Here is a 55,390-nt window from a genome sequence, read left to right on the forward strand (position 1 = left end):
AGTTATATCAGAATATTTACATGGGTGTATTCAGAGTCAAATATTGGTGTACAGTAGTTTGGGACAATGATGTAAACTGCTATGCAAGATTCTTTTTAACCAAGTAAGTTGAGTGGGAGGAAAAAAAAAAAAAAAAAAAAAGCAAGTTCAATTTGGTGCAACACACTCGAGTTGTAAAGCAAGGAAATATTCAAGTGACACTGTAGAGTCTCTGAAGTATAATAATGATATGAAACTTAGTAGTGCTGTGATAACAAGTGGCAGAGGAACTGTACTGCTGGATAATGCAATTTCTGTTAGTTGTGGTGAAATAAATAAGATAAAAAATTAAATTACACTGTATTTACTAGTCTTTCATTTTATATATATTTCATTCGAAGAATTAGTGTCCAATAGCTACATCACACAACACTGCCCCATCATTGTACAGTCTTGTATCTTCTCAAACCCATCCTAAGATTTTATTAACACACTCCCCAACACTGCCAGGCTGTGATTCAATTATCTCCATCACTGGTCCTTTCATTTGGATACAGAACTCAATATAGTACTCAGCACAAACCATAACATATGATGACTCTGTGACAGTCACTCCTTTTCATCATCAAAGTCAAATTTCCAGTTCTTCTCAAAGTCTCCCAAGTCCTTCTCTGACGTGTCCTGAAATGGGAGGAGATACATGCAGTGTGGTATACTGACACTTTACTGGTAACTGGACAAAAGATACAAGCAGTTTAGTACACTGCTACTATTCTGGTACCTTGAGAGGAAATACAAGCAGTGTAGTACAGTAATATGTTACTGGTAATTTGTCTATATTATCTGCTATTCACTAAAAAAAAAAAAAAAAAAAAAAAAAAAAAAAAAATGGAAGCCAATTTTTATCAACAGTATACGTTTTCTTATTGTCTCTTTATCCCTGAAGTTCTAACAGGATCGATCTCATTTGTGTCCTCAAATCTAGAACCCTTCGGTAGCAACTTCAATTTAGAAAATAGCCAAAAGTTGCAGGAAGCCATATCAGGAAAACAGGGAGCCTGCCTGACCTATGTGCTCCTGAGTCTGGCCAAAAAATCCTGTATGAGATGAGATGAGTGGTCGGGAACAATACTGTAGTGGAGTGCCAGTTCTGAGTTTCCCACAACTCTCACCTACGCAATGTACTGCATTATTTATGCGATAAAGTACTTCCACGTAGCAATCTTTACTGATTATTTGGCCTTCTGGAGTGGACTCGTAACGAATAACACCTTGGGGGAGGGGGAGGGGGAGGAGGAGGAGGAGGAGGATTACATAGGATTACAAAGGAAGCAAACAGCAACAGACCTTATGGTCCCCTTGAGGCTGCTTGTTACAGAGAAAACTATGACTACAAGATCTAACTCTACATGCTGAAGGATAAGGATAGTAAAGCAAGAAGAAGAAGAAGAAGACGAAGAAGAAGGGAGGAGGAGGAGGAGGAGGAGGAGGAGGAGGAGGAGGAGGAGGAGGAGGAGGAGGAGGAAGAGGAGGAGGAGGAGGAGGAGGAAGAGGAGGAGGAGGAGGAGGAGGAGGCTAAATTAATGCAATAAATGTAAGGCCAACTGTCCACAAATACACACACATGAACTCACCCGGGCTGCATTCTTGGCCTCCATCTCCTTGCGCTTGAATTCAATCCTGTTCATTACCAGGCTCAGCTCTTCTTTTAGACGCACCTCATGCATCTCAACCTGGAGGGAACAATCAATAATTGGAATAGCATAGCTCTCAACATCTGCGGGAAACAGAGTAAAAAGGATAACCAATTCATTATCTCATGATCATAACCTTATATCAAGAAGCAGGATACTGGAAGCACATACAGAACTTAACCCGCCCCATCCCGATGTTTTTGGATCTTTTTTTTTTTTTTGGCTCAAACATCCGCTTTTGGTAAGAAACATCGAAAATTCATAGAGAAATCGCTCACCTGAGGTTTAAAGTACCGGATTTAGGTACGAGTACTTCCTTACCTGACTGGGTTTTCTAACAGGCTGGCACCAAAGAAAATGAGTTCTATGGGAGGGTAACTATTTTATCCACTCATAAACAGTATTTATTTATTTACTTGGTATGAATTTATATGTAGTACAAGAGTATATTGGTTTTCAAACAGTAATATAGGCATTATAAGCATTGTTTCACTCACTAACTCATCACCATTCATGACCTTTTTTTTCCCACATTACCTGATCATCATTTCTGACTGTTTCTTCCTCTAAACTTTGTCCTCCACATTGTCATCGATTGGGGAATCACTCTGGCCCTGAATGTCTTTATTGGCCAGGTCACTGGTAAATGGTGAATTGCCGAGACAATGGCGTGCGGGGGGGGGGGGGTTATGCGGTGTAAGGCATTGTTCCTGCTTGGCATCTTGTAGAGGAATAGAGGAAGGTGTCCCGTGTATAAGTGCCAAAAATCACACGAAAATTGAAAATTGTGCAAATTAGGGACCTTGCAATGTTGCCGCGTTAATTCACGTCGCCGGGACGGCGCGGGTTAAAGCAGAATATCTAGTGAAATGGGCAATATATTCATTCATTTATCATTCGAGCCTTTGACATTTTGAATTCCAATCCACAGGGATGCATCTTTCACACAAAATGTGCCTCCTATGACTCCACACCACAATGCTCCTTTATATCCTCATTTGTCAGCCTGTCTCTCCATGTGACTCCAAAGGCTCCTCTTAAATAACTCATTTCCACTGCTCTCACTCTTGACTTGTGTCCTTCCAACAACGTCCAAGCTTCACTTCCGTACGTTAGAGTTGGCATCACAATACTGTCATGTAGTAACTTTTTCACTTCCATGCTCACTTCCCTGTTTCTTATCACTGCTTTCAAAGAACCAGCAACCTTTCTTCCCTGCTGTACCCTTTCAAGCACTTCACCCTCCAAACCTCCATCCTTACTCATCACACTACCCAAGTACTTAAACGTACTCACATTTTCCAATTCCTCACCATCCAACCTCGCTGTACATTCACTGACTTCACCTCTCTCAAAGACCATCACTTTACTCTTCCCTACATTCACCTTTAGATTCCATTTCTTACACACTCTTTCAAACTCACCCACCAAGCCTTGCAGCTCCCCTTTGTCTCCACTCAACAACACAGTATCATCTGCAAACAACAGTACAGGGAGTTTCCAAACACTATCCTCTCTCACCAGGGCCACTCCAACATCCACTACCCTACCTTGTACCTCTTTTATTACCCCATCCATGAACAGATTAAACAACCATGGAGACATGACACATCCCTGTTTCAAACCAACTATGTATATATATATATATATATATATATACATACACACACACACAGTACATCCTTGAAATGCGCATTTGAATTGTGCGATTCGCCAATTATGCAGGCGCCGTCCCAAAAAATATGATTAATAATTTTTGTACTGTGTGCATATTTGTAAATTGTGTGGAGATGTCTGGGAAGACTGAGCCATTCCAACTACATTCCGTACTACTTTACAAGGCGGATGGAATGCATAAGGTGACCAGGCAGTTCAGTATTTCATTTTGTTTGGATTATTCATAATTTTACTAATTTATCATAATTTCATAAAAGAAAGTCATGTTATAACTAATGTAACAGTAATTTTCTAAAAGTGGGAAGTTTAAGATAATATGTATAAAAAGCGGGACATTTTAGTCACAATTAAAAAAGCGGGACTGTTCCGCCTGAAAGCGGGACTCAGGTCACCTTGTTCTAGCCAACCCGACTCCCGCTTAGTATTCAAACGCTCTCGCATTGTTCGGGTCTATCAGGCATAATTCACGTGTTATACATTGTATTCACTGAATCATGAACTCTCACCATGGCACCGTCACCTGCCAAGAAGAAGATTAATTTTGAAACTAAACTGAAAGTTACTGAAACGAAGAAAGCAGGAAAAAGAAATTGTGATATCACTCAGGAGTTTGGCCTGGGTGAGTCAACCATAAGGCTGATTTTAAAGAATGCTGATAAACTTAATTTTTCTGTAACAAATATACTACTTTACAAGTCTGTAAAATATGTATGTGTGTATAAAAAGATGAATCAAATGCGGCGAAAATGTGCCGACTGGTGAGGATGTCGACCATATTCTATTTATTGCATTGTTTACAGTATCTGAATTAAGCACATTTTCAAAAATGCGGTGCGCATCGTTGACCATATCTGCGCATAACTGAAGGTCCGAGTGTGTGTGTGTGTGTGTGTGTGTGTGTATATATATATATATATATATATATATATATATATATATTACCCCCCTTCACACTCACTCCCCTATTCATACTCACTCACTCTCTCTCTCTCGAGCTGGCTGATTGTGACATCTCACTCCTTAGTAGATCAAGGTAATTAGTCATTTATCACGTAGGGGTCACATTATGATCTCCTTCTTTGCTGTATTCCGTCTCCCTACCACCACTTCACACTCACTTCTCCAGCCACCTTTATCCCATCTCTCTCTCTCTCTCTCTGTCTACTTCTTTCCTATGCTAGACCATAAGAAAATATTACCACATACCAGGAAGCTCCAGTCATTACTATGAATGGATGGTGAGAATAAAGAGGATAGCATTATGAGATTATTTTTTTAACTGAAAATATTGTACATGATCAATGCTCTGCGGAGATTTTTGTGCTTTTTTGGTAATAATGTTACTTCAACTCACGTTTGGCAACCAAATCAATGTTTCTAACGAGTTATTACTGTTCCTCATTATATTACCAACGAAGACCTTACAACTTTACCTAAAGATCCCACTTGTCACGTCTACCCCCATGCCTTCATCCTCCCCTCCACTACCACCTTTCCTCATCCCTCTGTATACCTCCCTCACCCACACATAGTTCGTCTTCACTATTTTCCTATGTGTAGTTTTCCTTTCCCAACACTCTTCATATTAATAAAACTCATTAAAAATATATGTACAGTGCATAAGTGCATACTTTTAAATAATATTTGTATTCAATGTCATGGTAATGCATGAACTAAAACTCTGTAACAGGTGTTGGCTGGTGAGGTCAGCATTACAATGTGATATTATTGTACCAGCTCAATCCCACCTCTGGTTATTTTTAACCCTTAGTAAATCATCCTCTCCCTTCCCTCATTTCTCTCTCTCTCTTTCTGTGTGTGTGTGTGTGTGTGTGTGTGTGTGTGTGTGTGTGTGTGTGTAAGAGAGAGAGAGAGAGAGAGAGAGAGAGAGAGAGAGAGAGAGAGAGAGAGAGAGAAATATGAAAGTGGGAGAGCTATCAACAGCATGCCCAGTGATAGTTCCAGAAAGCTAATGTAAAATACCCACTATTCGCTTCTCATCCAGGACTATAGTATCAAGATCCTCTCCCCTCACGGCTGTGAATTGCTGTGTATGTTCTGGAGGCAGATGGATGGCTGTGGGAGTTTCCAGCTGAGTAAGGATGGGCTCCACAATGCCATGTCCCACTGTCCCCATGTGCTCTAGGGTGGCAGGAATGCATGTCATCACACCCACAGTGTAGCCACCTGGCTGGTACAGAACCTGAAAGTACAAATAGAGAAACGCACCACATCAGATACAAAGAAGGATTAGAATAATGAAGCAGTTGAACCTGGAAATACAAGTGACAGTAAATGCAGAATATGCTGACCTCATTTTGCCCTATTATACTGTATTTGATGGTAATATCTCTCCCCTCAGCCATTTAATCTAAGACAGAAAGCAACATTTTTTTTTTATATTCAAAGTAGGAACCAATGGTTAGAAGCCTACAAGACTGTTCGCTCCAAAGAAAAAATAAAAAGTTAACTGAGAACCAAATTCAAGATCATGTATTTCAAAGAGTCCTGGACACACTGCGTTTAAGAGACTGGAGATCATAGGCGGCATGAAATACAGAGTAAGACAGTTCCAGAGTTGACCTGTTGCATATATGAATGACTGGGAGCAACAATTAACTCTCATATTAGAGCTAGACAGAAAAGAGATGAGAGTTTGTTGCTTAGTGCCCATCAGAGTGGTGGAGGGTTACAAGCAGACAGTTCAGAGAAGCAGAGACTGTTGAAATTGTGACAGTAAAGAGATAAAGCTCCAACAGTGTGGCAAAGAGACAGAGACTGAATGGAACCAGTAAGCAAAGAGTGTTAATGAGATGAAAAGCTTTTGACTCTACCTTGCTGAGAAGAGCAAAGTGTGGGGAGTCTACCCACACCTGAGAGCTGAACTGTACACAGGGGCGAATAAAATCCCTATACTGTATAAAGTCAAAAACTGTGCAGGGGTAATGAAGGCACAGAGTCACCTTAACACACCTAATCTCTTGGAGGAAGATTTTACACGAGAGGTAATAAGATCTTTCCAAGGTTAATCCCAAGAGAATGAAATCCCATGTTCAATGATGATGCAGGACTGAGTTGGATTTTGTTTAAATTTACTCCAGCAGAAGATTTTAATGCACTGAAAGATGTAACAACTGAGTGTCTGATGTATTAAAAACAAAATTACTTTTACCCCAATTGGAGATATGAGCCAAGTCAGACATTACGTGTGTCATAGCCTCATCCCTTGTCTGTTGAAGTAACAGCTGAGATGGACACTGCGAGAAGTGAATGGAAAGGTGAAGGATGGAGTCACATGTGCATGAATGAAGAGTTAGGTGTACAGCTTAGGTCACTGATGAATAGAAGGATGAGTTGGTGATAGGACAGAATCCTGAGGACCACTACTGTACGGATAGCTCTATGAGATGATCGGTGGCCATCTACAACAGCAGCTATAAAGCAACCAGAATGGGTGCTAGAGATGAAGACACAGACAGAAGGATAAAAACCATACGAAAGGAGTTTGGGAATAAAAAATCTATGTCAGACTTGACTGAAACCCTTTGAGATATCAAGTGAAATGGCAAAGCTTTTGTCAAAGTCCCAAAAGGAGAATGACCAGGAGTTTGAAAGGAAAGTGAGAACATTGCCAGTGGAGCATCCCTGGTGGAACCCATACTGGCAATCGGAAAGAAAGAAAAGTGCTTTAAAATTTTTTTGTTACGAACAGACTTAAAAACTTTAGAAATACATGATGCTGAAGCAACTGGATACTAATTAGAGGGCTGGGAATGGTCACCTTTCTTTGTGACAGGCTGAATGAGAGGAAACTTCCGGCGAGAAGGAAAGGTACAAGCTGACAGACCAAGGTGAAAGTGTTTACTCAGGTGGGATGCAAGCACAGAGGCACAGTTCTTGAGGACAACAGGAGGGACCCCATCAGGCCTATATGCGCTGTTAGTACTGAGGCCAATGATGGCAGAAAGTATATCAACTGAAGAAATTTTTATGTCAGTCATGAAGAAGTCAGAGACGGACGGTGATGAATGAACAGCACCGGAACTGCTGAAAGTGAAATTGGACGAGAAAGTCTGAGAAAACGGTTCTGTTTTTTCAGCAGAAGAAATGACTACAGAGGCATCAGAGTGGAAATGAGAAGGGATGGATAATCAAATTGTTAGAAAGGTTTTTGGCATGGTGCCAGAAGTGGGAAGAGTTTGAGTCAGAAAGTTCAGTATTTTGTAGGAATGAAATTATTCTTGGCAGAGAGAAGAATATACCTAGCACAGTTCTGAGCACAGACATAAAACAAGATGAGATTCAGGGAAAGGCTGGTTCGGGTAACTACTATTGGCTTTCTCCTTGTTGTGGAGTGAATTAGAACAAGAGTGATGAAACCAATTTTCTTTTGCATTTGTCACAGGATCGGAAGATTATTATAGGTGACAGAGATGAGGAAAACTACGACAAAAATGATTACTACCGTATATCAAATATTAAAACAAAAAGTTTCATACCTGTGGCATGGGTGAAATGGCAGGGACAGGGCGCCTGACAGTAGGAGTAGTGGTGGTGTCAGTTGGGTTGCTGGCGGAGGACTGGATGGGATTAGCTGGCTGTATGACTGTGCGGGACATGCGTGAGATGGGCCCAAAACGGCTAACTAATGGAGGGTCAAAAGGAATGAAATCATCCCGTTTGCTACGACCTGTTTCATCTTTCCTGGCAGCAGCCACAGCAGCTATAGTGCGGTACCCAGTTGCTGGGTCATATGTTTTATCCAAAGATTTTGATGTAATGTAAAAATCTGCCCCTGAGGTCCAGATGCTGTATGTTGATGTGGCCTCCTGTGGTTTAGATGGTTCCTCTCCATTGGCAATCTGTGTGGCTACCTGATGTGTGGCCTCCTTGCCAACAATGGTCTCCAGCTGAGTCAGTATGGCCTCCTTACGCTCCTTCAGCTCTTCCATAGATTTGGCAGCCACGCTGGACTCTGTAGCCAAAGAAGGCTGAGTGGAGTCTGGAGTGTCTGGCCAGCATGATACCATGGGACCAGGTTTGGTGCTGGCTATGGGAATGCAAAACTCACTGGCATGGGGATGCTGAGTAACATTGTAAACAGGTGCTGTGTTAAGTAACATGGTAGGAGGATTGCCACCATACAAGTCTGGAACTACAGCTGTTGCCTGCCCTTGAAATACTGCTGCTGCTGTTGGGGCTGGACCCAGGGTCTGCTGGGGTGGTCCAGCTTGGGCAAACACTTGGGGTTGGCAGGGGAAAGAATTATAGGTATACTCAGCCAGTGGGGTAGGGTGAAAGGGAGTTGGTGCCAGGGCAGGCTGTATGATGGCTGGAGTAGGTGCAGGGGTTGGAGCAGGAATCACAGGTACTGACTGGGCATGAACAAATTTGTGAGGATCAAAAGGTGGAGGTGGGGGAGGCAGGTCAGTTGGCAGAAGTTCCTCAACAGGAGCAGCTTTTTGAACTGTCATGCCTGGATGCTCCCCATTCTTGGCTGCTACTCCACCCTCTTGCAATGGGGGTGGGGGTGGCTGATGGTGGAGTGAAGTCTTGGAAGGAGCTGGAGGTGGGGCTGTGGGGAGACCCTTGCCATGTTTACGGCTGCGATTGCGATACTTGTCCAGTTCATCATCAGAATGAGCAAAGGTGCAGTTGTTACCCCGAGGACAACCCCCTCGTTGGCTCAGGTCCCGGCACATACTGGTCTTGTACTTGGCATTATGGGGATGGTGTGGGTCTGGTAATTTACGGTTCCCATGATGCTGGATGAAGTGTACCAGCCCAGTTACTACAGCACGCACTGCCTCCATGGCTCCTGCACATCCCTTCCATCCTGGGGGTGGGGCATCAGAGGAGGGGTCTAAAGCTGCCAACAACTCCAACTGGGGTCGCAGTGAAGACAGCTGTCCTGGGTCACCAGTGCGCTGCAGTCCCATTACCAGTTCCTAAAATGAAATATAGTACAAGATGAATCCAGTGACTGGCATCTCTGATTAAGCCTAAATAAGACTGGCTGGCAACTGGGTAAAATATCAGACAATAATCTCAGCATTTTCAGTTCACAATTTTCCACGACATGGTAGTCACAATCAATATTTTCTCCTTTATGTGGAAAAAACTAAATGCTTCCAGTCATATTCATGTCCCTTTTCAATGTAAAATGGAAGTTTCTGATTATGCATCCATTTCAAAGAATAATTAAATGTGAAAAATATTGGAAATGCTAGAGAGTACAGATCATGGAACAACCATCCATACCTGTGGTAAGGAATGTGTCCAAGAAGGTATGGATGGTTGTATCTTTGGCCTTCTTCAGCCACTATACGGCTGTTTTTAGAAAATGACAACAACCACTGGAAGGCAATTAGCACAGCAGTTTTAAAAAGGGTATGTCATGCCATGAATACCCTAACAGGTGAAACTACTACTGGTACTACTCCTATTACTGACCTGGACAGATTGGCCAAATGACTGTGGTGTTTGGAGTTTATCAATGATTGACTGCATGTGTGACTTGTGTGCAGTATCGCCGTAAAGAAGGGACGACCACTGATCTGGGGCAATCCTCAAACCTGCCTCTGTGGCAATCTGGACAATCTGTGCATCATGTTCTCGTCGAAGTGCCTCATACGTCCGAAATTCTTCCTTCAGCTGCATAAGGGATGAGTCTCCCTCTCGCTTTGATACCTGAGACAAATAAAAAGGTTTATGAATGAAGACACAAGACTTACATTTGCCAATCATATTTTCTTGTATGGGTGGACATACTGACACATATATACAGTATCTATCAATGTTTTTTACCACAGCCAATCCTGAAGTTCAAGTAGGCTTGTTTTTGCTACTGTAGCCCTTGAGTCATTTGGACATGAAGCCCTTTGACTGCAGATATCAAGCTCTTCTGCAGGAGATTATCAGAGATCTTACTGGGATTATGTTCAGGGACTGTATGTGGTGTGAGAATAAGGTGCACAATAAAGGTATGTACAGTCTATGGTGATATGAGAGGCTGCATTACAGTGAAGGAACAGTTGATGCTTGGGAGTTGTATTTTGTGTTGTCAGTGAAGTACCTTTTGTTCGAAGGGAACTTCCTGGACTAACTGGCATAATATATTGGAACTGTCATTACTCATTTAGTTTATTTTCATTTATTAAGCTCTTTATTTATGAAGCCCTCTCATGTGACTTAAAACATGAACTCTTGTGGGAGAGATGTATGCTGATGATTTGGTGTCGACTGCAGAGAATGAAAAGAGAGGCAGAAGAAAGATTCAAGAAGTGGAGAGATGGCACGGGGCACAAGGGCTTGAGAGCATCATCATCAGGACCTACTTTCCCACCCTAGGGCAGGGTGAGGAGTAGCAAAGCCCAGACAGCCTAAGTCTCTGCCCAGTTCAATGGGCCACACTTGCATTCACTTATCATTAACCCGCAGATTGTGAGCCACAGCTCAGGCTGAGCTGGCCATGAATCACCATTAACTACTCGATCCCTACGCAAACTTACACATGGCGACAAGCAAAGATGGAGAGAGAGGGATTTTTTTTCTTTCACCAGATGATGCCCTGGATGTTTATCTTCAAATTTATCTATCTATCTATAGCCTGACGCCCTAATCCCGCAAAGGGTGGCCGCAGACAAAACGCCTCCAAGTCACTCTGTCACCCACCATTTGACTACCTTCCCCCCAACTCACCCCCCCCTCCCTCATATATATCTAAACTCCATCCCTCCACCTCATCCTCAGTCTACCCCTCCCTCTCCCTCCCTCCACCTCACCTACATACACCCTCTTAGTCAGTCTTTCATTCCCCATTCTCTCCACATGTCCAAACCACCTCAGTGTATTTCTCCTAATCTTCTCAACCACATCCACATCCACCCCACAACGTTCCTTCACTTCTTCATTCGTCAACCTGTCCCTCCATGTCACTCCACATGCTCCTCTCAAGTAACTCATTTCCACTGCTCTCACTCTTGACTTGTTCCCCTCTTGCAAGGTCCACGCCTCGCTTCCATACGTAAGGGTAGGGATCACAATGCTATCATGCAGTGACTTCTTAACTTCCATACTCACCTTCCTATTTGCACAATCCACGGGTTAAAGCCCACGGAATCCTGGCTCCATCAGATAGGCCAAAAATTTTTGCCACTTTCTGTAGCTTCACATATACCTTGAGAGCAAATGCACATAAAACAAAGGTGTTAGTATCTAGGGCTGGTGGCAGTACTGTCAAAGAGGATGAGTGGCCATGTGAACAGCGGTCTGCCACAAGAGAGTGGGAAGTAATTCTATCATGTGAAGCGTTTGGGATAAATGGATGCATAAGACATGTAATGGTATTAGAGGTAGACTGTATGATAATGTTGATTTCATGTGTGTGGTGTGTTGGGGAGAACGCATGGAGATTGTCAGGCATGAAAGGACTGATCTTGGCGGAGAGTCTCTTACATGTGTGGAAGAGTTTTGTTACTTAGGAGACATGTTATGTGCTGGAGGCAGGGCTGGAGCTAGCTGTGACTACAGTGGGGAGTGGTTGGAGGAAGTTCAGGGAGCTGCTGGCTTTCCTGACATTGACATGGCTCTCTCTCCATGCTAAGAGATCCTTGCATGTGTTCGGAATATAATGCTGAACAGTAGTGAGACCTGGGCAGTAAAGGATGAGGATATTCACAGGCTGAAACATACAGAAATGACAATGATTAGGTGGATGTGCAATGCGTCCATCCTTGAATGCAAGGCCTGGGGGGGGCTCGGTTTACAACAGAAGAGTTACGAGGAAGAATGGGACTGTAATGAATTGGTGTTGTGATGAGAAGAGGTAGACTAAGATGGTTTGGGCATGTGGTGAGGACAGGGGACAATAACTGGGTGCACAGAGTGAGAGGTGTTAATGTTTGGGGTTGGGCTGTGAGAGAGAGAATGAAAAAGACAGGAGACGAGGTCACAGAGTGTTACCTCAGGGAAAAGGAATTGAATAGGGAGGCTGCCAGAGATCGAGCAGCATCAAGAGCCACCATTAGGTGACTAAGGCCGAAACATGGAAGCAAGTTGAAGCCTTTATAAGGAAAGGAAACGAATGAATAACGCTTGCACGTGTCAACCTTGGTCACCTAATGGCGCCTCTCCATGCTGTTCAATTTCTGAGAGCCTCCATATTCAGACACTGGCGTTGCATTTAAGGACGCACTGCACATCCACCTAGTCGCTGTCATTTCATTATGTCTGAGCCTGCAAATATTCTCTTCCTTTACTGCCTAGGTTTCACTACCATACAGCATTACATTCCTAACACAAAAAATGCTTTATTATCACTCTTAATTACCTGAAACTGTAAACACTTACCAAAAATACTTTGTTACAATTCTTAATTCTTTGAATCAGGTGATGTATATTCTTGCTATATATTATTTTTACATTTCTGAAGATGTTTTTTGAAGCAAGGGGATTAGGTATAGGTTTCACAGACTCTATCACTATAAAAGGTCTCTCTTCAATAGATCAATCATTTCCTGTGGCACCCCACGGGATGCATAGGGCCTCAACGAACACTCTCCACCAATATTTGTCTCTTGCCATCTTCTTGAGGTCCCACCAACACTCCCCTCCTACTTCTCTTTTCATTGTCCTCAACCAGGTTTCCCTCAGTCTACCTCTACCTCTTCTTCCTCAAGCAGTCCACTCTGGCACATCCTGTATTAAACTGCCTTCTTTTCTATATATGTGCCCCAGCCACTTCTAGCGAGACAGTCTCACATATTCATCAACTGGTTCCACTCTCGTAGTATCCCTTACTCTTTCATTTGTAACTCTGTCTTGCCACTTTACCCCAAGAATCCTTCTCAGTATTTTATTTTCAAATCCAAATACTTTCTGATCTGTCGCAACTGTATCGTACCATGACTCATGCCCATATATTAAAACCGGTCTAACCGTGGACTCGTAAATTTTTGCTTTAGTATGTACTGAAAGCATATTATTATTCCAAACAGATTTCAACATTCCAACAGCTTGCCAAGCCAGTCTAATCCTCTCCTCAATTTCATTGTTTAATGATCCGTTAGATGATACAATCGTTCCCAGATATTTAAAATTTTCTACATTCTTCACCACATTATTCCCAATTACACAATCAATTTGGTTCTCCACATTCATATTAATAATTTCAGTCTTTCCACAACTTATTACCAATCCCACTTTTTCTCCTTCCTCCACCAGACAATCAAGCACCCTCTGCATCTCGTAAATACTTACGCAAATCAGTACAATATCATCAGCATACTCCAAATCCATCAGCTTCATATTTTCTTTCCAGTTATTTCCTGCACCTGTTCTCCTTACAACCTTTATCATAACATACATGATCCATAACCAAAACAAACAACAACAGCGAAAGAACTCCTCCTTGAACCACTCCTGACCTAACTTCAAATGAATCACTCAAAGAACCACCCACCATTACCTTACAAAAAGTATCTTCATGCAGGCTTCTAATAATATTTACAAACTTTTCTGGTATACCATAGAATCTCATAATTTTCAACATAGTTCCATGTGAAACACTATCAAATGCCTTTTCAAAATCCACAAAACACATACTAAGTGGCACATTCATCTCATTAGCTTGTTGCACTAGATGCCTTACAATAAAAATCTGATCATTACAACCTCGATCCTTTCTAAATCCCACTTGTTCTTCTCTTAAAATTTTATCAATTACTGGCTCTATTCTGTTCAACATGATTTTGGAAAAATACTTTTGCAACTACAGGTGTCAAAGTTATCCCCCTCCAATTGCCACACACACTTAAATCTCCCTTTTCTGGTATTTTTATAATCACTCCATTTTTCCACTCTTCTGGAATTCCACCATTATCCCAAGCCACATTAAAAAGTTTCAAAAGGGCATTCATCAACTCATCATTTTCCACCTTATGCATTTCAGGGAATATTCCACTCTCTCCTGGGGCCTTAAAATTTTTTAAACTCCTTTATAGATTTTGCTACCTCTTCCAAGGTTATATCCCCTGTTTCTATCTGCAAATCTCTCTTGGCTGGCAAAATGTCCTCTTCAACTGGGTTTGGTCTATTTCGAACAGATTCAAAATGCTCTTTCCACCTTCATTTTATATCAAAATCTTTGGTAATCAAGTTACCATTTCTATCTCGTACAGGTATTTCCTTCCTTATCTTTTCAGTCCCAGTTAACTTCTTTATGGCCTGATATGCTGCTCTTGTGCTCTGACCGTCATTTTTACTTAATTTCTGTCTCTGTTGCCTTTTCATCATATAGCCTCCTCTCTCTTCAGATGAATAAAATAATCTGCAGTTAATACAGATAAGTAACAGCATACATCACCTGCCTCAATGGGTTAAACTTACAATTGTCTCACCTTGAAGCATGACGCACGATAAAGAAGCTGAACCACATGGCCAATGCTGGTCTTGGAGGCCTGAGGAAAATGTGGCTCAAGACGCTGCACCACAAACATGACCAACACCTTGCGGGAGAGGGCAGATCCATCTTCCAGTGCCAAAAGAACCAGCTTCAGCACCTCCTCCTGCATTGCTGATGTGAATACAGTACACAGGTCAAGTTAGCTAAGGAAAATTTCAACTTCCTCCTCACACATGGTTAAAATTCTGTCTATTTATTTACAGCCAGATGCCATAATCCTGTATGGGTCGGCCATTTGACTCTGAGTTAGCTGTTTTGTGGGGAGAGCACTAACCCTCCGTCAACCCACCTGTTGACACATGGGGAACATGTATGAGTTGGTTAAACTGTTACCACCCAGGGTTATAAATGATTTCCTGGTTTCCAGGAAACCATTAGGCTTGTCACTCAATGTAAATCCACCTGAAACAGAATGAAGAGTAATAAAATGTTATAGGAATGATGGGAGAAATAGAAAGTGAGGAGGGTAGACACAAAATAAAAAAGAATGATAAAGCCGAAGAAAGAAGTAGGCAACAATGCATCAAGTGATTGGATGACAGATGCCACCACCTCCCACAAATGGTTAAATGCTTTAAAATAATTCAAATTGCTTAACAACTTGCAGGAAGAGACAACAGTGTCACCTTCCTGTACCAAAAGAACCAGTCTCTTCACTTCTTTCAACATTCCTCAGTGGAATACAAAGGTGAAGTAAGGTGACATAATTTTCAAATTCATCACTCATACACAAGTTGGGAATGTCTTATGTATTTCAAAATACCAAGCATTAGAAATGTACCAATACTAAAATTTTGATCAATACCGACATAGATACCACAAAATTGGACCGGTACTGATACTACTACCAATACCAGTGAGGTGCCTCCGAGGGTTACTTAGTCCAGACATTTAAGTACAGTGTATCAGTCTCTCACCCCCTAAGCAATATCATGTATGCAATAAACTCAAATATCTCTAGGACTTTGAACCCTCATGAACCACAGCTAGATGAAGTATCTTAACTTACTAAATTATCAGCTGTCCATTTTTTTGCATATTGTTCACCATCCACCAAAGCAATGGTTTACTCAAGTGCAGGAAACAATTGATTTAAGAAGCCAGTCAGTACAATCATCTGAAGATAGCACTGCAAAATATCAAGTGAGGTGGGTGCCCTGACTTATCACATTAACAGAACATACTGGAAGATATAAACTTTTCTCAATAATACACAGTAAATGTGGCAAGTAATTACATTCATCCATCAATCAACTCATCACTGCCCCCTGCATGAGCATAGAGGCATGGGGCTGGGTTACTCGAAATATGAGTGATAAGTTGCTTGCTGCTAAGTGGTCATATCTGAGCAATAAACTTCAACCACTCCTTGAATTTGAACCTTTATGGGCCACATCCATTTAAAATGCCTTAATCCACTAAACCACAAGAAATTTATCTGTTGGTTATATGGTTACCACCAAATGCAGTAAACTGTTTTCTGTTACAGGAAAAGTGAAGAATTACTTAGGAATATCAGATTATTACCTGGTCCCAGGAACTGACATCCTCTGGCCCTAACAGCTGCCCAGAGGTTGGCTGAAAGCTGCTGGTGGTTCTGATGTTGGAGAATGAGTTCAGTGACAGTGCGCTCTCCCAGTGACCGGGCAGCACGCACTGCTCTTGCCCTCCCTTCTTCCTCTACTAGTTGACAGTTGATCAATGTCACCAATTTTCTTTGCATTGGTCGAGACAGCAGTGCACTTGATCCATTATTGCCCGTCCCTCCTGATGGAAAAAAATCTGTCAGTTCTGCAGATCAGCAGTGATTTCATAGGACAGTAAAGTAAAAGTGTTCTACCACTTGAAAATGGAAAAGGCTACAACACATTCTTGACTATAATATGATCACTAAGATAAGTGTACCCAAGCAGTACTTTTGGAAAAATCATCCCATAATTTTCACATGTCATGTATGTAACTCAGTTTCAATTAAAAGAACTGTTACTTCCATAACAAGGGTGGCACCTGTTGTTATATCAAATCTGAACTAGCAGTTGACACCATTTTGAATCTCACTTCAACTAATTTTGATTATTCACTGTATAAACTAAATTATCTAAATATTACTAAACATATCTGTGTGGACTACCACTCCCCTAGTGTTTCTTCAGAACCCAGCATATTTGACTCCATGTCCACACAGCTGACTAACTTTAACCTCACCCTTAGCACTGAAATTACCATTTTGGGTGATTTTAACGTACATAATGTAGAATGGTTATTGCATTCCGCCAGGACTGATGATACTGGTCTAGAATGCGAGCTGTTTGCAGAATCGTTTAATCTCACACACTTGTTAAAAGCATCCAACCACAACACCAGATAATTCTGACCATAATGCCTATCTCTTGGATCTATTCCTGACAAATAATCCAGATCAGTATAGAAGTACTGTCACCACTTGGATCATCTGACCACAATCTCATCAAAGCCTCATTGGTTGATTCCCCCAAACCTCCCTATTCTGAATCTTTCAGGGTGACCCAATGGCGCTTTGATAGGGCCGACTGGGATGGATTCAGAAATTATCTTGCTGACATTCCATGGCAGGCTGTCTTCTCTAGTGACATCATTTCTACCCAGTCCCACATTAATGACTTAATACAAGCTGGTATGAAACTGTTCACACCAAGTTAACAGTTCACTAAAAGATCGGACTCCCCAAAATGGTTTGATAGCAACTGTGCCACAGCAACATCCCAGAAGTCATTAGCATGTAACTCTTACTTAAAATAAAATACAACTGAATCAGTCAATTAAAAATTGCTAGAAACCATGCAAATGCACTAATAAACCTTGCTAAGTCAAACTTTCTTCACAACCAAGCATCCAAAATATTAAACAATCCTAATGACAACACAGTATTTTGATCAACTCTCAATTCCTTCAATAATAACATCAAGAAACAATTGACAAATATTCAGTGACTATTCATGTATGTGTATGCCTGTTAGTTTCAATGATATAACATATAGAAGAAACGTCAAACAACATCTGAATTCACTATCCATTCAAAAATATCTGCCTCAGGAAAGTAATAATAAAAAGCAACATGGCTCACTATAAAATCATCAATCACCTTGTGGAAGGGCATTCTTTTAAGTGAACTTATGCAGCTGATCAATGATTCCACAGAATACCTAGCACTGGGAACAAAAAATTGAGTGGCTACATATACCACCATCTTATTTAACACCTAGTTCCTTCCTATACTCTTCCAAAAGAGATGGATGTAACAGAAAGATCCCCAGGCTACTCACTCCTTATGTTGCTCTCACTCCCAGTCACTTGCCTTCCTCTTAATTCTCATACACTAATATATTGTCTGAGTATGGTACATTCAGATGATGAACACCTTTAAGACTAAAGAAAAAGCTGTAACAGAGGGCTCACCAGAGAATGGTTTGAGGAAGAGAGCAAGGTCCTTGATGCACTTGACCGCCACAAAGTAGCTGCGGATGTGTGTTGGAGGGACGGGGGGTGGAGGTGCAGTCGACTCGCCCCCCACCCCCCCATCTTCAGCAGTGGACCCAGCCCCCACCAGCGAGAGCAGTGCACCATTCACAGGCAACTGGTCCAGCTCCAGCCGCATCACAGTCTATACAGAAAACCAGGATACAGTAAAGTCGACAGATAAATCAAGTACGTACATACATATACAGTATATATATATATACACAGTATATCTCTCTCTCTCTCTCTCTCTCTATATATATATATATATACAGTAATCCCTCCAAGATCTGACGTAATAGAGCCAAAGGCATGTCCGGGACTTGGTTTTGTCCAGGACTTGGGAAAAATGCTCCTGGACAGGTACTTATAGACCCCAACCCAACCTAACTTCAAAAGCCACCCTACTGGACATGCACAGCACCTATTTAAGACCCTAGGCACACAAATAAGGGATGGAAACCATGAAATAAATGAAAAGGAGCCAGAGAATGAGAAATTAGAAGTGAGTATGGAAAATATTTAGCAGTGTATGGGGTACTTATGACACATCCGTGGCTGTCGTGAAGATTAACCTTCCTCCTCTATGGCTCTAATGGTGGTGCAGGTGCACTTATAGCATGTATAGTAATCCAGTGCTGCACTGCACTTAGTCCTCTGCACTGTGAATTATAATTGTTTAACACTGCACACTCTGTTCTTACTTGTGCCACGCCAGTTGTAATATGCCAGTGTTGCACTCCGCACTTAATCCTTTGCACTCTGAATTCTAATTTCTTAACACTGGACAACACTGTAAATTCCCATGTGGTCTAATGGTGAGGTATTGCAGTTTATTCACTGTCCACCACAAAAGCGAGCACACAGGCAGCCATGGCGATGAACATGCAGTCACGACAATAGCCAGGTGGGAACTGGGGAGGATGCAGGGGCGCTCTAGCGGTCATCACCGGAACTACGCGCCAAAACACAGCTGTTCGTCACTGTGTGGCACATTTAGAGTAGGGATGAACACGTCTTTTTTTTTTTTTTTTTTCCATTTTGACATTTTTTGGATATTTTTGGACCCGAGCCCAAAATGTCTGGGACTTGGGCAACTGGGTCTTAAAGGGATTACTGTATCTATATCTATATCTATCTATCTATCTATATAGACAGATAGATAGATAGATATAGATACAGTAATCCCACCACTATCCGATGTAACAGAGTCAAAGGCATGTCCAGAAAGTGGTCCCATCCGGAAAGTGGGCCCCCACCTGCTGGACTGGTACTTAAGAATCCTAACCCAGCCTAACTCTGAAAGACACCTAAATAACTCCCTACCGAACACGCATAGCACCTATTTAAACCTATTTAAGACCCTATTCACACCAATAATGGACATAAAGCATGAAACAAATGAAAAGGAACCAGAGAATGAGGAATTAGAAATGAGTATGGAAAATATTTAGCAGTGTACAGGGTACTTACAGCATGTCTGTGGCTGCCTTCTCTAAGGCTTTGGCTGTGATGAAAATGCTCTTGATGCATGTACAGTACTCCAGTGTTGTGCTGCACTTAATTCTTTGCACTGTGAGTTATAATTGTTTAACACTGCACATTCTATTCTAAATTGCACCACGCCAGTTTCAACCGCCAGTTTGCGCTCCACAGTTAATCCTTTGCACTCTAAATTCTAATTTCTTATCACTGCACAACACTGCAAAAATCCCATGTGGTCTACTGTAGTGGCGAGGTATTGCAGTTTATTCACTGTTTATTCATAAAAAGGAGCACGTGTGGTATCCATTGCAATGAGCATCTACTTGTGATGACAGTTAGGCAGTAACTGATGAGGGGGGAAGATGGAAGGGGTGAAGAGGCCGTGTGTAAACACAGCTGGCTTGTTCGGTGCTGCGCGGCAATTTCAATTTACGGGTGGGAAAAAATTTGGATATGTTTTTTTCTTCTTCTTTTTTTGGCCATTTTTGGTTTCCAAAGGTCCAGGCCCACAATGTCCGGTAAGTGGGGAGTCCGGAAAGGGGGCGTCTGGATAGTACAGGGATTACTGTATACCCTGTATACAGTGTTCCCTCCTGTAACGTGGTATCGAGTAACACGGATTTGTACTTATGTGTTAACCTACAGTGTGACCAAAAATATGTACCACAGTCACAAACAGATATACTGCAGCGAGTTGTTGGCCGCTGGAGCTCATCAAATGTCGCACGTGATGACGTCAGGTGAGCAGTGCACTGTGATTGGTTGCATGATGTCACATCCATATGTACCCTCACTGGCCGCTAGGGGCATCCTCCACTGTTTTTTTGGTTGTTTCCCCCTTCATGTCCGCGTCTGAGGTAGCTACTCCGAGGTAAAGAGCATTTGTTTCCTCTGTCAGAGCCAGTCAGGTTAGTGACCTAAACTTATTTTATTACAGTAGAACCACGTAATTGCCAAACTCATAATTAATGACTTAACTAATTTGCAATTTCTTCTTTAAAAAAAATTGTCAGAAAAATACAGAAATAAACTGGAGGAATATGAACTGAATTGCTAAGGTCTTTCCGCTGAATGTTAAACATACATATAGTGCTCATTCTTTTGTTTGCTTTTGTGTATGTGAAAGAGAGAGTAGTGATGCAAACAGTAATGTTTGCATCACTACAATAACTCCTTGATAACCCCTGGCATTGAACAACCCTTTACAGTACCGGAGTCAGTGATGTCGAATCAGAGCAAGCTATAAAAATCTGTGAACAATTATGGGAAGGGAACGAAGGTCACTGGCTCTGTTCAACACGATGTCCATTCCTTCTACCATGTATATTTATGTGCATCTTTGTGTTTGAAATAAGAATTATAAATGCACAACTTGATATCTGCAATCTTTCATTCCACTCTGCCACACATCATTCAAAAGGAAAGCAACTCCTTCCTTGCATCTTCCTCACCCATTCATGCCCAACCTTACACATATTACATCTTCCCACTCCTCCACTTCACACTCTTTCATCTTTGTTTCACACAATGCCATCACAGCATATCGTGCACTCTTGACACATTCACTACTTCCACCCTCTTGCTCACCTCATTCACATCTCTCACATTCCACATGGCCATGCAAATCTGCCCATTTGGTTAGGGACCTGGGCAGGTAATGGGCCCTCTGAGGCTCTCCGAAAAGTCTGCCACGATTCACTGATTTCAGATAGTGGAATCTGGGGGACACTTAACACAGCCAAAAACCCCAGTTATATGGTTACCACCCAGTGTAGTAAATGGTTTCCTGAGGCAACAATACACTGAGTGAGTGGATGATGAGTGCCTCCACCTACCAATGTTGGTGTGCATCAGGGTTCGGTGCTGGGTCTACTGCTGTGCACCCCGACACTAGAAGCACTGTTGAGTTTAGAAAATTATTATCTTACATCTTCATTGATACCTACAAAGAAAAAATTAACTCTTGAAGCTTCATTGTTGCCTATAAATCTGGTCTGCCAGGCTTCCCCATATAACAATGCCAATTACCAAGAAAATGTAGCAAAAATTCACAAAGACATCCCTAACTTTGAAGGCTGCCTGTAACTGGCAATAACTAGCTTGAGTAGATAAAGATCTGTTTACCTGGTCATAAGGGCACTGATTGCGCTGGAGCTTGGCCAGACACGCCCGGCAGACAGTGTGTCCGCACCCGAGGCTGATAGGCCCACGCTGCCCCCCATCAAACTCATGGCAGCAGATCGGGCACGTGAGGAACTCGGTCCACTGGGGGGCCTGGATCGGCATTTTCCCAGGCTCATGCTACAGCAGCCTGTCAGAAGTACTGAAGATTATAAATACTGCATAGTACTCAGAACTGATGAAGCTTAGATTACAAAAGAAAGAATATGCATCAGGGCAAAACTCAAGAGGAGGATGGAAAGCTGATGGCTGGGAGAGCTTGGGCTCTAATTTCAGAGGCATCAAGACCTCAACATCAGCAATACTTTCCGTCGATTAACTATTTCAGAAGCTAAGACCACTGCTGACAGTACTCATGCATACTCTCCTAAACAATTTCCTCTAAATGGCTACAACACACTACAGTACATGTACAGCACACAATACTCAAAGTTAATCAAAATGGTTACAAATAACTATTTTATGGTATCCTCTGGAAAGGGAACCAGAGTGTCTTAATGTATGTCCCCATTCCAACAATGGCCATATGATATGGCCTGGACCATTCTCTGATTCAGTTTCTACAACAGACCCTTGATTTAACCCCTAAAGTGCTAACAGGATCGATCGATCCTTTTTCTGGATTACACAAGATACCGAATGCGATCGATAGAGGGGCTATATACTGGGAAAAACTGCAGACACTAGGCTTTGGACTAACTGTGATGTATATCAATGCAAACCAATGAGAACTACTGTATGTCCTGAGAAGGGAGAAGGGAGGATATGGGCCCGTACCCATGGTGGGGGGGATGATTCCCCCACCGCCTTCTCGCCGACTTCCTCTACCCCAGTACCTTTGTTCCCTCTCCCCCTCCCTTGCCTCTGACCACCTCCTGTTCCCTCCCTCCCCCTCCTCCACCATCCTCTATCACGCCGCCATAGTTCCCCCCCTTTCCTCCCCTCCCTGTCTCCCTGGAGAGGGTTATATCCCCCCTACCCATCCTCCACACCCCCGTACTCCCGCTCTGCCCGTCCTCTTTGTCTTGTGGTGTCTGTCTCCCACCTCTATACCCCCATATCACCCCTCTAGGCCTCTCCCCACCCCACTCCCAGCACCCACCCCCTGTAGTATGCCATCCGCTTACAACTCATCCCCCCCCCCCTCCAGCCTCGAGTATTATATGTCATTATTACTATTCATGTCAGATGTTTTCAATCAATACCAGATTACTGTTTGTGTAATTGTATACACCGACGCACGAAACATAGAATGTATGTTTTTTTTTTTTTTTTACGAATCTCTGTCTAAACCGTGATGTTTTCTGTAAATGTTAGTAATGTTTGTTTTTTATACTAATTTGCATATTTGTGTGTTTGTCTTACTCTTACACAGTTATTTTGCATGCTTTAGCTTTTTTTACCCCTTGAAATTTTTACAGCTACTTGATTTGACAGCTCTCAGGGGAGGGAATGGAAGGGAAATGGGTGAGGGGAGAGGAGTGAGGGGGAGTGGGTGCTGGAGTGTGTAACACCAAGAAAAAGGTTTTGCGTGCTTCTTGTCAGTTTTTTTTAATTTTGACAGCTACACAGATATGAGGAAGATATGAGGAAGGGGACAGGGGGAGGGAAGGTGGGGAGGAGGGGAAAAGTGTTGGGAGTGAGTGAGGAACACTTGACATAATTATTTTGCATGCTATTGTTGGGGGGGGGGCAGGAAGATTCTGAAAAGGGGTAGGGGGAGGGGGGAGGGGAGGAAGAGGCGGGGGTGATGGGAGTGGGTGAAGAAGGTCATGGGATGGGAGGAATGAGGGAGGGATGGAGAGAAAGCGCACAGAAAACTGGAGTCGCCCTGCCTGGAAGGCTAACTTTTTCAACCCTGACAGGTTATAGCTCATGAACCAGTTGGTCTAAAATGCTCTGGTTTGTGGCATAAGGTGTGTAAATTCAAGCTCTCAACTAAGGATGTACCGATGTATCGGTATTGGTGGTATCGGCCCATTTTTAGAGTACAGAGAAATCTCACAACTGGCGAGTAATAGGTGCAAAAAAAAAAATCTCTCCAAATCTGAACTAAATAACTAATGGGAAAAAAATTAACTGTTTGTGGGGATGCATGACTGGACTGATTTTCCACCTATATTATAACATTACTTGGTGTACATCATGTGATAAACACACATAACATGATTCAATTTATTTTAGCCAGGAAACAATACAAAACAGAAAAACTTACATAAGAAAAGAAAATAATGGGCTTGACATACACGTGGTGTATGGTGCGTGGATGCCTTAGTTAGTGGTCTGCCAAGGTCATCCATTCCACCTTTCTGTGTTTCATCAGCCATTATGTGTTCTCAAGTCCTCAGCACAGGTAGGAATCACAATAAAACACAGACAAAATGCTGCACACATGATGGTGGTTGGCAGAGAAGTGTACTGCATGTGATGGTGGCTGGCAGCGAAGGGTAAACAAAGATGTCTTGGAACCAGGGTTGCCAGAGTCTTGTGACCAAAGTAGAGGAAATAGGCCTTAAAAGTAGTGAATTTTGGTATAAAGTAGCCCAACATAATTATGTACAGTACATATATATATATATATATATACAGTGAGTCCTTGATATACAAAAGGGATAGGGACCAAAAAAAACTTTTGTAATTCAAACTTTCGTATATTGGAATGATTTTCCCCATTGAAATATACATATAAATGGAGGGATGCATCCCAGGACCCCCTCAGACCCCCAACTTAACTTCACCCCCCCCCCTTTTCTTCGTCACAGTCCCAATGGTGGAAACAGCAAGGCCTAAAGCACGCCCAATCTCCGAGACTCCCTGCCCCTCCTCATGGGGTCTTATAATTTCCAATTTTCTTTCCAGAATTAGAGTACGGTGTTGCTGCTTCTTTGCAGCGGGCTCCCCCAATGCTGGAGATGATGCAGGGCGCTTGGGAGGCATGGCAAAACAACACAAAAAAGTGTAGGGCTGCGAAAATATCCTCACATACAGCGAGGCTGTGAGGAGAGGAGGGACGTGGACTCAACTGTGAAGCGCGCAAAAATTTGTTTACCAGAGAGGAGTTAGTTCGTTTTCTCTCGGCAAGCGAGTGTGGCACTATGCACCGCACCCATTTTGAATTTTTCATATAGTATTCCATTAACCCCTTCATAGCTGCCGGCCTTAAACAACACTTCACTTTCGGTGTCAATGACGTTGAGTTAGGGCATTATAAAAAACTGTGAACAATTACGGGAAGGGAACGAAGGTCACTGGTGTATATGACCCTACTCTACCATCCCATCAGTCAGGCATTCTCTTCACTCCAGATGTATTCGCCGATGTTTAACATGCTTATGTTACATGCGCCCTAATTTTGAGTAAGTTTCTTTCAAGAGAACATAATTTACCACCCTCAAAATAGTCAGAAAAGTATAGAAGACAAACTAGAGGAATATGAACTGAATTGGTAAGGTCTTTAGGCTGTATGCTTACACGAAAAATTATGGGTTTTACAATTTAAAGAGACGATATGGAACAAAAATGATGGCTAATCAGAAAAAAATTACTCTTTCGTCCCACATGTTCTTGTAGGTTAGCATTCAGTTCCACATTCTTTGTTCGGTATCACTCTTCCCAATATATTTCGGACCGACTGAGCACAGTTATTTCTGTTCCTTAGAGTTAGTGTACATTTACTGTTCATTCTCTTGTTTGTTCCTATGTGTATGTGTGAAAGAAAGAGGACTGATACAAACAATAATGTATTCCATTATCGCTTTCATAGCTGCTGGCCCTGAACAATGCCTTACTGTACTGGTGTCAGTGACGTTGAGTTAGGGTGAGCTATAAAAAACTGCGAGCAATTATGTGGGACTGAATCAGGGTTATGTGATGTCTCCATGGCTGTTTAATATATACATGGATAGGGTTGTAAAGGAGGTGCAAGGTAGGGCAGTGGATGTGGGGGTGGCTCTAATGAATGAGGGTGATATTTGGAAGATACCAGTGTTGCTGTTTGCTGATGATACAGTATTGTTGAGTGAGGATGAGTGGGAGTTGTAAGGCTTGGTGAATGAATTTGGGACAGCGTGTAGGAAGAGGAATCTGAAAGTTAATGCAAACAAAAGTAAAGTTATGGTGTTTGAGGGGAATGAAGTCACAGAATGTACAGTGAGGTTGGAAGGTGAGGATATGGAGAATGTGAGTGCATTCAAGTACTTGGGTAGTGTGATGAGTAAGGATGGAACGTTGGGGGACGAAGTGCGTGAAAGGGTACAGGAGAAGGAAGGTTGTTGGTTCACTAAAAGCAGTGATGAGAAATAGGGAGGTGAGTACAGATGTTAAGAGGTCACTGCATGATACTATTGTGATCCCTACCCTGACGTATGGAAGCGAGGCATGGACCTTGCAAGAGGGGAACAAGTCAAGAGTGAGAGCAGTGGAAATGAGTTACTTGAGAGGAGCATGTGGAGTGACATGGAGGGACAGGTTGACGAATGAAGAAGTGAAGGAACGCTGTGGGGTGGATGTGGATGTGGTTGAGAAGATTAGGAGAAATACACTGAGGTGGTTTGGACATGTGGAGAGAATGGAGAATGAAAGGCTGACTAAGAGGGTGTATGTAGGTGAGGTGGAGGGAGGGAGAGGGAGGGTAGACTGGGGATGAGGTGGAGGGATGGAGTTGAGAGGTATATGAGTGAAGGTGGAGTGAGTTGGGGGGAGGGTAGTCAAATGGTGGGTGACAAAGCGACTTGGAGGCGTTTTGTCTGTGGCCACCCTTTGCGAGATTAGGGCGTCAGGCTATAGATTGATAGATAGATAGGTACATCCCTACCCTAAACCTTGGGCATAATACTTTTTACCTAACCCCTCTGCGGACGCCGGCATCGAATGATGTTTAGCCGATAAATGGCCACAGGTGTCGTTTGAGCGCGGCCTGTAAAAAACTGCAAAAATTTTTGGGAAGTGAATGAACGTTCTGAACGTCTTCAGACTGACCTACACTACTCTCCCATAGGCCCCATCAACCAGTTCAGAGCCTGCTGCTGTAATGAGAGGATTTTTTATTTTTTTGCTCCTGGCCATGCCTAAAAAAGCACAACTACACCCATTATCTCGACCCAGGCAGAAAACATCAACTTTGTCCTCTCTTGCAAAACACAAACAACCACCTGTTTACGATTATGAATTAATATAGGCACAAACAAAAGGACATGATAATAAATGAAAAGTACATTTTTGTCTTGGTATCTTTACCTATTTGCTCAGGTTTGCTGTAATGGTTTGGACTATTCGATGCCGTGCGACTTGTAGAAAACTGAGAAAACTTTCGGGAAGTGGATGAACATCACGGACATAAGACTGACCTTCACTTCACCCTCTCACATATCATCAGTCAGTTCACCACCTGCTGCCGTGGCGAGTGGATGTACGATTTTTTCGCTCGTGGCCATGCCTAAAAACACATAGAAACACCCATTATCTCGACCCAGACAGAAAATATAATCTTTAACCTAAGTTGGAAAACATACACAACCACCCTGTTTACGAGACAGCAACATATATTGCGAAAATAACATGGTAAAATGATGGAGAAACGTGAATGTGTTATTACAGAAACAATATGTTTCCCCTGCCTGTAAACGTATTTATTTCTGCTTCGTGTCTGTATTCGTAATAAGTAGACATTCGTAATTTTGAAACTGCAATACCATTCTATTTTTAGCCATGCACGTGGTGTGAGAGCTGGAAGTTGCGCTTCAACTTCCATATTGCTAATCGTATCTGACCCTCCACTTTCATCTCCCGTGGGAAAGCCTAGCCTCGAAGGTCGAACAATTTTCTCATTTAGGACTGGAAATTCACCCCTTTCACTCCCTTTTCCATGCATGGGCACAACGATAACGTAAAAAATTACTCAAACCTACCATAAACATATTTTATATAAAAAAGGTGAAAAAATATTCATAATTTTTTTTTTTTCCTGCCATTCCAAACATATTATGTACTGAAATCATTTGATATCATATCTCATATATGCGCAACATTTCAACACCATTCGCATTGTTTTGGAGGGTAAAAAAAAAAATATAAACAACACCTGCAAACTTGCATTGCAGTAGTACCTCTGGGCAACAGATATCAGTTGCCAATATTTCTGCAACTTTCGTTCTCCACTGCAAGCCACAGATTGGGTCTAGGAAGCTGGGATTTGCACTGTTAGGTGCATCTGAGCTTCTCTTCAATATGGCAAGGAAAAAAAAAAATCAATTTTCGAAACTTCAGAAAATGGCCCCCACATCGGCCTACGGTGCACAGATATTCTACACCCACGGCCACAGAAGGGTTATGTAGAATAAAAAAAACGGCTCCATATACAGATTTTCATGCTGGTATGGTCGATCGAATTGCATATCCTAGGAGATAACGGACCTCGATAGATCTGATATTGGATTTAAAGGAAACTACAAATGCCACCACTCCTCCACTGCTAACAAACCATGTCTGTTAAATGAAGCACAATGGGGCGCAATACAAGTGTTCCAACCCTTTTTACTCCAACCAGGCCTGAAACTCTCTTCCCATGGAGACTGCCAAACTGTAATAAAAGATTATAATAATACAGTACTGCACTAGAGTCTGTTTGATTGACCAATGCTTCCCAGATGTATGGGGCTAGTATGGTGTGTTTGTTTTGCAGCCGGTGATTGGCCGCCAATGATGTCACTGAAGTAAATGCATTCATGTATTGTAGTGCAACATGCGGACACAGGTGTACACCGTGAGTGGATATTATAGTGCAACATGTGGACATAGATGTACATCGTGGGTGGATGCAATGCAATGTGCAGACGTGGGTGTACCCCACGTGTGGATAATTTGCTTCAAACATCACTCATCATTTTATAAAACTTTATAAACAAGTTTAATTTTCTTTAATAACAGTACACTTTTAAAGCTAATTTTGACCTCTTCAGCTTCGGAAATTATTCCATATTTAATCTGGCAGCTTGTACTGAAGGCAGTTTAAAAATATAAATGTATACATGTTAAAATAAGAAGAGGTGTGATTTAAATAATCGGCGGCAAATCAGTAGCCGCAATTCAAACACCCTACTCGCCCAATACATCTCAGCTGCACATGTCAATCAAATAGAGTACAGTTATGAAGAAGTCCTATGACAAGGATGTGAAACAGGCTGCAAAAGTATGAAATAATGGGACAAGTTAATGTAAATATGGGTATAATTTTCATTTTTAGTACCCTACTAGATTATGCTACTGTACTCATTTATTTTCAAACATTCTTGAAATCCCACTTCAGATGGAGACCACTGGATATAATGGATTATGAACTTTATCACATCTGGCTTACCCACAATTAGGCTAGTCTGTTATAGTGAGAGTATCATCATCATCATCCAGACCTCCTTTCCCACCCTAGAGCAGGATGAGGAGTAGCAAGGTCCGAACATCCTAAGTCTGCCCAATTCAATGGGCCACGCTTCCATTCACTCAACATTCAAGTCCATGGAATCCTGGCTCCATCAGATAGGCCAAAAATATTTCATCATGATTTGTTGTTTCACATAAACCTATCTGATAGAGTACAGTATACTGTATTAATTTCTGCAACATATACTATTACCTACACATAGTGTTACTGTAATTCTTCACTGATGGCAGGGTTAAGTCCAAAAAATTCAATGGTTAGGATTGCAGAAAATCAAGGCAACAACCAAAGGATATTGCTTTTATGTTTTAGGTTTAATCTGTATTCAGTAATCCCTTTAATATCCGGACATCCAGTAACCAGACACCCCAATGTCCAGACATTTTTGGCCCGGGCCTTCATACCCCAAAAATGGCCAAAAAACGGAAAAAACGAGGGCAATGACACTCTGATCCATCACTTCCTGCTTGCTGCAGCTCACCTCTACCCACATCAATCCAACAGAAGAAGACCTGAGGGACTCGACGAAGACGAGGATACAGATTATGGTAAGTTTCTAGGGTAGGTTAGGTAATTTTGATAGGTTAGGTTAGGCTAATTTCCTTTAGCTATAAAAGCAGGACGTTTCATGTGGTAACAGGCATCCAATCTGAGTGTCTTCTGTTGTTTCTGGTGTGACCTGAGTTGAATTTGGCCATTTGTTTCAACCTGAAGTTGCCAGTCACGTTCAGCAAAAACTAGTGGCTTCTGATAGAAATGGTCAAAATCGATTGAATCACACCAAAAACAACAGTAAACACTCAGGTTGCATGAAAAAATTGGCTGAGGCGAGTGTGTAAAAACTGACCGCATCCGGACAATCCCACTTTCCGGACATGCCTTTGGCTGTACTACATCGGCTATTGGAGGGATTACTGTATATGAAAAAAATGCATCAAATTAAACTAAATGCCTCACTAACCTAACCTAACCTTTGCATAAAATTTCTGATCCTCTGTAGCCAAACAAACTGACACCAGGTGAATTTTCAAGCAAATTTTGGGAACAATACAATCTCTGTTGTGATAGATGTGGTACCGGGGAAAAACTTCTTCAATAACCACGATATAGTGTCTCAGCATAACAAATCGGGTCAAGCCCCCGTGAAGCTGGAACTGGAACTAGCCTGCAGCAATTACCTTCATTTGCTTCTGCCATTTTTTGCGGTAAAATATTTTAATGGCTAACAATACACCAACAAAGCTTATTATTCTACAGTTTTGGAAAACTCACTCTGGAACGGCCTGTTAAGTTTCAAATGCCAATCCATCTTGAACTACCCAGTCCTAATATGATGATAAAATATGTGACTATGCCAAACTTCATTGATTCTAAAGAATTATACAGGATGTATTTTCAAACCAAGAATCGTACGAGCACTGCATAGTTGTGAAATTACTTTATTACCTAGAAATTTCTAAATCTTGGGGGTCCAGTTTCATTACTGGTTTTGGGCAAAATAACATTCGTGTTTTGGCAATATAATGACAAGGAATACAGGAGCATATGTTCTTGTACCTCAGTTGCAATTGAATTTTGTGAAATACGACCACACTCACCTGGTTTGTTGCTATTATTTGTTAGGGTAATGTCACAAATCTTCACAAGAAGCCATATTGAATCATACAGTGAGGCGTCTGAAGTGGAGGTATATTTCCTTATTTTGGTGAACCTGTAATAATGACTCATATTTACATTACATTCAATTAATTTATAGAATATTTGACATGCTGTGCGAATATTATTGCAAATATATAGTTAATACTGCAAAGAAATGAGTTTCTATCCACTTTTATTCCTATCAAGGGTTGTATATGTAAACTTTCAGTAAACAAAAATTCACCTCTTTGCATTTTTTTTTCCTCCATGCGTGTTTCCAATCATGTTTCAATATGATACATTATTGGAAATTCAGACAACGGAAATCAGTGAAAAAAAAATGTGAAAACACTGAAAGAGAAGCATTCGGATTTGATCGGTAATTCCATGACATCACTGATCTCGAGATTAAAAAGCTGCAGCAGCCCAAGACCGTCTCTGCAGGATGAAGGTGACTGATTAATCGACTGGTTAAAATGCTTATTGCTGTAAAGGTATACAGAGCGTTATGCTACGTGTTCTAGGGTCAGTTTCTCGTCCTCTGAACACGAGCTGCTGGTACGGGGTTCCCCTGAACTTGGCATAAAAACCTTACACGTATATTACCTTAGTTACAACTAGAGACAGAATACAAAATTAATACAATACACTGAATAGGTATGGCACACAGTAGGACAGGAGGATTCTGGTCCGGACTGCTGTGGTCTTGAGCTGCTTACAGGCGTCGTCCGGGTGAGAGAGGGATCTCGTCAGGTGTGCCCTCCCTGAGGAGGCACGGGACTACTGCCGGGGGCTCGGGCGTCCGGAGTGGGCTGCTGGGCGGCGTGGCCCTTCCCTCGTGGGGCTTCGGTGGGGATGGCGGCACGCTGGGCTGAGGCCAAACAGGGCGAGCAGGCGGGCTTGCCTATGTCCGCTCCTGGAGGAGGACTGCTGGCGACGGGGCTGGAGAGATCATGCCCCGGAGTCCTGGGGATGCCCCTGGGTGCCTGGGGGCTGTGGTCTCGCCCGGGTCGAGCCGCCGTCAGGAGCTGCCTACGGCGTCCCTTCCCCGTGGAGTCTGACAGCGAGGGGCGTCATCGGGGTGCTGGCTGCAGGGCACGAACTCCCAGACTCATTACAGCGCCTCACCAGATCTCTTCGAGTTCCAACTCCGCATGGGAACTGCTCCTGTAGGGAGAGAGAGAGAGGGGTGTCCCGCTCGAACTCTAGGTGGGTGGTGAGGCAAGCAAGGGACGTCCTCCGTGACGGTAGTCGCAAGGGCAGTGGATGAGGGACGTACAGTGGCTGTTCCCTCCCCAACGTGGACAGTGGCCATCGTCGCGGTTTCACGTGCCCCTGGGACAGCAGGTGAAGGGCGTACAGTGGCTGTCCCTTCTCCAGTGTGGACAGTGGCCATCACCGTGGTCCTGCTCCCTGAGGAGGTGGCAGACGAAAGGCGTACAGTGGCTGTCCCTTCCCTGGTGCGGACAGTGACCGTCGTTGCAGTTCTGCCCTTCTCTGGGGTCACAGCAGTGAGATGTACAGTCGCCGTTCTCCCCCCGGTGCAGACAGTGGCTGTCACTGCGGTACTGTTCCCAGGAGTGGCTACAGATGAAGGGTGTACAGTGGCCGTCCCTTCCCTGGTGCGGGCAGTGGCCATCGTTATGGTGCTGCCTGGGATTGTATCTCTATGAGTCCCACGCTGATCCTGACGAGGGCATTCAACAACTTCCCATCTACTCCATATATTCTTAGTACTTTCCACAATCCTTGTCTATCCACCCTGTCATATGCTTTCTCCAAATCCATGAAAGTCGCATACAACTTCTTTCCCTTCTCTAGAAACTTTTCCACTAAAGATCTAAGAATGAATATCTGATCTACACAACCTCTTCCCCTCCTAAAGCCTCTCTGTTCTTCTCCAACAAATTCCTCTGTTCTTTCTCTAACTCTATCAATAAGTATCCTACCATACACTTTTCCTATTATACTAAGAAGACAGATGCCCCTATGATTACCACACATTTCTTTTTTCCCCTTTTCCTTTGTACAAGGGAATAATTATACCTGACTTCCAATCCTCCGGGACTCAGCCTTCCTCCCAGGCCAATCTGCACATCTTCCACATCCATTCTACTACTATCTCTCCCCCATGCTTCAGCATTTCACCACACACTCCATCAATTCCTGGGGCTTTCCCCAGTTTAAGTTTCTTCATTGCTTCCACCACTTCTATCCTACTGATTTCTTCCTGTCTTCTCACCTCCCTCCATCTCCCAGCCATTCCCCAGCCAGTTATACTCGCATCACTTCCATCTTCTATGTTCAACAATTCCTTAAAGTGTTCTCTCCATCTGCTCACTTTTTCTCCCTTCTCCACTAGTAATCTACCATTTTTATCTTTCACTCCCCTGCTAACTTCACTTCCACCCTGTCTTACTCTTTTCACCTCTTTCCAGAACATTTTCTTACAGTCCTTCCACTTTACACTCAAATTCCTTCCAAATTCCTCATCCGCTCTCTTCTTACTCTCTCTTACTAATCTTTTCACCTCTCTCTTTCTTTCTACATATAACTCTCTCTTCCGCCTCTCAACTTCTTCCACACCCCTATTTCTCATCCATTCATTGTATGCTTTCTTCTTTTGTGCCACAGCCTGTCTCACCTCTTCAGTCTAAGGCTCACTATCTGTGTGTAATACTTTATTTTCTGTACGTTGTAACTTGCCTATTTCTTGATAAATTCATAACACATTCCATACAGTACTATTGGTAGTGCTACGTTTTGCCCACTAGTTCTTGTAAAGTTTTTAGTGTAGTGCTTAAGTTATTTTGGTAGTTTTTGCCTCCTTATCCAACATCAATTTGTTTTGTTTCTTAAAACAGTTTCTACTGCTGTTTATTGTTCTTCCCAGACATTTAGAGTTCTCAATTACCTTGCTTTACCTATTTTTGCAGGCTTATCTTTCATGTTAAAATAACTATGGCAATTTATGTGTTTATCTTGAGCCATGTTAGTAACATAATTTGGCGCTGGTCCTAATGACGTATTGTGCGGAGAATGTAGAACATCAGTACTGTCTTAGTTTGTCACTGAACTGCAACAATACAGTAATACTAAAATATCGTGCTAGTCACAAATAAGTAATACGGAAACAATGTAATATAGTAGTACAGTATTATCTTAGAAAGTCACTGAGGGCAACAATAAACTCAGGAATATCGTGTTAGTCACGAACTGCTGTAGAAAGGTTGTAGGGCCGTACTATTGTCTTAATTTGCCACTCGACTAAGGAAAAATGATTAGTTTATAGCGTACGTGGCTTATATACGGTTAAAGTAGCTGAAAATTATAGCCTATAGTTCGTTCTCCTTAACCTGGCTCAGATTTCCGTCCTTTTGTAGTTTTTATCACGTAGCTCAGCGGCAAAGATCATGGTAGCCTACAGTTCTACATCCTCTCCACAACAATTCTTCGTGACTAGCAACATACTTTAGTGGTAATGTATTGTTATAACTCAGCGGGCTCCTGGTGGCCTTTGGTTCCTTCTTCCTTCCATTTGAAAAAAAAAAAAAAAAGATGGAGAGATGCCAATTTTATGCCCAGGTAAAGTGAACAGAGTAGCATATAATTACTGAGGTTGGCTACTGCTATGAGGAGAGCTGTGAATGGGAGGGGAGAATCTACTGTATATCTGTCTGCCGATAGCCAGACACAACAAATGAATCGCCTCCATGGCGATATATCCTTTGTCATCAAGTTACCCTTTCTCCAGCTCACATCCCCGTCACTGATATCCAACATTCTTTCCATGCCATTCGTCCGGCTCATCCTTGGTCCAGAACCAACGACTTTAAAAATTAATATTACAGATCTATGTGTGTGAAAATCTGCATGTCCACTACCTATTAGCTGGGCTGAATGGTAAGTGTAGTTAGATTTGAGGGTCGATTTAGCTAGTAACTATGGAGATTTCCTCCGCAAAACTAGGGCTCACCGTAGTTCGTGCAACCCCTACCTAAAATTCAAGTTGTTAGAAATGCCTAGTTCTGTCAAGTGAAAACAAAACTACTAATGGATGCGGGAGAAAACAAAACTACTACAGGAAGCGGGAGATCCCAATTATACAGTACGGCAGGGTTACGAAAGGTTCTTATTGTCACTCCTTTAAAATCATCATTTTCTTCCATGATACATGACAGAATTTTGAGAAAACGAGTAGTTTTAGGCTTCACTATCTGACAGTTTAATATTGGCAATTAGATAACTTACAAGTGACGTAACCATTTTTATTTGGTCTTTCTTGAAAAAAAGAGACTTTACAGTTCCTGGATGGCACCGTGGGAGCATGCAAACGTTTACCTGACCTCAATAATCGTACACTTTTCATCACTCCATATCGGGTGTGATCACTGCGCTCTACTGCATAGACGGTCTATTTCCGAAGCGAGCGTGTGACTTTGGCCACCACATTGAAACACCCGCACTCGTCGCCTCCACCGTGGCAATGCAATTGAAACACTGGTTTTAGCTTGCAGATTCTGTTTCGCTGTTGCTTACATAAGCTGACAAGTGGGCCATGGCACTATATTATTGCTGCGCAGTGGACCATGACACTATATTGTCCGAATTCATCGACTGATTTCAAAAGGCGCGGAAGTCGGGGGTACAGTAGTTCATAAAACACCCGCACTCGTCGCCTCCACCATGGCAATGCAATTGAAACACTGGTTTTAGCTTGCAGATTCTGTTTCGCTGTTGCTTACATAAGCAACCGAATGCTAATCGCCCGCCAGAATATGTTGTTGGTCTAGTCCAAGATTTTTGTCATATCTTTATACCCAGAAGGTTTCATGTTGATAGCTCAAGCCGTTCATGAGATACAATGAGAAAACACACACACACACACACACACACACACACAGGCACGCAAAAATATTATCGCTCCGCCTTCTAAAGGTGGGCGTTAACTTGAGTACATTATGACAGACAAACCGATGTGCAGGCATGCCGGGGACGGCGTGATCCGGCGGGGATAGCATACTGCTGCACTCACTGCCACAATGTGATTTTTATTTTTATTTTTTATTTTTTTTTTTTTTACCGGCCACGGGGTAATCAACTCACCTATACATCTTATTAAGTCCTCCTATCCTAAATAATAACTAATCATATCTTTATCATCATAAATGCAATTTTATAAATAACACCTCTGCGTATGTGTGTATTTATGTATATGTATGTACTGTATGTATATATTGCATCTCTCTCTCTCTCTCCTCACAGAAATTAACCATAATATTATAAATAATTGTCATATATTTACGAATCCATTGAAATCTGTGTAAAGAAAAATATCAGTACTATTCTGTGATGATAACTAGACTTATATCACAAGACTAGCCTAGTATAGATTTATATTCAACAAATTCAGGTTACGGTAATGTTTGAGTGGAAAACTGATTTGCTTTAATGTGACAGCTGGTATTACAAAGACTAAAAAATTATGTAATTACTGCCCACTGATGTTTCTCGTTGCGGCTAAAATATACTCGCCTCGAAATAAAGAAAAAAAACTGACTAAATATATACCATTTCTCTAAAATAAGCGTATTGAACAAAATTTCTCAAACCGGAAAAAAAGAATCCATCAAACAGCCACTCCGCCTTTATGAAGTCTGCTCGTTGTAGGGCAGAGGTCAAGGTGGCACTGGAGTGAAAGCGGTTTTGGGGTAATAATATGGCCACTGAGCCTTAGCGATAATATCAGTCTTGTGTTTCGTGAGCCAGTGATGAAAGATCCGCGTCTGGTTGGCCCGCACGAAGGCCAGGGGTCAAGGTCACAGGAGGGAGGGTCAGGGGGAAGGTGAGGGGGGAAGGACGGGAGTGATGGCGGGGCGTATTTCATTTTTTTTTTTTTTTTGGCTTTAAGAATTTCAAGACGATGTGCTTTTTATTTTATGACTAGCTGTGTGTGTGTGTGTGTGTGTGTGTGTGTGTGTGTGTGTGTGTGTGTGTGTGTGTGTGTGTGTGTATTACTTATATCGCTAGGGCATCTCCACTGATCTTCCTTCATCGTCTGTTTATCAGCACACATCAGGGGTATAACCACTTCACTCTAAGGACATTATTTGCACCTTATTCTTGCTACCTACAGACAATTTTATTCAGCTCAGGAGAAATTTTTCCTGGCAGACGATTCAGACAGAGCCTTCACCATCCCCTTTACTGCAAGACGTCGACTGAATAAAATCGTCCAGGAACAGGAGGAATGAATTGAAAAAAAGGAAGAAAGTCACCCTACTATGAAGACGCTGGTACACGGGAGGTTCCGCTGTAGTGATGGACTCGGGTAACCTTGAGTCCTATTCATAAACATTCTTGGGCTAAGCTGCGTCAAAGATGGATTTGTTGATGCTTTATACCTTCACTTGTACATCTTCCAAATACTTCACAAACAAATAACGGGGAATATTAAAGAAGGTCGACCCAACAAAAGTCTATCTACCTATAACCAGACGCCACAATCCCGGAAGGGGTGGCCATTTCTCTTTGAGTTAGCTGTTTTACGGGGAGGGGCACTAACCCTCCGCCAACACGCTTGTTGACACAGGGAAAAGGCATAGGTTGGTTATAGGGTTACCACTCATTGTTGCAAATGGTTTCCTGATTTAAAGGAAACCATTAGACATGTCACTGAATGTAAAGCCACTTGAAGAGGAGAGTAATAACAGGTGACAGGAAAGATGGGAGAAATAGGAAGAGAGGAGGAGAGAAACAGAAAGAGCATGACAAAGGTGAAGAAAGAGGTATTACATCAAGTGAGTGGATGATGGTCACCACTACCTACCAACAAAAGCATTTGCCAGTTCCATGCTGCCATTATTGTTAGTCGTGTTTTCTTTCTTTCTTTCCTGTATTCTTTCTTTCTTCTTTAATTATGGCAGGAACTTATACCCTCCAGAATTAACCGATTCCGACCAACTTGGACACAATGACCAGCCTTTGACCTAGCTGTGTCCGCAAGGCTTTCGTTGCTGGGCAACTACTCGTTGCCTAGCAACGGCCGAAAACCAGTTTTTTTTCGTACTTTTCACTTTTGAGTTGTAGAAACATTACTAATGGCCGTAGAACGCTGTAGAAACATTACTAATGGCTTGAGGTCATTCCCTAACGGAAGTGTGCCATCCATTTTCCCCCCGCTCTCCTCTAGTTTCCGAGTGGCAACCCTGCGAAGATTGGCCTCAGTGTCCCTAGCAACCAGTACCGGGTTTTAAAAATGTCCCCCTAGTTCCCTTGTGACTCAATGGCAATGAATGAAAGTTTGCATGCTTATTGACGCTGACTATTACTACAACCTTCTATAGTACACCTATGTGCTACATTGGCCAGGTCAGGGGTAAAAGGTCATCAAATATGATAACATTGAAAACAGCTAAAATCACGACTATGCTCGCGCGAAATGCAAAGGCTCCAAGGATTATTAAACTAGGGCCATAATTCTTGGGTGGAATGTTGCACTGGAGTACCTCCATACACAAATGGCATTTAGTGTCGAAACTCACTTCCAGTCGCTGGCAGTGCCACCTAGAAGTTGTACCTCTGGTGGGCCATTCTGCTAATGTCAGTTCCCTGCCTCAACAGTGCGTGGATGGAATCACAAGGAACTTTGCAAGCTTATAGACATCAACGACTACGACAAGCGTGTACATGCTAGATCAGAGGTTAAACGGTCATTAGGTGTAGAAAATATGAAAAGCTAAAATTACGACCTTGCTCGCGCGAAATGCTAAGGCTCCGAAGATCATTAAGCCAGGGCCATGATTCTTGGGTGGAATGTTGCACGGGAGTACCTCCATATAGAAATGATTTTTGGTGTCCAGACTCACTTCCGGTGACTGACAAAGCTTTGGCTGCCTACTGCTGGCCATTGTCAACTACCGGCTTGTTCCTGAAGAAACTAATTGCCAAAGGAGACCATACTCCATTTTTATTTAAACTAGGCAGAGATTTTCTTTCTTTTTCAGCTCCTTTCTCGTAACTCTAGCCACATAAGACAACACTACTGTGCTACATCCTTTTCATTGCACTTCCTCGTGATTAGCACCATATTCTAGTGTGAATCTCAAGTTGCAGTTCAGCCTATTTAAAGTGGACAGGGTATAGTTTATAGCTGATTATGACTCCGATCCTTTAGGGTCCCTGGTGGTGTGGTGGTTAGAAAGCCCCAGCCGAAATGTGTGTGGTTACCGAGAGGTGACTTGTGTTCCCATCCCATTTTTTGAAACAGAATAATGATGATGATGATTGGGGGGAGGTAAATGTGTTGGCGTGTGATAGAGTGTTAAGGAGTGTCAGGGAGATTCTATGTGCAAATAATAATAATAATAATAATAATAATAATAATAATAATAATAATAATCCATCCATCCATCATCCAATCCTATGTCGTCCCACGAGGAACGCAGAAGCCCGGGGCCAGGCAAGTTGGTCCTGCATTTAAGATGAGAGTGACCAGCCTCACTCATCCTTGAGTGGCATAACCTGAGCAGTAAACCCCAACCACCCCTTGGATATAAACCTGCATAGGCTCGGTCCGACTGGAGCGCCTTAATTATTTACTAAACCACTAGGCGCCATAATTTGGTTATACGGTTACCTCCCAGCGTAGTAAATGGTTTCCCGGTGTACAGGAAATAATAATAATAATAATAACAATAACAACAACATCAACAACAATAATAATAATAATAATAATAATAATAATAATAATAATAGGGTGGAAGTCTGATAAAGTTGTCTTCATTTATGAGCTACAAAAAATAGAGGTCATAGGTGAACAGAAAGGCGAACTGACGAAGAGAGTTCCAGAGTTGATCAACAGTGTACACTCGGGTCAGAAATGATCTTTATACTGGTGACCTCGACATACGTGTGTGAACGAAATGGATTTGATACAATCCTCGTCCGTATGGTTGGTATGCCTGAGTGAGATTTGGACATATGCAGGTGCAACTGAGATTTATATTTGACTATATCGATGTATAAGGTTGCTGATATTCAATGGCGTTAGTGTAAAGATCATGTTTAATCCGAGTGTAGATGCAGGACTGAGAATATCCGTTAGATCTTACACTCTAACTGGACAGATAAGGGGCGAGAGTATGTAGCTATACGGGTGCTGCGTGCATTCTGCTATGGAAAAGGAATGCAGTGACAGTTCAGAACATCGACCAGAGTAATACCGGTAGACGAACGAGAGAAAGATGTAACAGTACAGCGAAGAGGGACAGGAGCCAGTAAGAGGAGGGAAGTTGTTGAGACTAAGTATTTGATTCCACCATGTTTTAAAAGTGCTGTATGTAGTAAGACCTCCAGACATAACAGCTGCACTCCACACAGCGGCAAATGGGGGAATCACGGGTAGAGGAAACTTGGCGCCAAGGTCGTTTTGGCATTGGCCTCTTGTTTGAAGGATGCTGTGTCGTGAGTTCGAGTCCCTTAGCGGCCACTTAATTTGTGGGGCGGAAGCTCACGTGTGTCTGCAAGAATTTATATGCTCAAATTACATCTTAACACTGTCCACTACCACTGTCCTCTATTTCATTGTCTGTGCCTGGCATCCGTCACACTCTCCTCCGAACACCCATATGATTTTACACAGAGGAGGAGCTCAGCGAGTCAGGAGGAGGGAGCGGTGGGTATTGTGAAGTGAGAGAGAGGGGGAGAGGGGTCAGGCGAGAGAGAGGGAGAGATGGAGGGGTGAGACAGGTCAGGTATATGAGAGAGAGGAGAGGAGGTAAGGCAGGAGGAAGGGAGGGAGGGAGGGAGGGGTTCGGCAGGGTCAGGCACGAATGAGTGCGGGGAAGGAGGAAGAGGGAGGGGAGAGGCACTGTGAGGGACGAGAAGAGAGAGACAGGGGGGGGGAGGGGAGGGGGAATGGGACGGGTGGAGGGGTGAGGCACTGAGACTGGAGGTGTGGAGGGTGTTAGGCAGGTAGTGGTGGTGGTGAGGGAGAGAGTGGTTCAGTGCCTGTGTGGTGGTGTGTGTGTATGTGTCACGCCGCACCTCTGGCGGCCTCATCCCTCCACGTGCTGCAGAGAGGTGCGTCACGTCAATCACTTACTATATTATTTTTGTCTATTATTGTACATTTATCTTTCTTTATTGGTTTACACCCTCATTTACACACTTTTTCCCCACCAGTTTACACCCTTCTGATCCTTCTTTGCCGCTGCTTAAAACCTTACTATTCTTGATTTATGATGTTTACTGACGTTTAGATCCTTGTTATGTATATTTATCGTAATACAAGTATACTCCCTCCACTCAAATTACTGTTTGTATTAACTATCAAATACCACTGTTTACATCATTTCCATCCTCCCTGACACTTGTTTACACCTTTCTCTACAAATTACCCCAACCCTTCGTGTGCTCCTGAGAAATCCATTGCAATTATCCACACTCTTCCTTCTCTAGCATTGTTTATACACTAGTCACCCTTCCTTAAAGTTGTTTACATACCTCTCTATATCCTCCGTCTGTTTACTGTTGTCTGCCCGCCCTGTTTCCACCCCACCCATATTTTTACCTCTACTTCCCTGTTTATTCTTATTTACCCTCCTTGTTTACGTATGGTTCCCTCCCACCCTTCCCCTCTGTTTACTGTTGTCTGCTCTCCCTGTTTCGGTGTGCTTTTCTCCCCATCTTCCTTCTGTCTGTTGTTGCCCACCCTCCCTGTTTCTCTGTTCTCTGTGATTCCCAGTCTCTGCTTTCTGTTGTCTGCCCTCTCTGTTTCTGTGTGCTTCCCAACTCGTACTTCCTCCCCCCCTTTGTTTACCGTTGTCTCCTCTCCCAGCTTCTCTGTTCTTCCCTATATCCTTCCCCTCCTCTGTTTACTGTTGTCTGCCCTCCCTGTTTACACTGTTCTTCTCTATCCTTCCTATCCTCTGCCTACTGTTGTCTGCCCTCTCTGCTTCGTGTGCTATCTTTCCTCTTCTGCTTCCTGTTGTCCACCCACCCCGTCTGCGGGTTTCTCTACGCCTTTCCCCCTGTTTACTGTTGTTTGCCATGTTTGCTCTTGTCTGCCCTCTCAATCGCAAGTGCTTCTCTAAGTGTGCTTCAACCCATTCACTACCCTGACCTCTTTTCCATTTTAATCACACACCAACCAGAGGATTTCATTCAGTTCTAGTGGTGACGGGACTGACTAAGGCTGTATCTAATCCTTACAGTCTCCACTAAGCTGAATTAAATTGTCTGAAGGTAGCAGTAGTAGTAGTAGTAGTAGTAGTAGTAGTAGTAGTAGTAGTAGTAGTAGTAGTAATAATAATAATAATAATAATAATAATAATAATAATAATAATAATAATAATACCGTCATCTCGTGTCGCTGCCTGATTGACTACCTCTAGGAAGGTTCCGTCGTCCCACCCCACCCATGACTGCGACATTAGTGCCATCCTTGCTGTATACCTACACAGACTGAAAAATCCCTCCTTTTATGGCTGGTTACATTTTTTACACAAATGTGTGCCGCTTCCATCATTTTTCTCATTTGCTTATTCAGATCTTTCTCAGTGACTGCAGCTTCTTCCCACTTGGGCAAACGCATGCTGATCTGTGTGTACAGGGAAGTTGATACTCTGTGACACCGTGCATCTACATCGTGTTCTGCTATCCTTGTATCCATTCCTCGTCCTGTTTACTGTATTGTACGTTTTACAGCATCCACAGCACGGTAGGATGCCGTACAAATATACTACTCTGTTCTTAATTTTACTTCCTTCAATTTTGTTCTGACTGTTTCTCGTATTATATGTCCTGAGGATGCATGCTGCGATCCTAAAGCCTGCTTTCTGCAAGTACTCGCTGACAGACGAAGCTCTGGGTGAGCTGGGGACAGATCCATTTCTTGTACTGTCATCGTCTGATTGAACACTGGCGTTAAATCTTTTCTTTGTAATGATATCAACTGTTTTCCTTTTAAGTTTTAACAACAAGGCTATCGGATACTACAACTTCTGAAAGGGTTCTATTATGTAACTAATCTTCCTCTATGAACTCGTTACTGCTAATTCTGTATGCCCTTCGGAAAAATCCTATAACAACTCCAGGCTTAGTCTTTTCGTTGTGTGCAAAAGTTAATACATAAAGTCATATTTGTTGGTCGGTTTAGGGTACACAAAGTATCTCGCTCCATCGTCTGTTCTCCATATTATAGTAACTAAGAAGGGAGGGGGGGTTCTCATTCTCTTCGTCTACTGTGAACTTTGTCATCATTCACGTTACATAATAACCTCAGTTTATTTAAAATACTGGTGTCCTTTGGCACAATTACAAAAACATCGTCCACATACCTGCACCAAGTTGCACCCGTACCTATGATTCTCCTATAGTAGTCAGCCTCTAATGCCCCCACATACAGGCAAGTCATGACGGCAGAAAGACGCAAGCTCATGGCTAGCCCCTTGTTTTGCCTATATTCTTCTCCACTGACAAGAAATGATCCGAGTTTAACACACACTGATATTAGTAATGGCAGCCCAGATTTGAATTACTCCACCCTTCATTTTTAGTTACCATTCTCTCTCTCTCTCTCTCTCTCTCTCTCTCTCTCTCTCTCTCTCTCTCTCTTGTCTGCTGTTTGTCCTTATAAGTGCTTGCAATTGACCGGCTGTGTGTGTGTGTGTGTGTGTGTGTGTGTGTGTGTGTGTGTGTGTGTGTGTGTGTGTGTGTGTGTGTGTGTGTGTGTGTGTGTGTGTGTGTGTGTGTGTGTGTGTGTGTGTGTGTGTGTGTGTGTGTGTGTGTGTGTGTGTGTGTGTGTGTGTGTGTGTGTGTGTGTGTGTGTGTGTGTGTGTGTGTGTGTGTGTGTGTGTGTGTGTGTGTGTGTATAGGCTAAGGATTCTCGTCAAACCCAAGGTCCTGTCCATGCGTAACCATTACAATTCTTCCTGTGTGAGTGGATGTGCGTCTGTGTGTGTGTACGTGTATGTACGCACGTAATTAGTTCAACCATTAGTGTGCACAGGAAGCAATTCACACGCAACGACGAACTACCAATTGTCTTATTTAGCTGTTCACTTTTTCAATTCTTTTACGTATTCATTTTCGTTTATTCAGGAGTTACTTTATTGGGTGTTGGTGCCTCTGAAGGTAATCTAAAGCACGAATAATGGGACCTGAAACAGTAACAAGGAGCAGTAACCAGATTAACACTCTCGGGTTCCTATGACTCACTCTCTATCTGTCTATTGCCAGACGCCTTAATCCCACAGGGGGGGAGGTCACAAACAAATCGCCTCTAAGTCCCCGCCATTTCACTGCCTTCCCCCCAGCTCACACCCCCTTCAACTGAATAAAACTGTCTGGCTAGAGTTATTCCGACCATGTGAATGTTCAGACTACTACAGTTCCTTGACACTACCCTGACTCAGATACGTGTCCTTTTGCAGCTTAATTCTAATACGTAAGCGTCAGAAAAATGCCTTGCTACGGTTCTACGTCCCTTTCATAGCACTTCTTCATGACTAGCTTCCTATTCCAGTGTTGATATACATGGCATCAGGAAAGACAGGTGTTAGGCCAGGTCAGAGTAAAATGCGTATGGTATCAACACTCAGGCTGCTATGACCCCTTCTCACCTGAATTTTAAAATCTGAAGTTAGCGGGGAAAACGATAATCCAGTTGTCTTCACCATGGAAGGATAATTCACTTCAGTCGTCGTATATCATATTTACTTCACTCTTGTACCACACGATATTATTTAGAAAAAGAAAAGCCATCCGGTAATGAAGAGATTAACGAAGGCTGTGTCTAACCTCTCCATTTCGAAAGTCTCTCTTAAGCTGAATAAACTAATCTGGAGACAGGACGAATATAATTTTAAAAATATCCATTTCATCGGACTGAAGGGATTAACGAATCATATGCATCAACCACAATACATCGACGACGACGACGACGACGACGACGACGATGATGATGATGATGATGATGATGATGATGATGATGATGATGATGATGACGATGATAATAATAATAATAATAATAATAATCATAAGAATAAGAATAATGATGATGGTGATGACGATGAAGTTCCATGTACGTGAACCACACACACGTACGGTTCATAGAAGGCGGTCCTGCCTCAACACATGCACTACAAGAGATGCTACCTGTGATGAATAAAATCATCCGGAGGGAGCAGGGCTGAAACAGAAATCGCCAACGTACGAAAGAAGTTAATGAACAGTTTATTTTAATCATTCTTCTATTTCCCTCTCTTCTATCCCTAATTCTACCCCACTCCCCCCATCCCCACATCATCTTCATTCTTCCCCTCTCTTTCTCTTTTCCTCCTCGGTCTTTCCCCTCCTCCCCGTCCTTCTCCATTTCGGAACTTCTCTCCCCTTTCCTCCTCTCCCTCCCTCCTCTTCTTCCCCTCTTCCCTCTGCACTCTTTCTTTTCCTCTCCACTCTTTCCTTCCCTCTCCACCTCCCTTTTCCTCCACCCTCTTATTTCCTTTTCCCCTCCCCCCTCTCTCTTTCCGTCCGTCTCCTCTCCTATTTTACATTCCTTTCTCCAGTCATCTCTTTACCGTCTCGGATTCTCCTCTTCCTCCTCCTTCTCCTCTCCCCTACGTATATTCCTCTCACATGACCTGTTAATATGCACGCCCCTAACTGGCCTTCACTGCCATGTTCTTATCCTTCCTCTACACACCACGCCACACCATCTCCTTGCCCTCCCCTCCTCTCCCCTCCCTATACCTCCATCCTCTCTCCCCTTCCCCCCTCCCTCTATTTCCCTCCTCCGACCGTTGCACATTTTCCCCTCCTCCATGTTTGTTCTCGATTTCCAGGCTCTTTTCTCCTCTTTTCCTTCCTTCCTTTTCTTCCCTCCTCCTCCTCTTACTTTCCCCCCACGTGATCTATTAAATATAAGCACCCCCGTTTAACCTTCACTACCAAGTTCTACCCTTCCCTTATAGAACTTCCCTCTCCTTCCTCCTTCCCTTCCACTACTCCCCTTTTATGTCCACCCCTCCCCTCATTCTACATATTCTTCCGTAAATATTATCTCATCTTTCCCTTTCGTACCTCCTTTCCTCCCCCTTTCTCCCTCCCTCCCCTCCCCTCTTCCTCTTCTCCCATCCCTTTTCCTTATGCACACCCCTAACTGGCCTTCACTGCCATGTTCTATCCATCCTCTGCACACCACACCACACCTTCCCCTCCCCTCCCTTCCCACTCCTCTCCCCTCCCTCTACCTCCTTCCCTTTCCCCTTTCTCCCTCTCGTCTATTTTCCTTCTCCGACCACTTCCCTCTCTTCCTTCCCTCCTTCCCTTTCTCTCTCTCCCTTCCGTCTTCCCCCTCCATCTCTCACTTCTCTCTTCCCCTCGTATCTTCGCCCCACATGACGTGTTATTATGCACCTCTTCATGTGACCTTCCTTGCTATGATCTGTCCTTTCCTATCACACCCTCCCTCCCCTCCGCTCCCCTTACTCACACCTCCTGTAAAATGTCCACGCCAGTTTTTCTATACGGCGTGGTGTTCTTTCTGACTTTTTCCTGCCGGCTTCGGCTGGAGGGTTTGGAGGGCGGGGGAGAGCCTTCTTCTTTGCTATCCTTATCTCATTCTAGTAGTCCAGTTACTCTTCTAGGAGCTGCCTAGCATGGGCCAACCGGCCTACTGCAGTTATCCTCTCTTCTTATGTTCTTATGTTCCTCTTCCTGTCCAGTATAATTCCCTCGCCTCCTCCTCCTGTATGTCCCATTCTCTAAATAATCGTCTGTTCATTTTTTCTTTCTCATTTTCCACTCCAATCTTCCCCGTCCCTCCAACTCCTTCTTCTTTCGTCCCCCTCATTTCCTTTCTCTCTCTCCTCCTTCTCCTTCCCCTCCTTCTCTCCCCTTTAATATGCACATCCCAGCCTGGCCTCCCTTACCAGGTTCTAGCCTTTGTCCTCACCCTCCCCTTCCCTCCCACTGCGTTTTCTTTCTTATGTCCATTGTACCTTCCCTCCCGCCTTCCTCCTCCTCCTCCTCTTCCTCTAGGTCTTATATTGCTTTCTCTCCCTTCCTCACTTCTACTCCCATTCCCTTTCCCTTCATCCTTTCTCCCCCGCCTCCTTCCCCCACGCTTTCTCCTGTTTCTTTCTCCTTCACTGGAAAGCAAACAGCAACTGACTTACTGGTCCGCTGGAGGCTGTGTTACTGAATAGTTTATAATTAAGGTAATATTCTACGAGGCAAAGACAAGGGAAGCAAATCTGGAACGCTCCCACATCCACGTATCCTTCCAGCTGATGCCGGTAGGAGAAACTGAGAAGGATTTTCATGCAGCTTAGAAAAACTGTCATGGAAACATCAAGAGACTGGACGAATAGAAATCCTGTTTTACACATTCTTATCCTGTACAGTGAACATCACAATTAAAAACGTGTACATAAAGATAAGCTACTGTTCAATAGTTGTACTGAAGAAATTATTATATGCCAGAAATAAACAAAACAGGAGTGAACATATTTAGCTGCGGATCAAAAGCTAAATACTTAGATAAACGATTTTTAAATGTTAACATTGCATTACAGTCTTCCACACTAGAAGGCAGTTTGTTTACAGCTTAACTGAAGAATGTTTATTAGCTTTACGGGAATGGAAATTTTTGTCAACACAGCACAGTCTCTGGCAGAATTCAACCGATCTACTGTCAAGTAATTTCAACTGCCACATTATCAAGTCGTCTGAAAACACTGTACAGCATTACATCCCCTGTTACCCACTTGATTACCTTGACGTCTTTTTGTAGTTTATTCTTGATGCTGCCATAGCATTTACTCAGTTTAGAAGTGCCATCAAACAGAGAATGAGTTGATTAAGGCTAGATCTGACCTGTCTAATTCAAACATTCTCTCCGGTTTGATAAAATGTGTGGTGTTACCAAGAACAAAATAAAAAACTCATCACTGTATGGAGATTATATACACTTCAAGGTAAACATTTCTTTTTCTTATTTAGACACTCCTTGTATGGTTCCCTTATTAATCTAGGTATTTAAGAGGAGCCTGTGGAGTCACATGGAGAGACAGGCTGACGAATGCGGATATAAAGGAGCGTTGTGGTGTTGATGTGGATGTGATAGGAAGCGTTATGAGGAACACACTGAGGTGGTTTGGCCATGTGGAGAGGATGGAGGGTGAAAGACTGACGAAGAGAGTGTGTGTGAGTGAGGTGGAGGGGGGAAAAGGGAGGGGGAGGCCGAGGATGAGATGGAGGGATGGGGTGGAGAGGTATATGAGAGAGGGGGATGTGAGCTGGGAGCAGGGCAGTGAAATGGCGGGGGACAAGGCGACTTGGAGGCGATTTGTTTGTGGCCACCCCAAACGGGATTGAGGCGTCTGGCAATAGATAGATAGATAGATCATTTTTGTCATTCTCTATTGTATTCAGTCTGTCAAGCTTCTCTCACTGTTTTTCGTATTAAGGTGACCAGAAATGGACACAGTACTAAGGTCTGTACAAGATGAAGAGAGAAATTTCTGATTTATATTAGCATGATCGACCTATGACTCCAGTTAATTTGTTGGCTTTCTTAACAGTTGGTCTACACTGTTTGCTTCGTTTCACATAATTTCTGAACCTTAACATTAATCATAATACACGAGGCTTTTATGTTATTTCTGCCAGTGTTTGGCACTTAATATTTACCAGGTAATGAAATTCATCTGCTATGTTTGTGTCCAGTTAAACATTTAATCAAGATTTCTCATAACTAACTGCCTTTGCAAATATGTATCCACTCTGTTCCCAAATTCTGTAAAATCTGCAAAGAGGGATATTTTACAGCACTAGCACAAACCTTCATTAACATTATTTACGTAAATTAAATACAGTACAGGACCCAACACTGAACCCTGCGGCACCCCTTGCAACGTCTTTCCAGTATGATTCCTAACCAATTATTGCGACTCTGTTTACGTCCCGTAGATCAATTATCGATCCACCTGAGCACACTGTCACCAAAACCAGGCGCCTTTAGTTACTTTGGTAGTCTTGGGGGAACTTGTCGAATGCCTTTTGAATCTGAAGTAGTCTTGGGGGAACTTGTTGAATGTCTTTTGAATCTGAAGTAGTCTTGGAGGAACTTGTCGAATGTCTTTTGAATCCAAAATAGACAGAGTCCAGAGATTCGGTCTTGTCATTGAATATTCCAAGAGATTTGCAGGGCAAGAGCGATTATTCCAAAATCAATGCTGCAATTGTTTCATGTGATTATCTGTTTCTGTGTGTCTGACAGGCGTTTCTGGGGATAGTTCTATGATGAACAGGATAGTAATAGCCCGGGTTCAGTTTTTTAAAATATCAAAGTTATCGTTTTCTGTGCTTGCTTTAGCTCATATGGCAGCCTGTAACTTATTAATGGTATGTCGGAAAGTTGAACTATAGGCTGGATATTTTGCTTTTATTATTATCATTATTATTATTATTATTATTATTATTATTATTATTATCTGGCCGAAGTGTTTTACTCGCATTAATGATACTGACTGCAAGAGGGTACCGGAAATGTCACGAAAAATGTTTTCCTCTTATATACCCTTCCTTCTCATTGTTCCTTATTCTCTCATTTTTCCTCCTTCCTCCTCCTCCTCCTTTCCCTTCTCTTCTCCCAGTTTATTTTCCCTCTTCATCACCCGTTCATATGTCCAACCCTACCTGACCTTCCCTTTCGCGTTCTCTCTCTCTCTCTCTCTCTCTCTCTCTCTCTCCATTTCTTCCTTCCTTCCCTTTTGTACTTCTACTCCCTTCCACTTCTCACTCCTGCTCCCCTCTCCTCCTCCTCCCCCATACTTTTCCATTCACCTTCCGTCCCCTCCCCATCCTTCTCTAAGTATTCTCCCAGGACAAAATTTCCTCTCCCTTTCCTCTCCTTTCCTCCTCGTTCCCTCCCTTCCCATCCCCTCTTATCTCCTCGCACATGACCTGTTAATATGCACACCCTGACCTGACCTTCCTTGTCATGATCCATCCTTTCCATTCACACTTCCCATCCCTTCACCTCGTTTCTCCTATTCTCCCTTTCCCCAGTTTCCCTTCCCCGTCCACTGCCTTCCTCTCCCTTTCCACTTTCTTTCATCTGTTGCCGCTCCCTTCATTCCCCATCCCCCTCCTTCTCCTTTCTCCCCCTCCAGCTCTTCCCTCCCTCCTCCCCTCAAATCTTTCTCCCACATGACCTGTTAATTTGATCACCCCTACCTGACCTTCCCCTTCATGTTCTCTCCCTCCAGTACACTCCTCCCTCCCCCCTCGTCACCTCTCCCCTTCCCTTACATTGGGTGCTCCCTCCCTTCTCCCTCCTTTAACATACCTCCTTCTATAAGTATTCTCTTCTTCTTAGTTTTTCCCTTATTTCCCCTCCCCTCCCCTTTTCCCCCCGTAGCCTACCTTGCATCCCCTACTTCTCTTTTTTGTTCCCTGCCCTGCCCTTCCCTCCCGTTCCTTATCGTGTCACCTTACTCCAAATTCCTTCCTCCCTTTCCCTTAGCCCGGTCCACTGGTATGGTAGCACCTCTCCATCCTTCTTCTGCCCCCGTCCCCTTACACCCCTTCCTGCCCCTTACTCGCCCCCTTTCCTTCCCCCTACCCAGTATTTTTTTTAGCTCTCTCCCTCTCTATTTTCTCCCTCCTCACGTTCCTTCATCTCAATTATTCTCCTTCTTTCTCCTCTCCCTCCCTGCTCTGCTTCCTCTCGTCAACTCCCTCTCTCTCCTCTCGTCTCCCCGCTCCCCCCTACCAACTTTTCCCCTACACCCTCCTCCTTCCTCTTCTCTCTTCTCCCTCACTCTCTTTCCTCTTGTTCCTTCCCCTTCTCACTCTCTTCTCCCCCCCTTCTGTCGCTCGTTTCACCCTGCCCTTCCTCTCTTCCCCACACTATTCTCTTCCTCCTTTTACGTCCCCCTCCCCCTCCTCCTGTATCTTCCCCTTCCCACTTCCTCTCGTTCCCTCCCGTACTTTCCCTCGACAGTGACCTTGTGACACTGATTGGCACCACCACCACTGCCACCACCTGGCCACCACCGCCTTACCTCACCACCGCCACCACTCACCACAAGCGCGAGTCACCCATGCCAGCAATCATCACCAATATCAGTCACCCACACCAGTCAAAGCACCCACACAAAACCATCACTCAGTCAATATTATGAATCACACACCGCAGTAACCAGTACAAGGCAGAGTTATCAGCACCCGTGACTTCCCACAACGCGACCACAACAATCTCGGCGCCTCAGATGCACCGATAACACGAAATCCTTACACTTGGAGCCCTCAATTCACCAAACAGCAAGATTATCGTATTATCAGTGCTTATCCTCTTATGCTGGAAGACCCTTTTTTTTTGTTGGTCTACAGTTGCTACCACATGATTTTATTCAAATTGGATTTTTTTCCCTCCACACAGGATGTTCAATATGGCTATCTTTAACCCTGTCAGTGCGGGTGTTTCTCCAAAGCTGAATAAAGTCATTCAGAAATTACAAATATAATAATAATAATAATAATAATAATAATAATAATAATAATAATAATAATGATAATAACAGTAACAATTATAAATGCGTTACTGCAGTGAAGAGGTTAATCGTTTCGCTGGTGGTGTGGACGAACTTTCAGGCTAATACCAGACGATTTTGTTCAGCCGAGGGCAATCTTAAGAGACAACGGGTTAACAGCTGTCATGATGAACTTTTTCGTTGTTATGGATCCACATCGGTATTATATTTACGCTGATCCAGACGATATTACAGAACTGAGAGAAATGCAAGTTAATAAGTTACAACAGCGTTCCACAAATTTAACTCGAAATGCCAAATTGTACTAATCCAACACTGAAATTCTGAAGGGCTTGTACGAAACAAAAATGAAATTAATCAGTATTATAACAATAGTCCAGTCAGCTACATGAAATAGTAACGTGTCAGATGTAACTATAACACCCTACACGATGCACTAAAGTTATTGCAATCACACCTCACGACAGCTGGCCACTTCATCGCACGAGTCCATTTTATGAGTCAGTATTACACCTTCCTAGCCAACCAACTTTAACCTGCGAAGGTGTATAGCACGTAGGAGGACCGCAGGGACTCAAGGAACGGACTATCACATCTACGTCCCCAGTCCAATATATAAAAGTCCACCTTACAAGTGAACCCCACGAGCCCTCCACCCCTTAAGTCAACTCCCCACGAGTTCCCCACTCAACCCTACTCCACCTAACCTCACCCAGGTAACCCCCTGGCCGTAACCTGGTGACCTTAGCACTAATGCATCAAATTGACTCCCATGGCGGCACTCAGTCAGGGGTCAACAAGCAGGACATTTCACACGGCTTACCTTAACACGGACACGGCTCACTCACTTGGGGGTCAAGTTGAAGCGGGGCTAAGCTGATTTAGTTTACTGTTCAGGCTAGCGAAGCGAGCAACAACACTATACTACTCGTACTTGAATAATTGGTGATTAGTAACCGGGAAGGGGGGAGTACCCTCAACACAGCATGCAGCAAAGCACAACATCAATACAGTACTGTCATCTCAGAAACTAATAAAACTGCAGCAGACCTACGTTTCAGTATTCGTATATCGCTAGAATGCTTGTGGGTAAGTAAGAAATGTTACTTAAGAGGCTTGTCTCAAAATCGTCATTGCATTGCTGAAAAAAGGCAAAAAGTGTCATAATAAGTACCAAAACCGGATGATCCCTGAAATTATTAAAGCTACAGCGGACCTTTGTACAATGTCAGCAAGCCTGCTCGCCAGAACTCGTTCCACACTTGTAAATGAGGATGCTCATAGCTTAATGCTGTAGTAAAGTTTGTCTTTTCTCGATGGTTTATTCTTTACTGGTACTGCTGAGAATCTGTACTGCAGTCAGTCTGGTTTCATCAGACGGAACTGGGTCACTCTACAACGTGGATATAAAGTTGGGCTTACATAATATTCAATGAGCCTTTATTTATGAGACACGAATGAGATGGAGAGATGGAGTGGAGACGTATATGAGAGAGGGGCGTGTGAGCTGGAAGCAGGCAAGTGAAATGGCGAGGGACACGGCGACATGGACGCGATTTGTTTGTGGCCACCCCTTACAGGATTAAGGCGTCTGGCAATAGATAGACAGACAGATAGAATGAGTCGTCTCTGTTACTGATGAAATCGATCTTACAAGCTAACAACATTTAACCATCAGCTGAACAGAAACAGGCTTGGAGTCTTCGTCACGTTAGAACACATGCGCTAAATCTGAGCAGTAAGAACATTTGCCATGGCTTATCTTAACACCGGTACAGCTAATTACTCGAGGTAAAGGTGAAGTGTGGATACGGTTGGCTGATGATTATGTGGCGATCTAAGGAGAGAGTAATATGGGTTGGTTTATTCTGTGACCACAACTGCTGGATGTTCAGACTCGTTTGAACAGTCAGAGCATTTCATATGGCTTAGCTTATCATGGCGATTTTTATTAATGGTAAGAGAAACTGAAACTAGGAATATTTTGAATTCTGAATTTAACTTCGTCTTATTTATTCTGTAACGATAACTATTTGAAGTTTGTACTACTCTCAGCAGCATGGACATTTTGCAGGGCTTATCTCAGTACAAGCACGGGTTAGTTGGAGATAAGATGGTGTTTTATTATACGGCGGTAACCGACTATGTCCTGCACTCGTCTGAAAAGCCAGGAAATGTCACACTGCTTATCTTTACGAGGCTAGGCCATGACTGTAACTGGCGTTAAGGTTGGTGAATTTATCAGGTGGCGGTAAGTGATGGAGAGTTATATTAATCTGACTTATAGGCGACTTTTTTTTTATTTAATTGGAGGCAACTGATGGCATTTTGTAATACTGTGGTTCGAGTTGTGGGTTGGGCTGGTGATATGGTTTAATTATCTTACGGAAACTGTTTGAAATTTACATAAATCTAAATTGTGGATAAAGACGGCTGCAATATTCAGTGGTGATCGCCAGTGAAAGTAGTACTATTTCGAATTATGGACAGGATTTAGGGGCAAAAACTGCTGGAAGTTCACAAGAGCATCAGTCGTGGATCAAGGTTAGTTTTAACCCGTGCCGATAAGTTGGGAACGCATGTAAGAGTTTAAATCAGCACCAACGATAACAGTCAGTCGCATACCCCCCTAAAGAGGAGTAGTGGCAGCAGTGGTTCAGGGCTAAGTTATCACAGTTCCAGTGTATTCAAGGGGGATAACTAACCTATTTCCCTTGACATTACATGATCGAATAATCTCTGATCACCTCTTTCTCGGGTCACCTTTTGGGAAGGGAGCCTATGCAAGGCGGTCACTGAGACTGTGGCGTTCTAACCACAAGACTGCATTTAATTTCCATAACTGCCTATAAGCGAGTCACTGAAATCTTGGCAATACTATAAATCACAAGACACCTTTATGCTTTATGCAGGTGCGCCACATATGGGGGACCTAAGCAACATAAACACACGACAAAAGAAATAACAGATGACGGTATCCACCCAGTACTGACTGCTACTTAAGGTCTGATGTTTCGCTACTCTGAATGATGAGTTAGCTATACTTGGACTTTTTTGTTTTTTATACAACTTGGGCAACTGTAAATCCTGAAATATATTGCAGAATGGACAACTTTATCAAATATCAACACATCTGGGGCAGTGCTTAACATTTCAGGCATAGAGGTGTTCTGAACTAAAGGAAATCGCCCAGTGACTGTCCGGAAAAAAAAAATAAAGCCTGTCTGCATGAGTTTAGCATTGAGTAATAGATGTACTTGCTAAAAGGAATATTTGCCATGAGGTAGAATGACAGAGAGAGAGAGAGAGAGAGAGAAACAAGAATCGGTGGAAAAGGGTGTCAGTGTCAGCCATGGTCGACAGTAATGGAGGTGAAAACAAAACACAGAATTACTGGAGACACAATGCTTATCCCTCAAGGTGTTTTGTGTGTGTGTGTGTGTGTGTGTGTGTGTGTGTGTGTGTGTGTGTGTGTGTGTGTGTGTGTGTGTGTGTGTGTGTGTGAGAGAGAGAGAGAGAAAGAGGGGAGTGTGTCAGGGAGGGAGACATAAGGGGAGGGGAAAGGGGAGGAAAGGGAGGGGGAATACAAAGCTACTAAGTTTGTGAAATGAGGCAGAGAAAGAGACAGGCAGGCAGACAACAGACACAGACAGACAGATAGTACAGATAAACAGACAGGCAGGCAGACAGACTTAGAAACAGACAGATAGAGAGGCATACAGAATGAGAGAAAAGGAACAGACAACCTAACGCAACTCGAAGGGAAAGCTGCGATCTGACT

General features: G+C 43.0%; 1 protein-coding gene across 2 annotated transcripts; it reads right to left on the reverse strand.

Annotated features, from left to right (window-relative positions):
• Positions 1-452: 452 nt before the first annotated feature.
• On the reverse strand, positions 453-31,062 carry LOC145402393 (uncharacterized). Of its 2 annotated transcripts, none has more exons than XM_080274518.1 (10): positions 31,006-31,062; positions 21,919-22,105; positions 18,250-18,454; positions 16,342-16,581; positions 14,750-14,925; positions 9,804-10,040; positions 7,850-9,298; positions 5,338-5,553; positions 1,614-1,712; positions 453-660 (listed from the first exon to the last, which is right to left on the reverse strand). In XM_080274518.1, exons 2-10 carry the CDS (start codon positions 22,078-22,080, stop codon positions 589-591), a joined length of 2,856 nt encoding a protein of 951 aa, XP_080130644.1. In that variant the 5' UTR covers positions 22,081-22,105; positions 31,006-31,062; the 3' UTR covers positions 453-588. The 2 variants fall into 2 exon arrangements, with proteins under 2 accessions (XP_080130644.1, XP_080130645.1); XM_080274519.1 differs by lacking the exon at positions 31,006-31,062 and adding an exon at positions 27,321-27,411.
• Positions 31,063-55,390: the final 24,328 nt, after the last annotated feature.

This window comes from Coenobita brevimanus, chromosome 6, assembly GCF_032717465.1.
Source record: "Coenobita brevimanus isolate Jiangsu-jjx chromosome 6, ASM3271746v2, whole genome shotgun sequence".
In the NCBI taxonomy this organism is placed as follows: Eukaryota; Metazoa; Arthropoda; class Malacostraca; order Decapoda; family Coenobitidae; genus Coenobita; species Coenobita brevimanus.

Excerpts from the sequence above, each read along its gene's own strand:
- LOC145402393 (XM_080274518.1), bottom strand. The coding sequence starts at position 22,080 with ATGCCGATCCAGGCCCCCCAGTGGACCGAGTTCCTCACGTGCCCGATC. Across the intron at positions 9,299-9,803 it reads CATTTGGCCAATCTGTCCAG|GAACTGGTAATGGGACTGCA; the intron begins GTCAGTAATAGG and ends ATTTCATTTTAG. Across the intron at positions 5,554-7,849 it reads CCATTTCACCCATGCCACAG|GTTCTGTACCAGCCAGGTGG; the intron begins GTATGAAACTTT and ends TTGTACTTTCAG.